This window comes from Gossypium arboreum, chromosome 7 (genome assembly GCF_025698485.1).
Source record: "Gossypium arboreum isolate Shixiya-1 chromosome 7, ASM2569848v2, whole genome shotgun sequence".
NCBI classification, from domain to species: Eukaryota; Viridiplantae; Streptophyta; class Magnoliopsida; order Malvales; family Malvaceae; genus Gossypium; species Gossypium arboreum.
In genome coordinates this window covers 97,488,040-97,560,128 of record NC_069076.1, presented here as the reverse complement: position 1 = coordinate 97,560,128, position 72,089 = coordinate 97,488,040, and the positions used below count along the sequence as shown (strand labels likewise).

The 72,089-nt window shown below is 34.1% G+C and overlaps 2 protein-coding genes, 1 long non-coding RNA gene and 1 pseudogene across 3 annotated transcripts; 2 read left to right on the top strand and 2 right to left on the bottom strand.

The window, feature by feature from the left end:
- The first annotated feature begins 26,157 nt into the window (after positions 1–26,157).
- LOC108485205 (nucleobase-ascorbate transporter 4-like) lies at positions 26,158–27,754 on the top strand (annotated as a pseudogene).
- Positions 27,755–32,783: 5,029 nt separating this feature from the next.
- On the bottom strand, positions 32,784–36,100 carry LOC108485204 (probable inactive receptor kinase At2g26730). Its single transcript, XM_017789045.2, has 2 exons — positions 34,515–36,100; positions 32,784–33,525 (listed from the first exon to the last, which is right to left on the bottom strand). The coding sequence occupies exons 1-2, from the start codon at positions 35,971–35,973 to the stop codon at positions 32,954–32,956; spliced, it is 2,031 nt and encodes a 676-aa protein (XP_017644534.2). The 5' UTR covers positions 35,974–36,100; the 3' UTR covers positions 32,784–32,953.
- An 11,835-nt stretch (positions 36,101–47,935) lies between these two features.
- LOC128295209 (uncharacterized) lies at positions 47,936–49,308 on the top strand. Its single transcript, XR_008285549.1, has 2 exons — positions 47,936–48,052; positions 48,968–49,308. It is a non-coding gene; the product is annotated as an uncharacterized LOC128295209 (long non-coding RNA).
- A 7,663-nt stretch (positions 49,309–56,971) lies between these two features.
- LOC108485846 (ubiquitin-conjugating enzyme E2-23 kDa-like) lies at positions 56,972–61,487 on the bottom strand. The gene is made up of 7 exons (XM_017789693.2): positions 61,373–61,487; positions 60,057–60,147; positions 58,629–58,708; positions 57,908–58,022; positions 57,728–57,780; positions 57,494–57,622; positions 56,972–57,337 (listed from the first exon to the last, which is right to left on the bottom strand). Exons 2-7 carry the CDS (start codon positions 60,098–60,100, stop codon positions 57,201–57,203), a joined length of 558 nt encoding a protein of 185 aa, XP_017645182.1. The 5' UTR covers positions 60,101–60,147; positions 61,373–61,487; the 3' UTR covers positions 56,972–57,200.
- Positions 61,488–72,089: the final 10,602 nt, after the last annotated feature.

Below are 72,089 nucleotides of genomic sequence, written 5' to 3'. Positions count from 1 at the left end.
TGACTCTGGAGTCTGGTCATCACCAACAATCTTAGGCTCATTTTGGACATTGTTAGGGAATCGAAGCTTAATGAGTCTATTTTCATATGAAAGGAACAAAACAGTATATGAGTTATATTTTGTGAGATATTTAAGTTTTGGTGGAACAGGTCGAGTGATCTCTCAGATCCCCGTTATGACTTTAAAAATTCACTATAAATTGTACAAAAACAATTAGGAGTTGTATATTATATGTATGAAATCTTTATTGAGTCTAGTTTTATAAAAAAACAAACGGCATAGTCATTGAAACTTTGTACGGGGAGATATCTGATTCGTAAGACACAGGGGTCAGAGTAGTCAAACCCTGAAACAGGGGAGCATTTAACTAATAAACTGTACTAGTTGGCCAGACCAAAAATTCTAGAAAAAAATTAGTAGATAGATATATGAGTCTAGTTTCAGGAAAAATTTATGGAATTGGATTTTGAGTTTCGGAACTCGAGATATAAATTTTTAAGCGACTATAACGCAGATTGCCAACTTGTCTGGAAGTTTTAAAAATAAATTGTTTGAGCTGTTAAATTGATGAATTAAGTTTAGTAACACCTCAAGCTTGACTCTGGCGACGGTCTCAGGCGTGAGGGTGTTAATTTGGTGGTATCAGAGTAGGTTTAGTCGGTTCTCGGACTAACCTAGCATGTGTAAAAGTTTAGCTATACATGCCACTGCTCTGTGATAGTGCGATGTCTTCCGACGCGTATGAGTACCGTCTTATTTAGACAGGGTACTCTCCAACCGAGCTGCGCCGACCATGTTCAATTTTATGTGAAGGTATTTGAGTAAAATTATGATTATGATAAGTCTCGGTTCAGAAAAGTATGAATAAAATTTTATGATACATATGTGATAAATATCCATATTTGCTTAATGCTCATATGATGTAGTGTATGTGGCTTACTTGATAAGATGAACGAAATAAATAGAAAGTAGTATAGGTATGAATAAAGGTCATAATATTATGATAAGAATGAAAATGTCCTTGTCTTGATTGGACGTCGAATGTTGATGAATGTTAATGATATATAATTTTTATGAGATAAAGGATTATAATGAAATGAACTTATCTATGTTAAATTGTTGGACTGAATTATATGATTGTAATGATATGTACATGATGATGCACGAAATGAAAGTTGTGATTGTGATTCAAATATCTATGTTTGTTTGGCCTTATATGATGTCATGAGCATGACTTAATTTAATTAAATGAATGGATAAGTAAAGCTATCTAGAAAACATAGAATGTATGCATAAGTATATTGTCTGAATGGGACAATAGGAAAATTGGTGTAAGCCAACATGAATGTTGCATTGCTTGAATGAATGACATGATTTTGATGATGTTGTTATGATGATGGAAGTTGTGTCATATGTGTATGTATAAAAAAAAAAGTCGAGTCAGAGGTCCTACAACCCCTCCCCCTTACCGAAATGGTACTTATAAAGGAATTTCATGAGATTTGTATTGAATAAGTTTCCAGTTGAGAACCCAAAAAGTTCAGTGATAGAATAATTATAAGTATGATCAGAGATTGAAAATGAGCTGATAAGTAAAGTCGAGCCAAGAAAGTATCGATTGACGTAAAGATTATTGGAGTTATACATCGTCCCGATTAGAGAAGGAATTCTCTTTGGCAAATTGAATTACTCAGGTGCAAGGTCGAAAAAAGTGTAAATCGAAAATTATTCAGAACTGGCCTTCTTTAGTGAATGGTTTAATATGAAATTTGTGATGGCAGAACTAGTTGGGGAAATGATATTTGAAATGTGAACTATCTAAGTGTGACAGTTATGATTGGACAGATTTAGCAGTCTCTTTTGAGATGTTCTATGTGTTTACCCATTCTCAGAAATATTTCTATGGCTATTGATCTTCTGAAGAAATTTTTGTTATATTGGAATGTCTTCTAATTCTGGTGTTGGATGAAAGCATTGGTAGTCTGACTGGTTTATAATCTATATTGCTTTATTTCATCGGGTATTCTATTTCATTTCGTCTGATAAGAATTGATGAGAAAATACATATGATATTATGATTCTGTTTCTTCTGCTTGATGCTTCATCTGATATATATGTATGTGAAGATATATTGTTCTTGTTATATTTGATTCTAGTGGGATTAAATGATGTTTTCTTTTGGACTTTCTTTCTTGAAGAATTATCGGGGTATTCTGTATTTTCTCTATGAGTTTGGTTTTCGATTCTCGACATAGTATCGTATCTTGGGTTTCTTTATCCCGGATCTTTTATTCGGATTTCTTTATTCGGTTTTTCTATCTTGAATTTCTTTATTCGGTTTTCTTGTTATCTTTATTCCGTAATTTGTCAATTATGACTCATGTTCGGAGTGCATTCTTCAGCTCGTGATAATCATGTCAAGTATGACTATACTTCTGATTTGATTTGGGTGATGTGGTGATTTCAGTATTAGGATTTTTCTAATTTCTGTGTAAGGATTTGACATCAGTAAAGGCATAAGTGATAAAAGCGCGAGTTTCAGTCGGTATGGTGAATTATTTATTTGAAAGATTTCATGTGACAATTATGTCAGGATTATTTTTCCCAAGTCTGATAATAGAATTTCATTTTGTACGGATAAAAGAGTAAATAGTCTGAACGAGAAGTGTATATTTATTAGAAAGAGTTTGATATTAGTTAAAGTCACTATGAATGATAAGGTTTTCGTTTTGTGAAAGTTGAAAATTTTGTTACATGTTGACAAAGTTCGGATAGATGAGAATATTGGTAACCGAAGCATCTGAACTAGACTAGTCTACATTAAGTAAAGACTTCCTGACTTTCAGTAATGTACTGTTGTATGAATTGTAATGTGTTTCATGACAGTGAGGTAATGTGATAGTTTAGAGCATTCGACGTTACATAAAATCTGAGTTGTTAAAGGGGTTAAAGCTGAGCATTGGAATCTATCAAAATTATCCTTGTCAGTGTTGATATTGGGATGGAAATGAGAAGGATTATTCTTGAGGCCATCTCAGAATTATTTCCATGGCGAAAAGAGGAAAATGTGATGTATCCTATTGTTAAATGTTTGGCGAGATCTATAAATCATATCGGTATTGAATTAATTCCTACTCATCAGATTCATGGAATTTCAAGTCTCTTTGATTGTTGGATTTCTTATAATTCTGGTCTCTATTAAAATCAAGTTGAGATCCGGGTTTTATATGATGATATCATGGGAAACTGAAAAGGGTTGAAAATTTAAGAACAATTAAGAGATGAGTCCGTAAGATTTCAGAATATATGAGAAATTAAAGAGATATATTGGAGGCACCGCCTGAGTGAAAGTTCTTCAGCACTGAATATGAAATTGAGGAATCTAAGTGAAGACCACTTTTCTGGTAAGATTTTCGGGGACGAAAATCCCTAAAGGGGGGGAGAGTTGTAATATCCTGATTTTGGGCCTAGTCAGAATGGTGGTTTCGAGACCACAAATACGAGATAGAAATAATTATTTTATAATTATTTTGAGGTCTATGATATGATTTCATGATTGTGTGAAAATTTCGTGAAGAAATTCTATGCATAAAGTGCTTAATTTGAAGTTAGGGACTAAATTGAATAACTTGCAAAACTTGTGTTCTAGAAGCATTTTGCATAAAATTGAATTAGATTATTAATTAGAGGTCTTTAAAGAGTAATTTTACCAATTTCTAAAAAAATATGGACAAAAATGGGCTTGGAAGGGTAAAAATTTAAAGAATAGTAAAAAGGGCATTTTGGTCATTTAGGGATAAAATGAATTAAAAGACAAATTTGAAAACCCAAATGTGTCCATCTTCAACCCCATGGCCGAATATAGCAAGGAGAAACCATGGCTAGGGTTTTTCAAGCTTCCAAGCTCGATTGTAAGTCTGTTCTAGCCTCGTTTTTAATGTTTTTTACGTTTTTAGAGTCCCGGTAACTTGATTTAGCTTATGCTAGCAATAATTCAACCTAGGGTTCATAATTGGAAAAATACCCATAGGCGAAATTTGTGTATTTTGGTGTTTTATGATAGAATATGAGCTTTTAAATTATGTTAGACAACTTGTGCTACTCGGTTTTAAGTGAAAACGAGTAAAAGGGCTTAATCGGTAAAAATACCTAATAGTCATAAGTACATGTTAGAGTGAGAATTTGATGTTGCTATAGAAGGGAAAAACGATCAGCATGTCATAAAACATAAGAAAATAGGCTGAAGTTTAATTTACGAGCTTTGGGGTAAAAGTGTAAATATGCAAAAGTTTAGGGGCAAAACTATAATTTTTCAAAAATATAATTTTGGGTCAATTTGAATAATGTGAGTCCTAATTAGACTATATTTTAAATGATATAGAAAGGAAAACTGAAATTCGGGCTAAAATAGGGAAAATACCAAGTTGTGGACGAAATGGTAAAAGTAGTCATTTTCGCATACGAGGTAAGTTCATATGTAAATGTTGGTAACATAGTTATTATTTTAAATGTTTTAATGTTATTTAAATGATATGATAATTATTATGAAATATTATACTTGTGATAATTGTTTGATAATATGTCAAATTATGTGATTTACTTGGAAAATGTGAAATACTACCGAGTATCGGTATCGGCATTCTGTTGAAGATGGTTGAGACACATGATTGGGGAAAAGGTCCCGTTGAACCTTAGGAATGGATTAGGATATAATGACATGTCACTGGGATATTTGGGCATCCGAACTCGTTGAGTTGAGTCCGAGTTCACTTATGGATGCGAATGTCCGAACTCGTTGAGTTGAGTCCGAGTTCGCTTATGGGCGGGCTACATGGTAGCTTGGCTACATATGTGGCACTTATGTGCAAACATTCCATGTATCCGAATTATATTCCGATGTGTTCAACGGGTAAAGTTCTACTCAAATGGAGGAATACTCGAGATGAAAGGGAAATTTTGGTAAGTGTTGTGAAATGGATACTTTGAACAGGTATGTACTTAACCCTCAGGTTGAAAACTCAATATAACTACAATATGGTAAGATGATAAATGAAAATATGATATGAATGTCTTGGTGATGATTATGCAAATGATGTTTTATGTTTGCTTATATGGTTATGTTACTTGCTATTTGCATGTGAACTTACTAAGCATTTATGCTTACTCCTCCTTTTCATTCCTTGTAGTTTTGACAAGTCACTCGTAAATCGGGAATGGTCTGGAGGCTCACTCACACTATCCAGTATACCATCTTGGCATAATGGCTTGTATATTTTGGGTATGGCATGTATAGCATTATAATCATTTTGTATATATGGTCTTATGATATGGTTATTGAGTGGTATGGAAATGCTTGATAATGATTAGCCATTGGAATGGCTAATCATGATCATATTTGGAGTTATGTATGTAAAATTGGTAGCTAATCCATGGAAACCATGAAATAGATAAAATTTACCATAAAATAGATTCAGACAGTAGTAGTGACGTGAATTTGAAAAATCACTAAAAATAGTAGAAGTGGAATTAAATGATGAATAAGTATGTAATCGAAGCTTGATGAGTCTATTTTCATATGAAAGAAACAAAATAGGTATATGAGTTATATTTTGTGAGATATTTAAGTTTTGGTGGAACAGGGTCAGAGTGATCTCTGTATCCCCTGTTATGACTTTAAAAATTCACTATAAATTGTAAAAAAACAATTAGGAATTTTATTTTAGATGTATGAAATCCTTATTGAGTCTAGTTTTATAATAAACAAACGGAATAGTCATTGAAACTCTATACAGGGAGATATTTGATTCGTAAGACACAGGGGTCAGAGTAGTTGAACCCTGAAACAGGGGAGCCTTTAACTAATAAACTGTACTAATTGGCCAGACCAAAAATTCTAGAAAAATATTAGTAGATAGATATATGAGTCTAGTTTCACGAAAAATTTACGGAATTGTATTTTGAGTTTCGGAACTCGAGATATAAATTTTTAAGCGACTATAATGCAGATTGCCAGTTTGTCTGGAAGTTTTAAAAATAAATTGTTTGAGCTGTTAAATTGATGAATTAAGTTTAGTAACACCTCAAGCTTGACTCTGGCGACGGTCTTGGGCGTGAGGACGTTACATGGGACCAAACTTAGGTCCTTAGCATCAATCCCGTGATGACTATCGGCGCTTTCCATAGCTCTAAATTTTCCTCCAGCCATCTACATCATTCCTCTAATTGCTTCTGCGATTCTATCCTCACCTTTTCTTCTTCTGCAACTTCATCCAAATCGAGAATAGGCAGATAATTCGGGTTATTAACAAGGTTAGAGCCTGAGCCGGCTTGGAAATTCATCGGTATCGAAGCTCCAGCCTGAATTTGCTGAGGTATGATCGTAACAGATGGTCTTTGTGGATTAACCTCGGGTTGTATCGGTACATCTGTCGGAGTAAAGCTAGGAGGGTATTGAGGGTCTTCATTAGTTTCCTCAACATTTTCCATGGGGCCCTTTTCTTTATCCTTTCTTCCCATCAGCAATTGGGACAACTGACTCATCATCTCTCTTTGGGATTCCATCATTTGCTCTTTCATCTCTCGCTGAATCTTGGCTAGCTGCTCTTGCATCTGTGACTGCATCTGTTCCTGCATGTCTTTTTGCATTTGCTCCAATTTTTCAAGTCTTTTATCCATTGACTTTTTCCTTGTACCGTAGGGGTGCATAGTTGGTTGGTTTTCGTTGGTTTCTAGATTACTGAAACGATTTTTTAATTAAATAGAAACCTTTTATGACCTTTAATGCATAATGATGTGATGCAATGCAAATGCATGAATGCAAAGGAGGCATCAATTTTGATTCAATTCCCTTTAGAAAACTTCACTAGAAAATAAAATTCTTTTACATAAAGCTAAATTACAAATAAAACTTCGCTTTATCGCTCAAAGTCTTAATTTTCCTAAGCAACGAGGCTAGCTCCTGCCCACTATCTAACTCCAACTCGTACTCTATGCTCAGTGTGTTCACTTGTACCGCTAAAGCTTGCAAGTAATCAGCTACCTCCCGAATCTGGGTTATGGCTTCCCCCATAAGGTAATCCCTGTTTCTGACTTGGTCTTGCGCATAGTGAAGCTGCTCCTTCCAACGCTCCTCATTTGCCTCAAAAAACTGAATCCGCATCTCACAGTTTTGTAGTGACGCTTCTAATTCTTCTATTTTTCCTTTCATTTCTTCTATCTTGCTCAAGCTTGCTTTCAACTCCACTGCGGTATTGCGGTTTTGGTACTGATGAAGAGACTTCTCGAGTTTTGCCACTCTAGCCCTTAATTCACCTCGTTCATTTTTGCTTTCTAACAGACTATTCTCTAAATCTTCATTTCGTGCCTCAACTTCTCGGAATTTCCTTTCCCATCGGTTGGCTTTGGTCATTTCCTCTCGAATTTTATGGTGCCATTGTTCGGAAGTTTTACCTAACCCCGCAATCCTTATAGAGAGACGTAGCTTCTTATAATCAGTCTTCAAGCTGTCTAGATCTTCTTCAGCCTTAGTTTTCCCTTTTCTCCACTTCTCAGCCTCTGACCTCTGGACATCAGCATCTAATCCCAGGTGCATCTTCTCTTCTTCGAATTGTTCGATCTTTTTCCCAAACTCTGAACTCTTCTTCTCGAAGTCTTGCTTTATAATTTCCAACTCTTTCGGGGCAATTTGTAATTGTTCCACCATAGGTCGAGTATTTTCCAAGCTTGGCCTAGGAACATTATCATTAACCCTCTTTCTAAACCATCTGTAACGCCCAAATTTTCGGGATTTTCGGGATTTCTGTAATTTCCAATGACTTTTAGAAATACTGTGTTTTGACTGTCTGTTGTGGGTCTGAGTATGCTGGTGGGCCTTTAAAAGCTCCAAGAGTAAATTTAATTCGAGGCAATTCCTGAATTTTTAATTTTGGAAGAGAGGGTTCTGGCGATATGGGCTTTTAAAATTGAGGTGGTAAAATAGGACAAAAAAAAGATCTGTGGTAAAGTGGCATGTGGTGCCACCTAGGTGTTTGGGGAGTGACGTGTGGATGTTTAGGGGGAGCCAGAGTTCAAGTCACAAGGTAAGCGTGTTGTTACTTTTATTTTTTTGTGTGCATGTGCCAGGCATGTGATAGAGCTTAAGTGGAAATTCGGTTAGGTCTTTAGGAAGGTTGGACCGTGGGTCTGAATGGCCATTAGGGCAAGCTTTATTTTCTTTTTGTTTTGTCGAATTAGGGTTAGTCACCTAGAGCCTTCCCTTTCATTCTATTCTCTTCTCAGTATCTCAAAAAGCTGAAAAACGCAAAGTTAGATCTCCTGAGTGCCGGATCCTTCCTTCTCTTCTCCTCTCTTCTTCTATTTTCTTTTCTCCTTCTTTTCTTCTCTAGCCGAAAAATTACTACCATTCTACTCAGCTCCTCTTTCATTCCCGTTCTTTTCTAAACCTCTATAGCCGATTACCGTAAAAGCCAAAATCTCGAAAGTTGTTCCCTGTGCCGATTTCTTCTAGCCAAAATCCTCCTATTTTCTTCATCTCTTTTGGCCGACTTTCATATCCTCTAAACCTCAACCCCTGTCGGTAATGCCACCGCAAAACCACCATACCAAATCATCTTCCTCTTCACAGTTCCAAAAGCCAAAAACAACATAGTTTTAGGGACATATAGCCGAATCTTTAGATCTCTAAGATTTGATTTCTGCTAGTGTTTAAGGGCTAGATCTGCATCAGATCTGAGTAGAAACTGAAGTGAAATCATTTTGGTTGAAAGAACCTGAGGTGGGTACTCAAATCTATTATTTTTTTCTAGTTTTAGAAAAGCCGAAATCCCTAAAGGCATAGGGAGGCTGTCGATTGGAGCTTAAGGCTCTAAGGGGTGTAACAATTGATTTGTTTTGGTGTTAGTGTGATCTAGAGGCTGCTGATCGAAGGCTTGGACAAGTGGAACAACTAGATCGAGATCTAGTCACTAGTTTTGGCAAAGGTAGGATCTTAAGGGCCATATGTATTGATGGCCGATTATGGTAAGTAAGTTTATGATGTTTGCCATTATACTTTGGATCTGATATGTCTAGTGATCGATTGTAGGATATCTTGAGAGATTTCGATAGTAGTTGTCGCAAATCAGGTATGTAAATAACACCCACTAGTAGACTAGATCGGCAAAAGCCGAAAAGCTGAAATGCCGAAAATTCGGCATTTCGAGAACTTGCTAGCGTACGAATGCTCGTGGGATTGTTTGTATTGATAATTTTGGTAACTTCAACAGTAAGATTGCAGAGTGCGCAATTTCGCGCACTTTGGTATATTTGGGCTTAATGGGCCGAAATTGGGTTAAATGGGCCAACGGGCCCAATTCGGTAAAAACGTTCGGTAAGTGTTTCTGTTAATACCTTAATAACTGTAATGAACATGAAACCCTAAAAAGACTGATAAAATTACTGAAATACCTCTGTAAGGTAGAATTACTGTAATACCCCTGAAGGGGTAAGTTTACGATTAGGCCCCTCGTGGGTAAATAACTATTCTTACGCTATAATTTGACTGTCTTTCTGAAGCATGCCTTGTTAATTATATATATTCTGCATACATGTCATACTGCATGGGGTTGGGTTTTGTTATGGAGGAAGAACCCATTCTGGTGGCTATGCCACATATTCTGATATAAGCAGCTTTGCTGCGGATTATAGTTAGTTTGGCAACCGGTGCTAACACTGTAAGTGTAGGGATGGCGTGGGTGATTTATTCCCCACAGGAAGTGTAGGGATGGACGGAGGCAAGTGCAGGGTTGGATGGGCTTATCATGAATTAATCATATGAGACTGTTTTGTTATGGGCCAATTGTGTTGATATAGGCAAGGCCCAATATATCTCGACTTGTTATAGGGCTACGGCCCAGATCGATACTGATATGGGCTAGGCCCAGTATACTCTGATATTGTAAAGGGCTATGGCCTAGATTAATATTGATATGGGCTAAGGCCCAATTAACTCTGATTTCTGAATAGGGCTTAGGCCCAGTAAAGCTTGAACTAATTTGGGCTCTGGTTGGGATACTTTACACACTGAGTTTTCCAAACTCACCCCCTTTTTTCCCATCTTTGTAGGTGAGCCTTAGATCAGTGGACTTGGAGCTGGAGGGATTCAGAGTGGTCATGTGGACTGTTTAAAATAAGTGTTTATACCTTCACTTTTATTTTAGATTATTTCCTTTATGTTTTCGGGTTTTTAATTTGTAATAAGGCCGCTTTAATTATTTTTAATTGTTTTTAGTGTGTTTTGTTAGCTTAGATATGATATTGTTTTAATTGTTTGAAATTGAATAGCTCTAGGGCCCGTTTTAAAAAGGTTACTTGATTTCAAAATATCGTGAAAATAAAGCAAAGCTTCCGCAATGAAAACGTTTTCAAAATTAATAACCTTTTCAATGGTTTAAACGAATTGGTTTTCCCTGAACAATCACTCAGCTAAAGTGTGGCAATGGTTGTGTGCATGTCTAGGATTGGATCCGTGGAGAGCTGTGTAACGCCCCCTAACCCTATACCGTCATCGAAACAGGGTTACGAGACATTACCAATCAGTACAGTCCAATTTCGGTCATTAATTAAAATAAATATTCACACACATCCTAGTTTTAAGATGTCGTCCCTTTAATGGGCCCTCGCGGTCCAATATGAACGAAGAATTCAATTCGGGACTAATTTAGAATCACTACGAATTTTTAGTAAATTTCAAAATTCATACTACATACCGTTGCCAACCATAATTTACTCATTTCATCAATACTTCTACAACCTAAATGACTCTCATAAAACATCCTAGGTACATGCCATTACCAATGCTCAACATACTTTACCTCATTGAATTCGGGATCGGCCTGGGATGTCGATTCAACTGTCTAGCCTTAACTTAACTCGCGCACGAAACAAACCGCACTTTGAGTATACACTCAGTGGTATTTCTATAATCGAACACTTAAACAATTATAAAACATATTAATTTATATATATATATATATTGAACTATTCAAACTCAATGAGAATTCAAACATTCACTTTCCAACCAATGTTTTGGTCTACTTTAAATTCAAAATCATTTATTATTTTTCAATAGTAATTAATCAATCAGTAATGTTCATTAACTCTCAGAACAATTATTTATTCAATAATAGTCAGTTATTCGGTAACAATCAAATATTCAATAATAACCAGTTATTCAGTATCGATCAATTGATCCGTTATCCAAGAATATCAATTATTCAAGAAAATCGATATTCAAGAATAATTAAGTTATTTAGTAATCATTCATTCAAGGACAATCGTTATTTTATACCTTTATTTACCCTATTAACATGACTCGGACTCGACGGATACACGGATCCAACCAACACACCAAGACGACACATAGTGCCTCATCGGTGGCCGAACAAGAATAGTAACAATAGCGAAGACGGTACACGAGTACCTCATCGAACAAATCTGGAGCGAATAAGAATAAGAATAAAGATAGTAACAATATCCAGACACACAAAGTGCCGAATCGATAATGAGAATAAGAACAATATTCGACACACAAAGTGCGAATCGGTAATGATAGCGAGAGCGATATAAAGAACCAGCACATAAGTGCCTAAAATACGGCACATAAAGTGCCTGATCGGTAAAGCCAATAAATCTCGTACTCTTCCAATCCTATGGCATACCAATTATATCCGACTAGCCCGGCAAGTTAATAGGGAATTTAATTCTTATTTCAATTTTACTTAATATTCATATTTACAAGACTCGGACTTTGGCGGATATGCGGATTCCAACCAAACACACCAGTATGGCACTCAGTGCCTGAACACTTCCAAATCCTATGGCATGCCAATTATATCCGACTCATCCGACTAGTTAATAGGTATTTAATTCACTTTTCAAGATAATTTCTATCTTAGTTCAAGATCAATTATAATTCACTTTCTCAATTCAATAATTCTTTCCTTAATATACCATTCCAATAATTACATATATTCACACATTTTCACAATCTCATTCAATTAAATATATATATATATATATCTCAATTATTCACATTAATTCATAATTTAATACAATTCATAACCATTAATACATTACTAATTTATATCTTGAGTTACAGAATTCTAAATTAAGATCCGCTAATTTTTCCTAAAACTAGACTTACAAATCTTCTTACCATAAAATTTTCAGAATTTTTCATTTAGCCATTAAATACAGTTTATTCTTTAAATTCACCCCTATTCTGCTGTCTGACAGTTTCGACCCTTTTTCACTAAAAATTAATTATCTCACAGTACAGAACTCAGATAATATTCCCATTGATTTCTCCTGAAAATAGACTCATTAGGGATTCTAAACATATAACTTTAAGCCTCTAATTATTTTTCTTCAATTTTTGGTGATTTTCCAAAGTCAGAACAGGGAAACCCGAATTCATTCTAACCTTATCTCACAAAATTCATTATATCTCATAATTTACAACTCAATTACTTATACCGTTTCTTCTATAAAAAACTAGACTCAATAATATTTAATTCCATATTTTATTCATTCTCTAATTCAATTTCTACAATTTTTGGTGATTTTTCAAACTTAGACTACTGCTGCTGTCCAAAATAGTCTTAGTACAAAATATTGATTTACTTTAATTTCAATTTAATTCTAACTAAATTCACTTACTTTTCTATCTTAATTCATACTTTATTTCTACTCAATTTTTAACCAAACTTAGACATAATTATCTATTTTTCATCATAAAACCATAATTTCAGAATTCTTTCAATTTAGTCCTTAAAGCATAAAACTTATGAATCACTTTACAATTCAATCCTTATATCATTTCTAACTTGAATTTCTATCAATTTAGCCCTTAATTCATCATTTTATTTAACATGGACAATATCTAGAAATCTAATAACTTTCAAAATATCAACTTAATTTCATCAAAACTTTGTTCTAAAACTTCTAAAACATCAAAATTAAGTAAAAAGGGCTTGATTGACTTACCTATTAAAGCTTAAAGCTTCAAACCTTCAATTTTCTCTTTTCTCCCTTTCTTTCTTTTTTTTTTCTCCCCTGCTCTCTGTTTCGTTTCATTTTGTTTCTATTTCCTTTCTTTTGTTTCTTTAGTTTATATAATATAATATAATATAATTAAAACATAAAATATCTTTATTATATAATAATATAATAATATAATAATATACTAAACATAAAAAAATCTTAGATTTTCTTCACGATAAACCGCCTCAATTTATACTTTTTGTATAATTGCCCTTTTAGTCCTTTTTATTTTCTTTTAATCTATAATTCAACTTTCACACTTTATTCAATTTGATCCTTTTACTTAATTACCCTTAATTAAATTAAATTCACTTAATTAAACTCTAATTAACCACTCATTTTACTTCGTAAATATTTTTAATATATATTTACGAATCCATTTTTCAGAAACGGAGACCCAAAAATATACTTTTTCGGTAACGGTAAAATTCGGGTCATTACAAGCTGGGTACTTAAGCAGTCTAATTGACTCACCTCCTCTTTTCTGGCATCCTACCTGGTGCACAGCTTCTATTCACTTTAATCTATAACGAGGATATTCTTTAAACACTAAGAAAGACATTAGATAAAACATGACTTTTCTAGTAACGCTTCAATGTGATACGCCGAATTCGGTCGTAACGTCTGGGCTGGGTTTGGGGTGTTACACCATCCATCATACTCAGGCGTTACCATGGAACCGACAGCCAACCTCTTCATCCAGTGAGTTTTCTTCCAAGCATCCGATAGCTCCTGAACTTTCTTCTTATAGTGGGCATCTTTAAAGGAGAATTCACACTGAGCAAGTCCGTAGGTCGTGGGTACAAACTGCCTCGATTTATATTGCCTTAACGCAAGCAATGGAGTATACCCAGTAGCTCCCCAAACTCCTAGCAACGGTACCCAATCAAAGTTACCACATCGATACATGATCTCATCAGGAACCATCCAATAAGCTCTCCACTCTATATCCCCTTCCCTGAGGTTTTGGAGGATTTCTATCCACTTCTCCTCTGAGATATCTTCTCTCCTTTGTATGGATGCCTCCTCTTTTAACGGGGAATAACCTTCAGAAAAGACCCGATAAGAAACCTTGTCTACCTTCCAAAAGTGCCCATGAAACCACACCATCAACAGTTGTGCACATCCAATAAACCGCCCCTCGCCCGTCTTCCGACACAAGCTCAAGGATCTGAATGTTTCAGCCAATATTGCAGGTACAAGTGTGATTCCCTTCTCAAGGCGATCGAATAAGTCAGTGACTGCCTCGTCCACGTGCCTCAAAGCCTTAGGAAAAATTACCAAACTGTAGATGCTTAAGGCGAATATGTCAACCCTCTTTCTTTCATCCGGATGTGTTAGAACTAAATCTCGCAAATTCTCCTAAGGGATACATTCACTATCTCCTTTTTTTTGAATCCAAGCAGTGACCTAAGGCTCGCTCATCCCTGAAATGTTCATCAATTTCTTTGCGAAAGTCTGACTATTAAAAACCCTGGCATAAGTCTTTCTAACTTGAACTTTCAGACACCTGAACAGGGTAGTATATTCCTCCATGGTAGGTACTAAATCTACTTCCCCAAAAGTGAAACACTTGTAAGCAGAATTCTAAAATTGGACCATAACTCGGAACATGTGCTTGCCAACCTTAATATCTAACAAGTAAGATATATCACCATAGCTTTGATAGAACAACTGTTTGGTCTCTTCATCCCAACGAGCCCATATATCTCTCAACTCTTGCAACTCATTTTGTGCTACATTGACCGAGTGAATTCCTGGAACTTCGATGTATATCCTTCTGCTAAGCTATCTCCTTTTTCCGATTGTAACCTTTCTGACCATGTGCGAACGGCCGCATTATCCTCAACTTTATTAAGAAATTCATTCTCCATGTCAAACTTTCTAACTTAGTAATTGGATACTAATCAACACCTCCTTTAGTATGCAATGTCATGCAAAACACAGTCAAAACAAAACACAAGTTAGTATCAAATAATAGTGATAAAATACAAGCACAGGAAAGATAATAATAACACATATATGGGCAAATACTAAGGCTTGATGCGGCTCCACCCAAGGATAGCTCCTAAGGTTCGCTATATGTGGTTCGGTTCTAGAGATAAGGTACCTGAACCAGCAGATTCCTCAATCCTCACCTATTATAGGCTCATATAGATCGAGTTCGATTCAGGGGGATACATTTCCCTATGACCATGCAGAGATGAAAATCTCACGAAATCATAGGTACGGATGTACCCCGGAAGCAATCCACTTGCCCATGCGAAGGTAAATACCTCACGAAAGCATAGTTTCTTACTCCCAGTTGGAGGGTGTGACCACAACGGTTATGAAATGAAATGCAGTATTATTAAAAAAGCCCGAACCATAACAACCATACAAACAAATGCAATCAAAAGAAACATGATTTTTAAAACAAATTTTCAATTTTTGACAAAAAGACGGTAAATAATCAATTTTATGGCTTGGCTCTCTTGTTCGATCCTCAGTGGAGTCGCCAAGCTGTCGAAACCAACTTTCAAATTTGATTTTTTTAAAAATGGGAATCGATTTTTTTGAAAAAACGAAAATGTGGAGTCGCCACCAATCTTTTTTGTTTAGGTGTGATCGGATCACCTAGAAATTTGGTTATTTTAATAAAGTATTTCTTTTTACTAAAAAAACGATTTTGGTCTTACGAAAATATGAGAAAACGGGTTCAGGAGTCGGTTACTCACGAGGAAGGATTAGCACCCTCACTACGCCCAAAATCGGTACCAAATCGATTAAATACTGTCCTTATGTCTAAGATTTAAAAATGCTTTTTGAAATGTAGTTCCTTTTATAAACATTTGAATAGCCCAAGTTGGTCGTTAAAATTCTTTTGTTTCAAAGGAATACAGCATCACATCCAGCACAATAGGAGACGATCCTTTATACCCTCGAAAACACGATAAATTTTGACTTCTAAAAGTTTATATGTCGAAAACTGCAAAAGGATGCCCAATTATTTAGTCCAACGAAAAAATTGAATCCCAGCACAGTAGGGCACGATTCCTCGTATTTCTAGACATCGGATATTGCCTTATTTTAGAATTTAGAGAACATGAGTGAAATTCTAAAGGAATATTCGATTATTTTGAGCAAACAGGAAATCGCAACCCAGCACGATAGGGCACGATTCCCCGAATTGCCAAACATCGAGTATTACCTTCGTTTTGAAGAGTTTTTAAAGACATGAGTGAAATTCCAAAGGAATATTCGATTGTTTTGAACAAACGGGAAATCGCAACCTAGCACGATAGAGCACGATTCCCGAATGGCCAAACATCGAGTATTGCCTTCGTTTTAGTGAATTTTTTTAAAAGAATAATTATAAAAATAGCTTAAAACACGTTAATGCAACTTGAAGTAAAATGAAATTAATCTTAGAGATTTGGACCTTACAAAACCAAATTTCATAAACCAAGTGGAAAACAATGATATGGAATAATATACTCACATGAGATACAATCAATTAACAAACTAATAATTAAGTATAACTAACCTAAAAAATATAACCCGATTACGATCATGCATGGGAAGTAATTGATATAATAATACAATGACGAAAATAATAATATAACAATACAACACAACTAAAACAATACACACAATAATATGCCACAATAATATACATAGCATGATATGATATAATAATTATAAACTATATATAATGGACTTGAAAACATACTTTTACATATAAGGAAAACTATAAGTGTAAATGCATGGATTTAATAATACATATAGATTAAACATAGACATCAATAAATATATAAATATAGTAATAATTTAAAAGATGTATTATGTAGGATTATGTAATATAATATAAGAATAAATTTAAAGGAAATTATATGTATAAAATAATATAAGATTAATAATATGCATGAAATAAAAATAATTTTATTATAAAGTGTATATATATATGTATAATAGCGTATGTAAAAAAATTACAAATTTTAAAATGAAATAAAATTATTAAAATAATTTATAAATGTAAAAAAAAAAAAACAAGGATAAAAATGTTGAATGTGTCTTAAAAAATGATAATGAACCATGAAATGAAAAAATAAAAAAGGGAGACTCAATTAAAATAGAATTAAAATAAAAGGGACCAATTATAAATGAAATCAACTGCTAAAATAACAAAGGGGACCAGCGTGTAACATGTGTGAATGCGCAGGGGCCAAATCTGGAAATAATCCAGACCCCAAAACGCAGCGCTGAAGGTCGGACCAAAGTGCAAACGCGCGCAAATTACGGGAAAAATTTAAAAGAAAAAGAAATGCAAATATAAGCTGATTTGAATACGGCGCGAAAGGGGAGGGACTTATATCGCAAATAACCCTTCACCGTAGAGACACGTGGGTCCTGAGGGTTATGAATCGGATCGGGTTGGGTTAAGCTATACGACGCTGTTTTTGGAGCCACTGAATTAGGCTCAAAACGACGCCGTATTTGGTCCTTTAAAAGGGCTGAAATCTGATGATTCGGCCACACAAACCCTAGCTTCCCCTTTCTTCAGCCGAACTAAGCCAAACCCCTTGGCCATGGCCCTATCGCAGCCTACAACAGACGCCTTCGTCCCTCACCGACGATTTACAGCCTCGTGATTCCTCCTCCACTTTCGACTTCAACGAGGCAAGGAAGAATCAATGGCGGATTCATAAGGTAAGGTCCCATTTTCCCTTTTTCTTTTGTTTTTTAAAAAAATGAGAAAGAAAAACGAAAGAAGCAGATCGAAAGAAAAAAAAATGCAATAGATCCAGAGACTCAAACAGAAATCACATTTCTTTGCTTTTTTCTATTTAATTGTGTTTCGTATGCGTATTTCAAAATGTGCATCTATTTCGTAACCCTTACAAAGATTAAAAAATCTTGGCTTTATAGCCGAAAAGAAAGAAAGAAAATAAATATACAATATTTGTTCTTTATTTGTATTTGCTGCTGCGTTTTTTGTATTTGCAGGTACGGGGTATGCGTTGGCATACAGAGGCGTGGGCGTGGCGTGGCTGCTATTACTGAGCGTCTGCTGTTGAAATTTGAGGTTTGGCTGCGGTGCAAGAGGCAGAAACCCTAGGGTTTCGGTTTAAAATATTTTGGGCCATGTGGGCCGATGCAATTTTGGACTAGGTTTAGTATTAGTTTTGGGCTGATGGGGTTGGGCCTTTAATTATGTAATTTGGACTTTCATACTTTGGGACTTTTTATTTATTATTTTGTATTTTGGTTCTTCTTCGGGCCCGAACGAAAATGGCCCATTACAATTACTAGAGCTATTTAATCACATTTCACAATTTTTCACTTAATTCAATTTAGTCTTTTTTACCCGATTGACTACCGAAACCTTAAAATTTATTGACGAAACTTTAATTCTAACTTATTAACACTCCATAAATATTTCTAAAAATTATGGCTCGGTTTATGAATTTGAGGTCTCAATACCTCATTTTTATCTCATTTAATCTACAAATTTCTTTTAATTCATAATTTCACTAATTAAAAATTATTTCTAAAACCACACTTAGCATTTACTTACTAATATCTAAACTCACATGTCGGATTTAGTGATCTCGAATCACTGTTCCGATATCACTGAAATTTGGGCCGTTACAACTCTCCCCCCTTAGGAAATTTTGTCCTCGAAATTTCGTACCTGAAAACAATTGCGGATACTGTGATCTCGTAGATTCTTCCGTCTCCTAGGTTGCCTCCTCCAATCCATGTCGATGCGATAACACTTTTACTATGGTACTCGTTTATTCTGTAGCTCTTTAACTTTCCGAGCTAATATTTTCACTGGTTCCTTCGAATAAGTCATATCTGATTGTAGCTCTATCTCAGTATGAGGAATCACATGTGAAGGGTTTGATCTATACCGTCTCAACATAGATACATGAAATACATTATGAATTTTCTCAAGTTCTGGAGGCAAGGCCAATCTATAAGCTACTGGACCAATCTTCTCAATGATCTCATACGGTCCAATAAATCGTGGACTAAGCTTTCCTTTTCTACCAAATTGTAGAATTTTCTTCCACGGAGAAACTTTCAAGAACACACGATCACCCACATTGAACTCTATATCTCTTCTTTTCAAATCCGCATAGGACTTCTGACGGTCAGAAGTAGCTTTCAAACTTTCTCGAATAATCCGAACTTTCTCTTTAGTTTCCCGAATTAAATTCACCCCCACTAATTTTGATTCACTTAATTCGGACCAATACAATGGGGTTTTACATTTCCTTCCATACAGAGCTTCAAACGGTGCCATTTTGATACTAGCTTGATAACTATTATTATAAGCAAATTCAGCTAAAGGTAAATACCTTTCCCAGCTACTACTGAACTCGAGTATACAACACCTCAACATATCTTCCAAAATCTGAATCACTCGTTCTGATTGCCCGTCAGTCTGAGAATGAAAAGCTGTACTAAATTTTAACTTAATACCTAAAGCTTTCTGTAGTTTACCCCAAAACCTCGAAGTAAACCTCGGATCTCGATTTGAAATAATTGATGTCGGCACCCCATGTAATCTCACAATTTCTGACACATATAATTCCGCTAATTTTTCAAGCGAAAAATCTGTTTTGACCAAAATAAAGTGCGCTGACTAAGTTAATCTGTCCACTACCACCTAAATTGAATCTTTCTTCTTCGGAGTCACAGGCAACCCAGATACAAAATCCATAGTCATATGCTCCCACTTTCATTTTGGAATAATTACAGGTTGTAACAAACCCGTGGGTACTTGATGTTCTGCTTTTACCTGTTGACAAATCAAGCATTTCGCTACAAATTCACAAATTTCTTGTTTCATTCCTGGCCACCAATACATTTTCTTCAAATCATAATACATCTTTGTACTGCCCGGCTGAATCGAGTACATGCTACTATGAGCCTCTGATAAGATATCATTCTTCAACTCAGGCTTATTCGGAACACAAATTTTATTGCGATAGTATAACATACCACCATTATCAATAGCGTACTCTAAGTTCATATTGTCTTGAACCATTTGTCGTTTCAGCACCAACATCTTGCAACTCTGGAATTCGTTGAAAGAATACTGGTTTTGCCTTTAATTCGGCTAACACAAAACCATCTTCATTAACAGACAAGTGAGCATTTAACGCCCGAAGAGAAAATAATGACGATTTCCAACTAAGTGCATCTGCTACTACATTTGCCTTACCCGGATGATAATCGATGACAAGACCGTAATTTTTCAATAGCTCTAACCATTGCCTTTGTCTCAAGTTCAGCTCTTTCTGCGACATTAAATATTTCAAACTTTTATGGTCTGTATACACATAACATTTCTCCCCATATAGGTAGTGTCTCCAAATTTTTAGAGCAAATACTATAGCAGCTAGCTCAAGATCATGTGTAGGGTAGTTTCTCTCATGTGGTTTCAATTGCCGAGAAGCATATGCTACAACTTTTCCTGACTGTATTAGTACACAACCTAAATCATTCAAAGAGGCATCACTATATACTACATACGGCACACCTGATTTAGGCTGAGTCAACACTGGGGCCTCTGTCAACCTTTTCTTTAACTGATCAAAACTTCGTTGGCATTCTTCTGACCATACAAATTCAACATTCTTTTGTAGTAACTGGGTCATCGGCGAAGCAATCATTAAAAAATCCTTCACAAATCGACGGTAGTAACTAGCTAACCCAAGAAAACTTCGCACTTCCGTAACATTCTTTGGAGTTTTCCAATTAATCATTGCTAACACCTTGTTCGGGTCTACTCGTATACCATCAACTGACACAATGTGACCCAAGAATCCCACTTCATGAAGCCAAAATTCACATTTGCTGAATTTTGCATATAACTGTTTTTCCCTCAAAATTTGCAGTACAATTCTCAAGTGTTGAGCATGCTCAGATTCTGCCCTTAAATAGATCAGTATATCGTCAATAAACAAAACCACAAGTCTATCTAGGTAGGACTGAAAAATTCGATTCATTAAATCCATAAAAGCAGCAGGAGCATTTGTCAAACCAAATGGCATAACTAAAAACTAATAGTGACCATACCGAGTTCTAAAAGCTATTTTCGGTACATCACATTCCTTTACCTTTAACTGATAATACCCAGATCTGAGATCTATTTTCGAAAACACCGTAGCATCTTTAAGCTGATCGAATAAATCATCAATACGAGGCAAAGGATATTTATTTTTAATCGTTACCTTATTCAACTATCTGTAATCTATACACAGCCTCAATGAACCGTCCTTCTTTTTCACAAATAAGACAGGTGCACCCCATGGCGACATACTCGGTCTGATAAACCCTCTTTCCAACAACTCTTGCAACTATGTCTTCAATTATTTTAATTCAGCTGGAGCCATTCTATACGGTGTCATTGATATAGGAGCTGTTCCCGGAAGCACATCTATCACAAACTCAACTTCTCTATCGGGTGGTAAACCTGGTAATTCTTTAGGAAATACATCCATGAATTCATTCACAACAGATAATTGCTCTAACTTTGATTCAGAACTTCGAGTATCAAATAAATAAGCCTCATTTCCTTTACACAACAATTTTCGAGCAGAAATAGAAGAAATCATTCTAACAGTATCATCTAAATTTCCAGACTCAACCAAAATAATATCTCCTGTCTGACATTTCAAACTAATTTTTTTTTCTCGACAATTCACTACCGCATCATGTTTCATTAACCAATCCATTCTCAAGATAATGTCAAATTCCCAAAAGGGTAGCAACATCAAATCAGTAAGGAAATCACGGCCCTTAACTTTCAGTGGACAGTTATGGCATATTAAATTAACTACCACACTTTGACCTAACGGATTTGTAAATTGTACATCATAATCAGTAGGCTCAACAAATAAATTATTTTCGGATGTTATGATAGTACAAATATATGAATGAGTAGATCCAGGGTCTATTAAAGCATACACAGGAACATCATAAAGATAGAAAGTACCAGCAATTACATCCGGAGCTGTAGCTTCTTCTCTTGCTCGAATGGCATAAGTACGAGCAGGAGCCCTAACTTCTGATTGACTAGCAGTATCTTTCATACCTGAACGAGTAGCCCCTGTAACACTGCTCTGACCAAAGCGTCTTCCTTTTTGAGAAGGAGTTTTTTGTTTCTCCTTCTGTTATACTTCTTCTACTTGTAATTGGGGACAATCACGAATAAAGTGATCTGTGGCCCCACATTTATAACAAGCCCCTAACTTACTTCTACATACACCGGGGTGACTTCTTCCACAATGTTGGCAGTTAGGCCTTTGGGTATTTTGTACACTACCCACACTAACAGTAGGTCTGTCAGATACCTTATAATCAGATTGTCTTGGTCTACTCTTTCCCGATCTTTCCGATGCTGAAGTGGCTCGACTAAATTCCTCTTTATATTTCTTCACTGGTAAAGCTGAAAATGACTTAGATGCACTTCTTTTGAAAGATTCTTTACCTCTTCTATCTCGTTACATCTTTCTATTATATACTTCTTCATGTTTTTGAGTACGATCTGATAAAACAACAAATTCCCGTATCTTAGTGCTCCATATCATCATTCTAATCTCATCATTAAGCCCTTATTCGAATCTGATACACATTTCTTCCTCAGTGGGTACGATATCTCAAGCATATTTACTCAGATAAACAAATTCTCTTTCATATTCAGCCCGTGTGGCCTGCTCATGGGCAGATTTTGACTTTTCCACACGACCTAGGCACACGTCCATGTGATTTGGCCATGTGAAAACATAATTTTTGACCATTTTAAACTATTTTCACATACTAAACACACCCTATTCATGCCCAAAGCATTTACTTGTATATCTTAATCAAATAACATTCTTTTTATTCATTTCTTGTACCTAAATACAATTATACACTAATAGAATCCAACCAATCAATTATTTCAAGCCAAAACATGTATATTTCATTTTCCAATCACAAAACATCACATTCAACATAGTTTGCATACTTAATTATTCATACAATTACATTACTAAATCAAATCCTATATATGCCATATAAATAAAAAATTTGTTCAAAAAAATCTACCGGAGTAAATCTGGATAGTGTGATCCTTGTTGTAGATCCGATCCTCTATATGTATATAAGTCAATCTACAAAACAAATAATATACACAAGTAAGCTTATAGAAGCTTAGTAAGCTCATAGGAATAATTTCACAAATCTTACGAAATATTATACACAATCATATATTTATTAGCTTATCTAATTCATCCTGCAAATCACAATTTCATTAATAAACTCGTTTGAATAATTTCCATGTTGCTATTCACGAACTTAATTCTTTTGGGCCCATTTCTTATTTATTTCCATTGTCAAATTAGGGAACAATATGGAATTGAGTGCTTCATTATCACATTGCCATAGTAAACTATGGACTTTCACATTGTCACACATCACACACCGAAGCCATAGCCCTGCCATGGTCTTGCACGGATCACATATCATACCGATGTCATATTCCAGATATGATCTTATACGGAATCACATTATCACATTACACCGATGCCATAGCCTAGCTATGGTCTTATACAGGAGTATGAATCACATTGTACCGATGCCATAACCCGGCTATAGTCTTATACGGAAGTATATATATCACATCTTTTCCGTCAATTCATTATGGTCATAAAATGAAAGCACTCAAACCATTGTTCCAACTAATTTGTTCTTTTAGTTACACATTATTCATTAGTTAATACAATTTGATAATGTTCATCTACAATAAAATACTTTAACAATCATAAGATTTTCATATCAAACATTGAACTTTGCCATATGAACTTGCCTGGGCTAATTTGCAAAAGTCGTAGAAATTCAGGGACTATTCTTGAATTTTGACTTTTCCATGATTCACTTCGTTTTCTTGATCTGTAATTATAAAATCATTTCTTCATTAGCATATATTTCAATTCCATTCTATTTCACAATTTATGCCCTTAATTTTCAAAATTACACAATTACCCCAAACTTTTCAATTTTTACAATTTAGTCCTTATTCAATTTATTCATCAATCAAACTAATTCCTTTCAAATATCATTTTATCTAAACACTACAAACTACTTCATAGCCTTTGACATTCCAAGCTTCAATACAAAACTCTAATTCCAACAACTTTCACAATTAGGTTCTAAAATAAATTTCTATGCAAATCTCTTCATAAAATCATCATATAATAATCATAAAATTTCAGCACTTACTCATGGTAACTTTCTAAAATATTCATAAAAGCAAAAACTATTGAATTAGATATTAGGACCTAGTTGCAAAAGTCTCAATCACAAAAATCATAAGAAATAATCAAGAATTGAGCTTACATGCAATAGAAATATGAGAGACCAGATTAAAAGAACCCTTCAATGGTTTTTTTGCTGGAGAAGATGAAGAAAATTGAAGAAAACTCTATATTTTTACCTAATATATCATATTTTACAATTTAATATTTACCCAATTCCAATTTTGCCCCTTGTTCACACTTGATTTTTATTTTCCAGCACACGCCTGTCGTCCAGCCCAATAATAGGTGTTTAATTGCCTATTTAGTTCTCCTTTAATAATTACTAGAGCTATTTAATCATATTTTACAATTTTGCACTTAATTCAATTTAGCCCTTTTTACCCGATTGACTACCGAAACTTTAAAATTTCTTGACGAAACTTTAATTCTAACTTATTAACACTCCATAAATATTTCTAAAAATATTTATGGCTCGGTTTATGAATTTGAGGTCTCGATACCTCATTTTTATCTCATTTAATCTACAAATTTCTTTTAATTCATAATTTCACTAATTAAAAATTATTTTTAAAACCACACTTAGCATTTACTTACTAATATCTAAACTCACATGTTGGATTTAGTGATCTCGAATCACTGTTCCGATATCACTGAAATTTGGGCCGTTACAAGTATTTTTTAATTTATATATTAAATAATTTCTTATATAATTGTAAAAGAGATAATATTAATTTTAATATATTAAAATTATTATTATAGTTTAAATTATTCAAGAGATAATAAATAAACTTTATATATATTAAATGGTTTAGGATTTAAGGTTCGATTAAGATTTGTTAAATGATGAAATTTTATACAATCAACTAATGCTTTTATTTTTAAAAATAATTAATCTAAACCATTTGATATATTTAAATATTAGATTTAAAAAATTGATAAATAAATAAAAAAAGTAACCGATTGATATGAATAGCTAACTATCTATTTTGGATAGGACCAAATTATAACAAATAAAAATGAAATACAAAACTAAAATCATTAAAATACTCTAATAAAATGGAGATTAGATCGAAAAAGAATAATATAAAATCATGATTAACGTCTCAATCTTTAATAGAAATTTGATATGTGAGAGATTAATTGCTTACATTGGATAATTCTAACTTAATAATTAATTATTGCCATTTAATTATTTGTTTTCTTATTAAAAATACAATATTTATTTTGAGAGTACTTGATTTTTTTTATAAAAATCTAATTTATAAAAATAGTAATAATAAATATTTTATAAAATAACTTAACTAATAACTTTTAGCAAACAAAATAAAGAATTTTTAGCAGATCAAAACAGTTTCATTTTATTCAAAATAAAATAATTTTTACTGTGTTTTTATGAAAGGTAAGCAATAAAAAATGCCTCCGCCACCACCGTCTTCATCATCATAGTTCCCCTACTTTTGCTACTTTAAGCTCCTCTTCTTCTCAACCACCCTCATCAACAGCAGTAACTCCTCCTCCTACTTCAGCTTATACAAGTTGACGATAAAAAAAACAAAAGATTTTGAATTCTTACTGAGCAAGCTAAAATGGGAGTTCATGGTCTATTGGAACTGCTAGCTCACGTCGGCCGCCGCGTGTCCGTCGAAACCCTAGCCAGAAAGAAACTTGCCATCATTAAGATATCGATATTCTGAAATTTCTATTATCATTACCTATCATATACATGGGCTAATTTACATTATTTAGAGCTCAAAAGCAACATAGGTAAAGAGTACACTGAATGGCTTTGGTATGGAACTTATTAACATGTAACTAATGTTCTGTTGGGAGATTTTAATGATATTTGATTAGATTTTGATAATGTGTTGGTTTGTTTTCTTTATAAGATAAGGGTTCCATATCCATTGCAATGGGGAAGACCAAGTTTCCACGCTGGTGATGCTGTTTCAGTCATAGCTGCCTCTTTTGTTGCTCTCATTGAGGTGTGACTTCTGGGATGTTAGTCTTCATATATTTATCATCTGCAAATATATGTTTTTCAATGAAAATTTTATATATATGAAATTCCCTTTATTGATTTTCATTTCTTTTTCATTCCTTTGGCAGTCTACTGGTACATTTATTGCAGCATCGAGATATGCAAGTGCCACTCCTATCCCGCCTTCCGTACATAGTCGCGGTGTCGGTTGGCTGGTACATATAAAATGATCTTAATCTCTTCACCTTATGCATTTCCTAAGATTGTGTGATCTCCATTTTACTAGTTCCAAATTCTAATAAGTTCTTGAATTTTGTAAACTCCAGGAAGTAGCCATTTTGCTGAATGGTTTATTTGGTACAGGAACTGGCTCCACTGCTTCAGTGTAACTCACATTTACTTTGCTGCAATGATGATGTCTATATGTCCATCTTTAGTACGCAACATTGATCTCTCATCTAATTCAACTTTGCTGCAATTTAGTGAAAATGCCGGTCTTTTGGGATTAACAAGAGTTAGAAGGCGGAGAGTCGTTCAAATATCGGTATTGTTCATGCTTTTCCTTTCTGTATTCGGTACGGTACATTGGTATTGCATATAAATAAATTCTATTGGGAGCTCATATATTCATAGTGTGAATGCTTATGAACAGGAAAATTTGGTGCTATTTTGGCTTCAATACCATTACCAATTGTTGCTGCTCTGTACTGTCCCCTCTTTGCCTATGTTGGTAGCATCTTTTATGTTGGTATAATGTAAACTCTTTAAACAATATAATGTGAGTTGACTTGGGTTTTTTTTCAAACACCATGATTGAGCACAGCTTCAGCTGGTCTCGGTCTCCTTCAGTTTTGCAACCTAAACAGCTTCAGAACCAAGTTTATACTGGGATTTTCTCTCTTCATAGGCCTTCCAATATCTCAATATTTCAATGAGTATCGACTAGTTTCTGGTATGGTCCAGTTCATACTCAATCTACATGGGTGAGTGTCTATTTGATTTGCATTTTTTTCCCCTACAGTCTTATCATTATACGTTGAAAGCAACCTGATTTTTTCTTATTGGTTACACAGTTCAACAATGTCATGCAAACAATATTTTCATCACCGGCAACTGTGGCAATCATGGTGGCTTTCTTCTTGGATTGCACCCATAGTTACTGGCACGACTCGATCAGGCGAGATAATGGCAGCCATTGGTGGGAAAAGTTCAGGAGCTTCAATGCAGATACCAGGACTGAAAACTTCTACTCCTTGCCTGCTAATCTTAATAGGTTCTTCCCTTCTTTCTAGAACTCCATTTCTTTCATGGATGAAGAACATAAACATTAGTGATAAAAACAGTGACCAATTCTGAAATTTTCTTAACATCTTATTTAGTATAGTGTTTGAGCTTTGGACAACAATTGGCTAAGCTTTATGGTTAAAATCTATAATTGAGAAACATCAAGTATCCAATTGTAGTTAAGCTTGGTTGGTGCTTTTTGAGTGGAATTACATGCATTAATTGAAGTTTTGTGGATGGATTGCTGTCAATGTAGTTTAAGTATCATAGAGTATCCTGTACTAGGAGTCAATTGTATTTTGCTTTTTTTATTTAAAAATTTGATAAATTAGTCCTTGTACATCATATCAAAGAGCAAACTTGACAGCAAGAGAGAAGCGGTTGGTGTTCTTCTTCTTTTTTATGTGCCTTAGTTCTCCTTTATGCTATATAAGACATTTCTATATAATGTTAAACAACAGTAGTGCAGCATGTTTCTATCCTGCTTTTTTCAAATTAATACTATTGTTCCTTGTTAAACAATTGAATAGTTTAGACAATCATTAGAAAGAATGCCTATTTGTGACACATGGAAGAGCTATGATTGAGATTGTTTGTTAGTATGGTTCAACATGCTACTAAAGCTGCACATAATTGTTTGTTATATTTTTCTGAGCCTTAATGGCTATATATATTTTTTATTTTTAGCATCTCTGTTGTTTACCAAGTTTGTTGGTTTGTCTAATCATTTGATTTTACATCCTTTAGATATTGAAGGTGTAGCAGAGGATTCAATCTCTTCAAGTTGGAAAAGCCAAGGCTTAGCACTTCTTCAAGTGAAATGTTATTTAATGTTGCATTCCATGGTCGTTTATCTTAGTTGGAACTTGAATTTGGTGTTATTAAAGCAGGGTTTTCTAGCTACTTTGTGTATTTGCTTCTTTAACCATGATTGTTAATTATTACATGTTTTGTAGCTTCTTTTATAATTGGCCGAGTTAATATAGATCAGATGAGCTATGAGGTAGATTGCTCATTTATTTAAACATAATATTTAAATCATAAATTTAAATTCATTAATTTTATATTTAGTTTTAAAGTTAAATTTTAATAGAAAATTTAATTTAATTAATATTTTATCCTTAAAAAGTATATAGTTTAAAGTTTAAATTTAAAAATAAAACATAATATAATATTTATCATAGAAATAAATATTATTTAATTAAAATATTTTTTAAAGGTCATGTTCTTTAGTGGCGTTTGTAGGAAAAACGCCGCTAAAGGCCTGTTTTATACTGGTTTTTTTGGGAAAAGCGTCGCTAAAGGTTTGTTCTATAGCGGCGTTTGTGGGAAAAGCACCGCTGAAGGTCATATTCTATAGCTGTGTTTGTGGGAGAGCACCATTAAAGGTCATGTTCTATGGCGTTTGTGGGAAAAGCGTGCTAAAAGTCTTGTTCTATTGCAGCTTTTGTGGGAAAAGCGCCGCTAAAAGTCTTGTTCTATAGCGGCCTTTGTGGAAAAGCGCCGCTAAAGGTCTTGTTCTATAGTGGCATTTGTGAAAAAAGCGCCGCTAAAAGTCATTTCTATAGCGGCATTTTTCTATATAAACGCCACAAATTTTTGCGATGTTAGCTATAGCAGCATTTTTTGCGGCGCTTATCAAAACTCCACAATTAATTTTAGCTAAGCGCCGCTATAGGCCTAAAAAAACGTCACTAAAAGTCTATTTTGCTGTAGTGTACATTAAGCTTATGAAAGCTTAGTAAGTGCTAAGTTTAATTAACAATTTTAATAAATAAAAAAACATTTTAACATGATCACAGTAAGTAGCCTTAATTAAAGAATAACAACAAGGTCATTCTTCATTTTTCCACTTACCATACTTTTATCATTTACACATTGATCATATATCATTCAATTTTACCCATTGTAGACTTGAGTGAACAAGAAAGATAAATGGAATAAAACCACAAATACAAAAGCAGATAAGTATTAAATCAGGAGCACCAAAGTGCTAAATTCAGGAGCACCGAAGTGCAAGTTTCAAGAGCACTAGAATGCTAAATTCATGAACGCGCTATGATATTCCTAATGGCATGACATCTATATCCCACAAGTTCAAAACTTGTCTACAAAGGGTTTTATCGTTATTATAAAATCATTATTCATCACAAGTACGATCAAATTTCATATTTTCAAAATCACACATAACTTTTCAACATTCTAGAATTTAGTCATTTTCTCTTCACACTTAAATCACATCCACAATACTCACATTCACTTACTACACCCTTGTCAAATATTTATTAAGTTAAGAATACTAAATTGCATGAAAATAACATGTTCATTAATTTTATTATTTCCATAAATCTAATTAGGTAAAGAAAATTCTAAAATAATTACAAAGTTTGCTAAATTAGACTTACTTCAAGCTTTGTCTACTTGCTTCTCCTTGCCTACACTCCTTCTACCTTCTTCCTTTTCTTTCTCTTCATTTCACATAAATATCATAAAATATGAAAAATCAATATTCTTCATCTACAACACTTTCATATTCAAATAATCAAAGCAAACATGAAATTGTCACTAAAACATGAAGATTTTACCTTAAAACTTTAGTTAATCACATTATCTAAACTTTCTCTCTCCTTATGTATGAACACTTCATTTCTATTAAAAAAATTTAAGCTTACTAGGTTGTGAGTAACTTAGTTTAGCTAAGGTTTTCAATGGAAATTTGATAACTTTTAGCTTGGAATGACCTTAATGGTGATGGAGGATGAAATAGAAGAGAAAAGAAAACTCTTTTCTTCCCAACAATATTGGCAACGTGAGAGAGAAAAGAAAGATAGAGAACTTTCTCCATCTTTTACTTAAAATATCACCAATATTTTAATAAAAAAATAATTTAATTTAATATTATATTAGAGTAGTAATTACAATGAATAAATAAAATATTATTATAACTAAAAAAAATCAGTTATCATTATCCACTAGAGCTTGGTGAAATTGCTCTTCATGTCCTCACATATTCCACCAATAATTTAATTTAATCTTTTTAACTTTTAATTTCACTTTGACCCAACACTTTGTAAAACCTACAATTCAGTCTATACCTTGCTGTCATATCTCCCACTACATCAATCTTTTAAATTTTCTCTAGTCTCCCACTTCCTTCTCCATTAACACTTATACATTTTATTTTATTTACTTAGAATAATTTTGACTCATAATAGCTTAAAATTATCACGTTACGACCAAAGAGTTTTCAAGGATGTTATATTTTGGGCCTATACTTTTGTCCAAACCCTCTCACTTTTCGGACGAGTGGCCCAATCCATGATTAGTTCCAATCATGCTTATATTTACACTATATGTATATATATCACAATTCAAGCTTTCAAGGTTGATTTCAACAATTGCAACATCAAATTCATCATTTTCATAGTTTGGGAAAAGATACGATTACTAGATTACGAACAAGTTATTGAAATTGAATTATGAAAGCACAAACCACAAAAGCTATACCACGCCCGTCTTTTTCTTTCCTTTCGTTTCACCTTTGACGTTTCGGTGCTGTCTTTGACTATGTTCGATAATTCAATTATGGAAACATTGTTAATCACACAATTCAATGAAATAAAAAATGAAAGCATTTAATTCAATTTAATTCTTTACAACCCTAATATTCGAAACATCCATATTACACAATCTATCTAATCGAATTTAGATCCGACTTAATAAATAAAGTACAAAAACCTCTAGCTTTCAATTCATGACATACTTTTCTAACAACTTTCAATTTATTCAATTTACTCCCTAATGGTAAAATTAACTAATAAACTTAATTGAATTTCTATACACATCCATCATCTTTTTATCCTTTATAACATAATCTTCCTATTAATTAACTAGTAACGCCATGCATAAAAATAACCAATTTTTCTAAGCTTTTCAACCATGAAAATTCAACTAAAACATAAAAAGTTCATTAGTCTAAACATTGGGTTAATTGAATCCAACTTATTAAAGCTTGAATCCATAAGAAATTATCAAAATAAATCTCATACCTTAGTGAATAGATGATAATTATCATGTTTCTCCAGTAATATATGTTAAATATCTAATTAGGTCCTTTTCTATTTACTACATAAAAATTAATAGCGATTATAATTTTGCATTATAGTCTCGGAGCTATAATTATCAATCAATTCATTTTAATTTTACTAAATAATTTAACCTTTTACTATTGTAGACAACACATAAATTTTATTCCAAATCTAATCATGTCGTTTTAAGTATTTTGATCCAAAAATTAAATATTCCAACATCACTAGAAATTAGATCATTATAGTTTCAACCATATATGGCTCTATTCTTAATTTTATCTATACAATTTTTTATGAAGTTTTTAAGTGTCATTTGCTTCCATCTACCAACTCACACTCCTCATTCTTATCCCCCAAATCAGCGATCGAATCAAATCTTGAGCCAAATTTCTTTCTACCAAGATTTTCGAAATTCTTACCATTCGTAGTATCTTTCCATATTGGTCTTCTTTTCCTGCGCGTTGTCACGATCCATGATGGTCCAAAGGCATCCTTTTCGATAGCACTGCCATCCTTCTTTGTGTTAACTTTCTCAAGAATGTGTTGCCCAAATTTTTCAACATTCGATTTCTCCAGCGAGCACACTTCGTTGAAATGGTCGTAGCGTCTAAAGTTAAAAGTATATTGTGGGTAAACCCCTATATTCCACACGTTGAAGTGCATTCTCAATACAAACTCTCAAGATTAAAGGTTTGCTCAAATCTACAATCGCCTCCATGTGAGTAGGAAGACCCCTCATACCATTCTTCGTATTGTCATCAACTTTAACAACCTCACCAATGGTGCTACCAATGGCATTCAAAAGGCTTTTCTTATAAAACACACCAGATAAATCAGGAAGCTTGATCTAAGCTATAACCTTAAGCGAGAAAGATTGTAGCATTGAGAAGAACTTGACCATGGTTACATAGTCAGGTGCTGTCCAAAAAACAATCCACTGCCCCTCAAACAATACTTCAGTGTAATCCCCATCATCCTTCAACTTAACCATTTTTCAAGTCTATCAGTTGGATTGAAGATGATGGTTTCCATCCCAAAAGTTTAGAAATAATACTATTTTTGAAACGGAATTTTATAGAATCAAAGTTACATAAATTGAATCAAATTATTACTTTTTAATTATAGAATCAAAGTTACATAAATTGAATCAAATTTTTACATTCAACAAATCCCAGATTCAATCACCACATTTGCCAACTAATTTTTTAACACATTTAACTGTCATGTCATGGATGTGAGCTTGATCTATCTTCTTCATCTTTTAACGTGCTGATCATTACAGCAACTTGATTCATGTTAGGCCTTTCATACGGATTGGGATTTATGCATTTGAGTGCTATCTGCAAGAGGTTCAATAACCTCTCTTCACTTGCACCCTGGGAGATCAAGACCTTGTCAAACACTTCTACGGTCCATTCTTCTGTAACCACTGAATGCACCCATCGAGCCAAATCGATCCCATTAGTGTGAACTGGCTTCCCTGTGAGAAGTTCTAGAAGAATCACCCCAAAACTATAGATGTCAGCTTTAAAGCTGCCATAGGTTGGGGCCGCAGGATCCAAAGCATCCTTGCTGGATTGAAAATCGAATGATAGGTCTTGAGTCTGGAACACCATTAGCCCATACTCACTGATACAGGGATCCTTGTTTTGATTGAAGAGTATGTTTGTAGATTTCAGGTTACCATGAGCTATTCCATCTTCACCAAGCTCCTCGTGCATAAATGCCAATGCCTCACCAACAATGGCCGCAACATTTAATCTGCTTTCCCAGCCGAACGCCTGACCACTTTGGGCTCCTGAATCAACAATGAAACATTCATACGACATATATCTATCTATATACCTATATATAAAAGAAAGGACATAGGCTCTTCCTACATTGACATGTGTCCCATTTCATCCTTATTTCGTTCTTTTATTATAGAAAATTGGTTAAATCTCATTTTTTATCCCTTTATTATGCAAAAATTTAAGATTTAATTTGTATTCTTTCATTTTAACATAATTTGATGCTATATTTATAATATTATTAATTAGTTTAAATAGCTAATATTTTATTTAATTTAATTTAATTTTATGTACATCTTTATTAAAAATATTGTTTAAAAAATTAACATGATAAGTTAAAATAAGTGTTTTTTATTAAAAATAATATCAACTATTGAAAATTATTAAGAGTGCTAATTATTTGGAGTTATTAATGACAAATTTCTTTTTAATTTTAGTCATTATAAAATAATAGTAAAATTGCAGTTTTAATCTTTCTATTAAAATTACATTTGAGATTTAGTATCTATATTTTAATTAGACATAATTTAGTTCTCTACTTTCACAATGGCATCAATTAATCTAAATAATTAACATCTCAACTATTGTGATTAAAATGATGATATGAATTTCTCTTAATAGCACTTTTATGATACAACAAAAAAAATTTATGTGTGAAGTCGGAAAGAGTATTTTAAAGAAACAATTGACCTCAACATTTTAACAAAAATAGTTAAGGGTATCAACTATTTTGACTAACTAGTGATATAATGTATAAGAACCAAACTATATCAAATTAAAATATAAATACTAAATCCTAAATTTCAACATAGGAGAGATAATAACCATAATTTAATCTGGTGTAAAATAAATTCTGCCTAACATAATCGAATTTACTACGAACTTCTTCATTTAATGTGTTCAAGTGTATGCTGGCTTGCATGGTTTAAGATTTTTTCATCCAAAATTCAAGTTATAAAATCAAAATCTGATGTAGAATTGGTGACAATGAAGTTACCATGGAGGAGCCTGAAAAGACTGCCATTGGGTTGATATTCATAAACCAAGAGCTTCTCTTGCTGTGAACAATAAAATGCAACTGATGGCAATACACTAGGATGTCTGGTCTGGTCCAACCTCTTCATTCTCCTCTTGAACTCTTTACTATCAACACTCCAATCTTTTATCCTCTTCACTGCCAGCGTTGTTACCCCATTATCAAGCATTACCTTGTAAAGGCTTCCATGTTTCCCTTTTCCAAGCAATTCAGCTGGTGCTCGAAGCAGGTCCTCGAATCTTAAACCTTGACCTGTTGGACTTGTAAGCACTACAAGTGATGATAAGGCCACTCCACTCTCCACAGAACTTATTGAATACTCTGATTTATTCTCAGCAATCTTCGACTCATTCGAAGTAGTAGTACTGGTCTTGTAGCTACGCCTGCTAGTGTTTGTTTCCACTGCTTCTTTGTCGTCCTTCGGCTTCATTTTACTCACTAGTTTGAAGGCAACGAATAACACGACAATAAGGCAGAGAACTGCGTAACCGGAGTAGATAAAAAAACGTTTGATCGATGAATGGTTGGATTTCCGTTTCGATGGCGGTGTTGAAGGGCATGGCTTTGAGACTAATTCTCCACAAAGTCCAGGATTACCTGAAAAACTATCAGCAGAGAATCTCCCTTTGACATCAGGAATTGGACCACTGAAGTTATTGTTAGATATGTTTAACTGCAACAGATGGGAGAAATCAAGATTTGGTACCTCACCAGTAAGTTGATTGTTCTGAGCAAAGAAAGTAATTAGGCCCGAAATTTGAGAGAAATCAGGAACTTCACCGGAGAAGTTATTGTTCGATATATCGAACCTCTTTAGATTACTCAACTGCTTTAGAGACACTGGAAGGTGACCAGATATTTGGTTACCACTTACATAAAGGTGTGTCAAATGTTTACAATTCCGTATTTCTTCTGATATTGATCCAACAACATTGTTGCTGTGTAGGCTAAGCACTGAAAGGGAACTTGCCTTGCAGGCAAAACCAATATCAAGAACACCAGTGAGATTTAACTCATCGAGTACGACTTTCTTGACGGATTTTGACAACGTATCGCAGGATACACCGATCCATTTGTCATTGCAAGGGTCTGAACTCATGTTCCAACCCCAACTTTGATCTCTTCCTACATTTCCAGCTGCAAGTTTGTCCATGAATCCCACAAGTGATCGTTTCACTTCTTCATCTTCCGATTTCGAGACATGAAAGAGGAGAAAGATCAAAACGGGTAGTATCCGGACCGAAACTCGGTTCATTCTTGATGAAAAACCGATGGTTAACAAAAATGAACAGGATAATGTAGATTCGTTTCCTTTATAAGAAAGGGTATGCTTCATCATGTGTTGCTGGTACGAACAAATAGAAAATAACAAGGCATTGACCACATTTGATTGCCAAATGGCTGAAATTACAATGATCATTTGTTAGGTAATAGAAGTAAGTGTCAATAATGGCTGGGGAATGAGCCAAACGACCGAAGTGGCATTTTAAAAATTGACCGCCGGCAAAGTGAAATAGTCAAGAATTTCTGAAGATGCCATGTCTTTCTCAGTTGGCATTTTCAAGCCAATTCTTCTGGTTATAGAAAAGTATCTTTAAAGAATAGAATTTTTCAGTGGATAAAATATTGTTTTTTATAGAAGGCGAAACTTCTATCAATATAGCTTCTTTCAAATTAAAAATTTGAAAGAAAAATAGGTTTAAATATGTTTAAATTCATGATTTTTATTGTTACAACAACAATAACACTAATTATATTAAAACTCAATTGAGGCCAATACAAAAAGATTATAATATTTGAGAACTAATTTTGATTTTAAGCTATAACAACAACATGTGACATAATTAATTAAATAAAAATAAGGTAAATTAAGTTTTTTTGGGTACGTTAATAGAATATCATATCATATTTATCTTCTTAGTATATAAAAAACCTAAGGATCGACTTGTGCTGAAGATCAGACAAACAGATAAGGTTCCATTAAAGTAAACAAATAATGTGGTGATGTGCCCATTAAGAGCTGGTGAGGGAATTCAAAATTGGAAGGTTGATTTGATGGCATCCAAAGAAAGATGAGTGGGTTGGATTTGATTCCAAATAAGCATGATTTGGGTGGGTTGATTTGATTAGAGTTTTCTGCAAAAGTTTCAGCCTTTAACATAATAAAGAATCCTTTCAAACATAGGTGAAATTTTAACAATGCTTGTGAAGTTGTGATATTGAATAAAGAAAAAAATTGAACCCACATTGAGAAGCAGGATGGAATCACATTGAAGGATATGTAGTTACCTAATTGTTCATATTTCACAAATTACATTTTCTATATGAAATTTTCAAAACATCAACAATTATTTGCAAGTAAGTAAAAAAATTGCATGTAAATTCTAATTTAACAAAGATTCTTGAAATTTTAAACAAAGAAGAAAAAACCTCCTGCGTTTTTTATTTTGGGGAAGAAGAATAGAGGAAGAAAGAAAACAAAAGGAAAAAAAAAAAAGATATCACATGTCATAATTGACATAATATAATTGGCTACAAGTGCTTTTTCTTTTTTTGAGCAAACGATTGGGACAATTTATGTAACAAAATTATAGTTTAAGTACCACGTGTCATCCTATTTGTACCTATTCTTCATTGGCTTCTCGACAACTCAAAAATGAGAGACAAAGAAGTCAGTGAGGAAGAAAGATGAAGAAAAGAGCATGGTGCCCAAGGTAGAAAAAAGAAGCAAAGAAAATGAGGAAAAATGAAAAAGAAAAAGAGGTACAAACAGGATATGGGGAGCGGCGTGAATGGCAAGCATTCCACGTCAATAAAAAAGTGACTTGGGTACCAATATAATTGATGTAAAAAAAGTTCAGATATTAATTTAGGATAAAAAAAAAAACTATAATTTAAATGGGAATTTTTATTTAAAAAAATGTTTCATTAGTTAGCTATTATTAATATATAATTAGTTTTATGTTATGAAAGAGAAGTTATCTTCAACCAAATCTTTTATATACTCATAAAAGAATAACTTAATTTACTTAGAAAACAAAAAGAAAGACTTAGATTGCTACAAATTGTTCTTAAAGCAGCAGAAAAGAAAATCCAATTGCTTAAAGTTAAATTTGATGATAAAAATAAGTTTTCCAATATATTAATAAGCTACATACAAATAAATTATTTAATAGGAGCTGAAGAAGATGTTAATAACATTGATTCCCAAAAGAAAGCTACCTCAAACATCTATAAATTTTATAAATGTAGTGTATAAAATATGCACTAAGGTACAAGTCATCATCTCAAACCACTATCTGATCACACCATATCAAAGTGTCTTCATCCAATATAATGGACAATATTTTTACTCAAGTAGACCAACAAAGGTATCTTGAGTGCTTTTAAAATAGATATGTGGGGTTTCATGCTCGCAATTTTACAAAAGATAGGGTTCAATGACCGACAGAGGCAACTTATTATGACCTATCAGATTTTAATAAATGGTAGCTCGACTTAGACTTGGGGATCCCTATCTTTTCTTGTTATGCCAAAATGTGCTTTCCTTGATGCTCCTCCATAGACGATTGCTATTTATTCTTTAATGTTGTTGTGGTGCAATTAAGTCCATACTAGCTCCTTCTTGTTTGCCTTCTGGCCTGTCAATTAATCACAAAAAGCCGAACTATTCTTCAGCAGTGCAGGCCAAGCAAACAAGAGGCAATGGTTGGTGGACATTGTAGGAGTTAAACAGGTCCACATTCCAGGGAAGTATCTGGGAATTCAAATGGGATGCTCGAATAGTAAGTTATGTTTCCAGCCGCTATTAGAAAAGTTGCAGAACAAACTTGCCTCTTAGAAATCACTTTGCCTTCCCAAGGTACGAGGCATACGCTATCTTCTTTACCAATTTATACATTTTCTTGTTTCAAGGCCCCGAAATATGTTGTTGAGAAAGTAGACCAATTACTGAGAAGCTTCTGGTGGGGACATGAGCTAAATCAGAAAAAGTTGCATATGGTATACTATTTGTAAACTGAAATGTGAGCATTCCAAAGCTTGAATTGTTGAACGATGCCTTGTTGTTTAAGCAAGCATGGAGAATGCTTATAGAAACCCTTCTAACCTGGCACAAAAAGTATTGTTAAATAAGTGTTCTCCAACGATAAACTTTTATAATGTTGTTCAGAAAGCGTCAGATTCCTAGGTTTGGAAAAGCTTATTAAGAAGGCGACATATTTGCGAAAAAGGTCTTCATGTCCAAGTAGGGAAAGGAGAGAGATAATTGTAATGTCCCAAAATTTTTAATACAATTATTAATGACACTGTTTTGGAAATATGCACAAAAAGAATTTTTGAGAAATTGGAATGAGCTTAATAAAGGATTTCTTTTAAAAGAATTAACTAAATACCGAGAAAGATAAATGTGAGTTTAAAATTTTGGACAAAATATTTAATTAGGATTTAGAGATGGTATAAGAACTAGAGTGTACGAATTAAAAGTTAGTTTAATAATTATTATTTTTGTATAAAGGAGACATGAAGAATTGAAAATCAAGTCTGGATTAAATTGAATGTGTGGATTATTAAAGGGGTATTTTGTAATTTTCTACATGCAATTCGTTTTCACTATCATGGATTATTTTTCGGTTCCTTATCTATTTGAACTATGACTTTAAGTACATCAATATATACAAGTCATGCATATATAGTTTATTATCCACTTAGGATTAAGGTATACCACATTATGAATATCACAAGTGAATAAATCCATAAATGGATATAAGATAAATTCAACTTGGGTCTTGTTTGATGTATTACCAATCCAAAGAATTATATCTATGTTTTTATCTTTTGGGAGTCATCCACTCCGATACCCAAAATAATGTATCTCCCCATCAGACTTAATAGATGACATAATAGTCTTTCAATCAATTTGCTCAATTTCGATTATTCTATAGACTATTTAGATTATCTACTAATATCAGTTGCATTTTCGCATTATGATCCGACCACATAATGCCACTTAATATTAGTTAAAGATTAGATAATCAATGAGTCAATATTTATTTATATTTTGCTTTGCGTACAAATACTGTTTTGAAAAATTACAAATACACTACACTTAAGGAATTAAATCTTAACAGTATCTATGCGTAATGTAGATATGATATAATACATTATGAAATAGCACATATGTTCACTTGGTTTTGTTTGAAGGGAATGCACTTTTAGTTCAATATATATATATATATATATATATATATATATATATCTTTAAGGGCGAAGCCAGAACAATTTTTTAGGGGGGTCAGATAAAATTTTAATTTTTTATAGTTTATATCTTTATAATTTGTAAAGGATTAAATCAAAATTTTATAATTTTAGGGGGACTAAAATGTAATTTTACATTTATTAATTTAAAATTTTTAAAAAATTTAAGGGCTAAAAGAGCAAATTTACATTTTAGGGGGCGGGACCCATGCCCATTACAAGCTTCCCTACCATATATCTTGGTTGTGTTTGGCTAGGGCACCTATGGTACAATATGTACATGGTAGTTTTGTATGAAAGTATCAAGTGTTGGAATCTTATTTTATTAAGTTCTAAAAGTATGAGCATTGGTAAAAGAAATATATACAAGTAGATATGTATAATAACAAGTTAAGAAAATAAGAATTGGATAATAAGATGCCATTAGTATGTTAAGAAAGAGGAATATAAATATTGAAATAGTAAGCCTTGTGAAATGAGAAGAAAATGTGAAATTATTGATGGGAAGTGCTTATAGATTGAAAATAAACTTAAGAATTGAATTGTATAAGAAAATTCTCGTTAAAGGGACAAAAAGATGTTAATAGATGATAATCACTCTAATTAAGTAAAACAAATCGTACTTGAGTGTTTGAGTTTTAATGAAAAACTAATAAGTGATTTAAATGAAACAAGATTTTATGTCTATAAAAGATTCAACACTAACATGCTTGTAATCAGGGTGAAGACTTATAGGGATATGAAAATGAGTTCATATGCAATTGTGTAAAGGAATAATTGTTACATACTTATAATATGTAATGACATTAGGTATGTGTGAGCTATATGGAAGTTTCTTGGTGATAATTGTCTTTTAATTGGTTATATGAATAAGTAAGGCATAATATGAAGATATTGATTTTGTTTATTGATGATTTGTTGTTTGTAGTTTATTGTTTAATAACATGTTTTTAATTTAGAAAACATATGTGGTACTGTTGGACATTGATGTAAAGCTCAATGTGCGAATGTTGTTCCGTCTCAAGTTATAGGGGGTTTGAGTTTGGTTCTTCATGTAGAACAACATCACACTCAGATATCTCAACTAATTGAGTGGTTTGTAATTCCTTTTTAGCCTTTTTAATAGTCATGACACGTACTTAGGCCTTAATTTTGTCTTTTAGGGGTGCTTGACTTGGATTTAAATGTTATTTTTGGTTATTTGGCATATTTAGTACATGTTTGACACTTTTGGTAATTTTGATGCACTAATTTTGATAATTTATTAAGAGACTTAGATGTTATATATGCATGTTGATTCAAGTTACTTTTTAATTACCATAGAGGCTAAAATTTGATTTAAAGTATGTTTGACCATGAATTTGCATGTTATACACATGTTTTGATATGTCAAATTTGTTAGTATTAGTTTGGTCTATGTTATGTATGTTTAAGTATGGTTTAGAAGCTCGGAACACTTGAAATGATCAATTTTCTATATTTCTGGTATGAAGTACTCAAGTAGCAGAATCACATAATTGGCTATAGGTACCCAAACCTCAAATTCCAATACTTGCAAAGTTAGTAGCTAAACTTGTGAAATAGGGGTGACAAGTAGTGTAACGCCCCAATTTTCGGGAATCCTATGAATGTTGGCATAGGTTTAATTATGTTAGTGGGCCTCTAAAAAGCCCAAGCTTAAAATAGAACCCGGTAATTTTAGTTAATTTTTGTTCCATAAGAAAAAGGGAGTGAAATTATGAAATAGGACTTATGTGAAAATGTTTGAAAATGCTATAGGCTAAATTGAAGTGGCCAAATAAATAGGAGTGCAAAATAGGAGGATTTGCATGACAAACCTCCCATTTTACATGAAGTGGCTAGCCATCATGTTGTTGTAGATAATATGAGTACTTGATATCCATAATTTATGGTACAAATTGATACAAATTAATAATGGGTTAGGTAAATGTTCCATGATAATGGATTAGGTAAATATTCCATGATAATGGGTTAGGTAAATGTTTCATGATAATGGTTTAGGTAAATGTTTCATGATAAGAATTTCATGTCTTTTGTATTAAAGAATTAAATGGATGAAATATGAAGTTTTATTAAAAGAAAAGGGGTGAAAAGAACAAAGTTTTGTCCATCTTTGTTCATCATAGCTGAAAGTTAGAGAAGAGAAAAAAGAGGAGAAAGCTCTTGAGTATTTGGTCATTAGGAGGAGGAAAATTGAAGGTAAGTTCTTGGTACCTTGCTCCTATTTTGAGGTTCATGAGTTCTTCTTGATTCTACCTTAACTCTTGAAGTATATTTTGATTTTTAGTTGTGTTGTGAGCATTTGGTCATGAATTAAAATGAAGGAAATGGTTGTTGTTTCATGTTCTTTTGATGAAAAATGGAAGATATGTGAAGTTGAGCCAAACAAATGAGCATGCATGTGCCTTAGATGTTAAAGGGAAAAATCAGCTAACATGTTGTGCTTTAAAATGATGAAATGGAGATTATACTTAAGTAAAATCATAGATATGTGATGATTGATTGGTGATATACATGTTTAAATAACATGCATGCAAGTTAGGTGTGAAAGAGTGATTTGGTAATAAATCTGCTTGGGACAGCAGCAGTAACGTGACTTTGGAAAATCACCATAAATTTTGGGAGATGAATTAGAAGCTGAATAAATTATGTAATTAAAGCTTATTGAGTCTAGTTTCTAATGAAATAAACAAGAACATATTTTGAATTCTGTACAATGAGAAATTTGATTCGTAATGAAGAGTGGTCAGATTAGTCAAACAGTGAAACATGCGAAGCTTTGAGAAAAATCTGGTATTGATTGGCCAAACCAAAAATTCTGAAAATTTTATGGATATAAGATATATGAGTCTATTTTCAGGGAAAATTAATGGAACTTGATTTGGAGTTTCGTAGCTCCAGTTATAAATGATTTAGTGACTGTTGCTCAGGAAGACAGCTTGCAGTGAAATTATGATTATGTGGTAAACATTGACAAAACTTTGTTAATGAGTTGCTTATTGATTTCTTATAAGCTTACTATGATCTGTAAGTGTGGTTGGCCGAATATTGTAAGGGGTTAATATGTAGTTTGTAATTGAATAGTTAGATTAACGTGTTAGTAATCCAATTGTAGGCGGTTCGTGTGTGGATCTCGTCAGCATATCGTCACAAACAGTGTGTAACTAACACCCTCTTTCTTAGTCTGGATCGGCAAAAGTCGAAAAGCGAAATGAAAAGCGGTATTTTGTAGATTTACTGAGTGTGCGAATGCTCGTGAGGTAAATCGATTAATGTTTTTGGTAAGCTGCAAAATTTGGACTGCAAAGTGTATGATTTACGTGCCTCGATATTTTTGGGCTTAATGGGCCAAAATTGGAATGATGGGCCAACGGACCCAATTCGGTAAGAACCCTCGATGACGTGATTACGTAGTACGTGAAAGGTAGGAATATGCATGAAAACCCTAAAATAGATAAATTACTGAAATACCTTTAAAAATGGAAAATTTCTGAGTTTACCCCGGGAGATAAATTACCGAAATACCCCTAGGGTTAAATTGACCTAAATGCATGTTTGATTGTTGTTATTCTTGCATGCCATGTTGTTATTATCGATGCATGGGATTGGGATATTGACAGAGGAAGTCTTGAAAGTGGCTTGTCCACGTCTTGGAGGCTTTGCCTCAATTCTTTGATAAGCGAGCAATCTTTGCAAGCTGTGGAGTGTTAAATTTGGGTGGGTTGAGCTATCCCACATGGAGTGTATGGGTGGTACGGTGGAGTGTAGTGGTTGGTGGGTTGAGTAGTCTCCCAAATGGGCTTGCATATGTTTCTTGATGTTGCATGTATTTTGAAATGGGCCTATGGGCCATCTTATTATCTGAATAAGGGCTAAGGCCCGGTTTATTATAATCTGAAAAGGGCTCGCCCAGTACCACTATTACCCAAATGGGCTTGCATATGTTTCTTGATGTTGCATGTATTTTGAAATGGGCCTATAGGCCATCTTGTTATCTGAATAAGGGCTAAGGCCCGTTTATTGTAATCTGAAAAGGGCTCGGCCCAAGATCACTTTATTACCCAAATGGGCTTGCATATGTTATTGATGTTGCATGTATTTTGAAATGGGCCTATGGGCCATCTGTTATCTGAATAAGAGGCTAAGGCCCGGTTTATTGTAATCTGAAAAGGGCTCGCCCAATACCCATTATTACTGAATGGGCTTAGGCCCAATGGGCTTGAGTGACTTGGACTTTGAATGGGTTTTCCTTACACATCGAGTTTCCCCAAACTCACCCTTTTATTTTCATCCACGCAGAAATCCCCAACCATAGTGGGCTTGGAGTCGTGAGGGAATTGAGTGGCCACCCGCTCGAAAGTTTGATTTTCTTCCGTGAACTGGACATCCTTTTAATTACGTTTGAGGTTTTGGGCTTTTAAATGTAATAAGGCCGCTTATTTATTTTTGATGGTTTTAATATGTATTACTAAGATAGGTATTACTTATTTTAACTGTTGAAACTGGATAGCTTTAGGGCGCGTTTTCAAAAACAACAGTTGATTTCAAAATAACATGACAACAAGCAAAGCTTCCGCAATGAAAGTATTTTCCAAAATTAATCACTTTTCCTAAAAATGACTTAATCAAATCGGTTTCTAGAAATATCCATGACGTTAAGGTGTGGCAATGGCGATATGCATGTCAGGATTGGATCCGAAGGAGCTTGGTACTTAGCGGATCCGATGGACTCACCACCTTTTTCCGGTTTCCTACGGTGCATGACTTCCATTCACTTTAACCCTTAATGAATTAATCTTTTGAACATTAAATACGATTTTACGGACTTAGAATGGATTTTTTAACGTTTTGATGTGGCATACGGATCCGCCATAACTTCGGGCGGGTTTGGGGTGCTACATTTAGTGGTATTAGAGCCTAGGTTGCAACTACTCGGTACTGTGGAATGGGTTTACAAAACAAAGATTTTCGAAACGAAAATTTTATAAAGAATCGAAAAACTCGATTTTCAAAATTTAGTCTTTAGAAGGTGGCATTCGAATCTCGGCTCAAGTCGTAAGTATTACTCGAACTCTTCGAATATTTTTCCGACTTATCTATCATCTTTGAAATCTGCTAGGATACTCTAGATAGGATGATCTGAAACCATAGGAAAATCGATAAGAGATCTGAAAGCGTAGCTAGACTTGATTCTGAAAACAAACTCTCAACTCTTTATCGATTCATAAAACATCGTAATAAACATTGGAATATTAATTGATGCATAAAAATTCGTAATCAAGATAATACGATATGAGTACAAGAGGTAGTAGGCGAAATTTGAGAAAGTGTTCGAGCGAGATCTTCATCTTGAGACATATGCCTGGTGGTGGATGCACGGTACCACCGGCAATAAAGGTAGAGTCTCATGACCGCATGATCTCGAGGATGATGCCTGTCACGAAATGCTTCGTGTTCGGAAAGGGTTATTGGGGCAAGTACGGGCAATGGAGTTCGGGATCCATTTCGAACGACTTGAACAAACGGAGAGGAGATCTTTAAGGCGTGTCGGTATAGCCCCAAATGTGGCGGAATATTGGTTGGAGGCCACAGAGCGGATTATGGACAACTTGGACTGCTCGAGGAGATTGTGAGTGGGGTATCTGTACTAAGTCCCTTGGGTCACTTTCGGTTAGGGTAGATAAAGCGTATAGGAATGTACCCTTAGAAACTCAAGGTAAGATTTTCCTTGGAGATCGATGGAGTTACCATTCGGAGAGTTTGATCTCATTTTGGGAATGGGTGGCTTGTTAAGCATAAAGCGAATCTGGATTGTCTTGCTAAACGAATGGAGTTAAGGACCACAAAGGATGAGGAGATTATGGTGATAGGTGAGCGAAGGGATTATTTGTCCAATGTGGTGTCGGCATTAAAAGCCGAAAAGTGGATTCGAAAAGGTTGTGAGGTCTATTTGGTATTTGTAAGTCAGTCGGAAGAGGAGGGACTGACAGTGGATAAGGTTAGGACCGTAAAGGAGTTCCAAGATGTTTTTCAGGAGGAGCTTCCAAGATTGCCTCCGAATTGAGAAGTTGAGTTTGGAATAGACTTGTTGCCTGGAATGGTGCCTGTGTCTATCGCACCGTATAGGATGGCACCGAAGGAGTTAGTAGAGTTAAATGCTCAAATTCAAGAGTTGTTGGATAGGGGCTTTATTAGGCCAAGCGTGTCTCCATGGGGAGCACCAGTGCTATTCGTGAAAAAAAAAGATGGTACGATGCGGATGTGCATTGATTATCGCCAGTTGAACAAACTGACGATTAAGAATAAGTATCCACTGCCAAGGATTGACGATCTATTCGACCAGCTTAGAGGAGCTTCTATATTTTCCAAGATCGACCTTCGATCTGGATATCATCAGTTAAGGGTCAAGGAGACAGATATCCAAAAGACGACATTTAGGACTCGGTATGGTCATTACGAGTTTCTGGTTATGCCATTTAGACTAACGAATGCTCCTGCAGCATTTATGGATCTGATGAATCATGTGTTCCAACCATTTTTGGATCAGTTCATAGTCATCTTTATTGACGATATCTGGTATATTCGAAACTAAACGAAACATGATGAACATCTCCGTATAGTCTTTGTAAGTATTAAGGAGAAGGAACTCTTTGTGAAGTTCACAAGTGTGAATTTTGGTTGAGGGAGGTAACTGTCTTAGGACATGTGGTCTCTGCTGAGGGGATTAAAGTGGACCCTCGGAAAATTGAAGCGATTTTGGAGTGGAAGCCGCCTAGGTCAGTGTCAGAAATACGGAGTTTTCTAGGATTTGGCAGGATATTCTGAAAGGTTTGTGGAAGGTTTTTACGTGATGACAGACTTTGACAAAACTCATAAGGAAATGAGTACCGTTTGTATGGACTAAGAAGCAGCAGGAAGCTTTTGAGAAGTTGAAGAAAGTTCTGACTGAAGCACCTGAGTTGATTTAGCCGGAGTCTGGGAAGGATTTTACTGTGTACAGTGAAGCATCACACGTGGGTTTAGGCTGCGTGTTAATGTAAGAGGGTAAGGTGGTTGCATATGCATCACGATAGCTTAAGCCTCACGAGGGAAACTATTTGACTCATGATTTGGAGTTGGCAGCAGTGATATTTGCACTTAAGATTTGGAGACATTACTTGTACGGAGAAAGGTGTATTATATACACTGACCATAAGAGTCTTAAGTATTTGATGACTCAGAAGGAGCTGAACCTTAGGCAAAGGAGATGGATTGAGTTGCTTAAGGATTATGACTGCTCGATCGAGTATCACCTGAGCAAGGCTAATGTGGTTGCCGATGCTCTAAGTCGTAGAGCTATATCGATCCGAGAGCAATGTTTGCTCGTCTCGAGTCAGTATGATGATGGAAGTCATTGGTGAGTTACAAGTGAGGCCAACTTTGGTGGATCGAGATTAAGGAAAAGCGGTTGGAATATGAGTCTTTGGTCGCTCGTTTTCAACAAGTTAAGGAAGGAAACTTCTGAGTTTGGGAGCCAGAAGAGACGATGCAACAGCAATACCCTCATCTGTTTGGATTAGGTAAATTTCGAGGACGAAATTTCTTTAAGGAGGGTAGAGTTGTAACGCCCCAATTTTCGGGAATCCTATGAATGTTGGCATAGGTTTAATTATGTTAGTGGGCCTCTAAAAAGCCCAAGCTTAAGATAGAACCCGGTAATTTTAGTTAATTTTTGTTCCATAAGAAAAAGGGAGTGAAATTATGAAATAGGACTTATATGAAAATGTTTGAAAATGCTATAGGCTAAATTGAAGCGGCCAAATAAATAGGAGTGCAAAATAGGAGGATTTGCATGACAAACCTCCCATTTTACATGAAGTGGCTAGCCATCATGTTGTTGTAGATAATATGAGTACTTGATATCCATAATTTATGGTACAAATTGATACAAATTGATAATGGGTTAGGTAAATGTTCCATGATAATGGATTAGGTAAATATTCCATGATAATGGGTTAGGTAAATGTTTCATGATAATGGTTTAGGTAAATGTTTCATGATAAGAATTTCATGTCTTTTGTATTAAAGAATTAAATGGATGAAATATGAAGTTTTATTAAAAGAAAAAGGGTGAAAAGAACAAAGTTTTGTCCATCTTTGTTCATCATAGCTGAAAGTTAGAGAAGAGAAAAAAGAGGAGAAAGCTCTTGAGTATTTGGTCATTAGGAGGAGGAAAATTGAAGGTAAGTTCTTGGTACCTTGCTCCTATTTTGAGGTTCATGAGTTCTTCTTGATTCTACCTTAACTCTTGAAGTATATTTTGATTTTTAGTTGTGTTGTGAGCATTTGGTCATGAATTAAAATGAAGGAAATGGTTGTTGTTTCATGTTCTTTTGATGAAAAATGGAAGATATGTGAAGTTGAGCCAAACAAATGAGCATGCATGTGCCTTAGATGTTAAAGGAAAAATCAGCTAACATGTTGTGCTTTAAAATGATGAAATGGAGATTATACTTAAGTAAAATCATAGATATGTGATGATTGATTGGTGATATACATGTTTAAATAACATGCATGCAAGTTAGGTGTGAAAGAGTGATTTGGTAATAAATCTGCTTGGGACAGCAGCAGTAACGTGACTTTGGAAAATCACCATAAATTTTGGGAGATGAATTAGAAGCTGAATAAATTATGTAATTAAAGCTTATTGAGTCTAGTTTCTAATGAAATAAACAAGAACATATTTTGAATTCTGTACAATGAGAAATTTGATTCGTAATGAAGAGTGGTCAGATTAGTCAAACAGTGAAACATGCGAAGCTTTGAGAAAAATCTGGTATTGATTGGCCAAACCAAAAATTCTGAAAATTTTATGGATATAAGATATATGAGTCTATTTTCAGGGAAAATTAACGGAACTTGATTTGGAGTTTCGTAGCTCCAGTTATAAATGATTTAGTGACTGTTGCTCAGGAAGACAGCTTGCAGTGAAATTATGATTATGTGGTAAACATTGACAAAAATTTGTTAATGAGTTGCTTATTGATTTCTTATAAGCTTACTATGATCTGTAGGTGTGGTTGGCCGAATACTGTAAGGGGTTAATATGTAGTTTGTAATTGAATAGTTAGATTAACGTGTTAGTAATCTAATTGTAGGCGGTTCGTGTGTGGATCTCGTCAGCATATCGTCGCAAACAGGTGTGTAACTAACACCCTCTTTCTTAGTCTGGATCGGCAAAAGTCGAAAAGCCGAAATGCCGAAAATCGGTATTTTGTAGATTTACGAGTGTGCGAATGCTCGTGAGGTAAATCGATTAATGTTTTTGGTAAGCTGCAAAATTTGGACTGCAAAGTGTATGATTTCTGTGCCCTCGATATTTTTGGGCTTAATGGGCCAAAATTGGAATGATGGGCCAACAGACCCAATTCGGTAAGAACCCTCGGTACGTGATTCTGTAGTACGTGAAAGATAGGAATATGCATGAAAAACCCTAAAATAGATAAATTCTGAAATACCTTTAAAAGTGGAAAATTTACGTTTACCCAGGAGATAAATTACCGAAATACCCCTAGGGTTAAATTGACCTAAATGCATGTTTGATCGTTGTTATTTATCTGCATGCCATGTTGTTATTATCGATGCATGGGATTGGGATATTGACAGAGGAAGTAATTGAAAGTGGCTTGTCCACGTCTTGGAGGCTTTGCCTCAATTTATTGATAATCGAGCAAAGAATCTTTGAATCTGTGGAGTGTTAAATTTGGGTGGGTTGAGCTATCCCACATGGAGTGTATGGCTGAATACGGGTGGAGTGTAGTGGTTGGTGGGTTGAGTAGTCTCCCAAATGGGCTTGCATATGTTTCTTGATGTTGCATGTATTTTGAAATGGGCCTATGGGCCATATTGTTATCTGAATAAGGGCTAAGGCCCGTTTATTATGTCTCAAAAGGGCTCTAGCCAGTACCACTATTACCCAAATGGGCTTGCATATGTTTCTTGATGTTGCATGTATTTTGAAATGGGCCTATGGGCCATCATTATCTGAATAAGGGCTAAGGCCCGGTTTATTATAATCTGAAAAGGGCTCGCCCAAGATCACCTATTACCCAAATGGGCTTGCATATGTTATTGATGTTGCATGTATTTTGAAATGGGCCTATGGGCCATATCATTATCTGAATAAGGGCTAAGGCCCGGTTTATTATAATCTGAAAAGGGCTCGCCCGTACCACATATTACTGAATGGGCTTAGGCCCAATGGGCTTGAGTGACTTGGACTTTGAATGGGTTTTCCTTACACACCGAGTTTCCCCAAACTTACCCTTTTATTTTCATCCACGCAGAAATCCCCAACCATAGTGGGCTTGGAGTCGTGAGGGAATTGAGTGGCCACCCGCTCGAAAGTTTGATTTTCTTCCGGTGAATGGACATCCTTTTAATTACGTTTGAGGTTTTGGGCTTTTAAATGTAATAAGGCCGCTTATTTATTTTTGATGGTTTTAATATGTATTACTAAGATAGGTATTACTTATTTTAACTGTTGAAACTGGATAGCTTTAGGGCGCGTTTTCAAAAACAATAGTTGATTTCAAAATAACATGACAACAAGCAAAGCTTCCGCAATGAAAGTATTTTCCAAAATTAATCACTTTTCCTAAAATGACTTAATCAAATCGGTTTCTAGAAATATCCATGACGTTAAGGTGTGGCAATGGCGGTATGCATGTCTAGGATTGGATCCGAAGGGAGCTTGGTATAGCGATCCGATGGACTCACCACCTCTTTTCCGGTTTCCTACCGGTGCATGACTTCCATTCACTTTAACCCTTAATGAATTAATCTTTTGAACATTAAGTACGATTTTCTAGACTTAGAATGGATTTTTTTTAACGTTTTTGATGTGGCATGCCGGATCCGGCCATAACTTCTGGGCCGGGTTTGGGGTGCTACAAGTAGCATCAAGTATTGGTATGTGTACCGAGTTCTTGTTTAGTTTAGGCTTATCTGTAACGACCCAAAATTCGTGGGCACCGGAAAAGTTTACTATCGGGCCTCCGTCTTAGTGAAATAAGTTCGAAAATAATTATTAAAAATATTTATGAGCTTAGTGGTGTGTCTAATTAGGTTTTAATTAAGTAAATTTAGCTTAATTTAGAGTAAATTATCAAAAGGATTAAATTGAATAAAGAGTAAAAGTCTAATTATAGATTAAAAGAAAGTAAAAAGGGCTAAAATGGCAATTAAGCCATTTAGCATAAGTTGAGACAACAAACATATTAAAATCTAAGATATTTTAGATTTTAATTATGTAAATATATATAATTTAATTATTAATTACTTTTTATTTAAGTATATAGATATTTATTATTTATTATTATTCTATTAAATTATAATTTATATTATTAAATTATTATTATTATTATTATTAAAATAAATTAAAATAAAGACAAATGTATGGTGATTAAATTATACAAGTGTAATTCATATATTTATACATTTGTAATATATTTATTTAATTACTTTTATTTAAATAAAAGATTTTTATCATGTTAAAATATTAAATTATATAAACTAAAATAAAATAAGGACAATTGGATGGTGATGATAATAGGCAAGTGTAAAATATATGTGTGTCCAATTGTAATATATATATTTGTTATTAAATAAGATATTTATAATTATTATTATTATTATTATTATTATTATTATTATTATTATAAAGTTAATAAAATAAAAGAATAAAAGAAATGAAATAAAATAAAGTAAAGAAGAAACAGAGAACATTTCGAAACAGAACAGGAAAGAAAAAGGAAAGAAAGAAGAAATGGAAAATTGAGGTTTTAAAGCTTGAAGTTTAATTGGTAAGTTTAATCAAGTCCTTTTCTTATAAATTTGATGTTTTTGGAATCTTAGAGTGAAATACTCTTGAATTTAAGTTGAAATTTTGAAAGTTAATAGATTTTTGAGTAGGGTTTATGTTGAACAAATGATGGAATTGGGGGTTTATTTGGTAGAAATTTTGATTAGAATTGAATAAAGGATTGAATTGTAAACTAAGCTATAAGTTTTGAGTTTTAGGGATTAAATTGAAATAAATTCGAAATTATGAAAATATGATAAAAATTAAGTAGTTAGATGTGAGTTTGGTAAGAAATTGAGTAGTAAAAAGGTATGAATTGAGAAAGAAAAATATATAGGTTTAGTTGGGATTAAAGTTGAATTAAAGGAAAAGTTAGATAAAAATTTCAGCATTTAAATTGTGTTATGCTAATAATTGTGAAATTATTTTAATTGTTCATAGCTAATATCGAGCCTGAAGCATCGGCCTAAAAAGGAAAAGGAAAGATCGTCGAGGATTAAATCCGAAGAGAATTCTAGTTTGTATCACTATAACTCAAGCTTTATAATTAATATGTGTTTAATTTAATATGAATATGTGGTAAGTATTTTAAGGTAAGTATTTAATGAAATAATAAAATTTGTGATTGGGTATTAAAATCGAGATTGATACTGAACTGAATTATTGGATTCTGAATATTGTTTTGAATACCGAATTGAACTGTAAAATTACTGAATAATATTACGTATATTGCATTGAACTGTAAAATTTCTAATGAAGTAAATTACTGTATTATTGTGAAAATTGATCAAAATAATAAATTATAATTAATATTGAATCGAAATGGAAATTACACTGAAAAATTATTTAAATACCCTATTAACTAGTCGGGCTAGTCGGATATAGTTGGAATGTCATAAGATATGGAAGAGTACGGGTTTTTCCCGGCTTACTAATCAGGCACTTATGTGCCGACTCATCGTTATCGTTATCGTTATCATCGATTCGACACTTTGTGTGTCGAATCGTTATCATATATTATGATTCAAAGACTTTGTGTGTTGAATATTGTTCTTATTATTACTCTGCTACTGTTATCGATTATTGATTAGATATCAGTATGCAGTTAAGGCACATTGTGCCGCATCTTGGTGTGTTGGTTGGAACGTGTATCCGCGAGTCCGAGTCAAGTTAATAAGGATAAATGAAATAAATCTATTGATAAAACTAAATTTGAATGATATGTCCTATGTGAAAGTTGAGAATTGAAATAAAGAAATAAGAATGGTATATATATATATAATTGAATGACAACATGAAAGATTGAATTGTTCATTAAGTGATGATAATTGTAATGTAAAAGTATGTGTGTGATTTAATGTATTTAATTATAAACTGAATTATAGTGATACCACTGAGTATATGCATACTCAGCGTATGGTTGTTTCCGTGCATGCAGTTGTAGAAGTCAAATCTTGAACCAAAGATCCAAAGCCGCACCGACTTCAAACAAACTTTTGGTGATGTATATTTTCTTTTGGTAATGTGGCATGTACTTAGGATGTGTATAAATGTTATTATGTTTTGAATATAAATGGTTTAAAATATTAGTATTGCAAGTTTAAGAATTATAATGAAAAAGTTTATTCATTTCAATTTAATTAGCACAATGATAAATTTAAATTAATATTATATTAATTAAGTTGATTAGAAAGTAAATAGAATAGAAAATGAATGTGTGAAATAAATTGGTTGAATTGGTTATGTTTGAAATGGATATGGTTTTAATTGCAGGGAGTTTTATGTAAAAATAAGCAGAAATGCTGTCAAAATTTATAAAAAATAAATAAATAAATAAAAATAAAAATAAAAATTTGGAGTATTTAAACGAATCCCATTTCACTTAAATGTATGTTTTAGACTTTGAGAGTTCGATATAGGGATTTAGTAATTAAATTATGCTATGAATGTTATTTTATTTGTGAATTATTCATAAGTTGTCTGATACGTCAGTAATGCCTCGTAACTCTGTTCTAGCGACAGTTCAGGGTTAGGGGGTGTTACACTATCAGTCTCTATAATGTGCTATACAATGTGGTTACTAAGACAGTGGTCAATAGATTGAGACCAGTTATGGTGAAACTCATACAGCCTAACCAAGTGAGTTTCATTGCTAAAAGACATATTGTTAATAACATCCTTATTGCTCAGGAGATCATCTATGCCATGCGGACTTGTAAAGGTAAAAAAAACAAATGGATGGCATTAAAGTCAACCTAGAGAAAGGTTACAACCGTATCTGGTGGGATTTTTTTAGGATACTTTTCTTGAAACAGGACTACCTAATTCTCTTACTTACGTAATCATGCATTGTATTTCCACGACTTCTATGTAGATTATTTGGAACGGAAAGATTACGGATACTTTCAAACCTTCTACGGGTGTGCGTCAAGGAGATACCATTTCTCTATATATCTTCTTTTTTGTTGGGTTTTTGACAGCAGCAAAAGAAGAGAACATTACAGAGAACAAATGAGGAATAAACAAACAACAATTTACTTGCTTACAAACGTACAGCAAGGAAGCAATCTGCTTTACACAACTGATATGCTTGCTCATTCAATATGAAAACAATACATTTATAGTCAAAATACATTACCAAATATTCAATTAACCCCACTAATCAGCATTGGGACTATTAAAACATTGTTTGTACACATGGATAAGCTGACTTATCAGCTAAATCATCCCATCAAAACATCAACATCAAAGTTCATTCTCAACCAAACTAAATTTCATTGCAACTAAAACAGAAAATATGTTGCTGCAACATGCACAATTGCTACAGCATCCGTACAAGCTATATGCACTCAACAAAATCATCATAGTGGCATGCACTTTAACAAAAACATAACAGCAGCATGGTTGGCCATTTTCAACACTCCTCATTGGCCTCCATGCTGCAAATACTGTTGGTGTAGCAAAGAACTAATTGAAGTATAGAACAAAATATGAATGAAGGGATCATATAAGATTAACAAAGCAGCCCTTATATACAAGTCCCAAGTAACAACCTCAACAAGAAATAAATTCAAATTGCTACTAACTAGCTAACAACTCCTCCTCCTACTAACAAGCTAATAAATCCCCCGAAGACTTAGTCTTATTATTTTAAAAATAGCTGCAGCCTTGAGATACTAACAAATACCAATCATTCATCAAGTTTTTTTGAGCTTGGCAATCCCAAAATGTTTTTCAAGTTGACCTTGCTCAAGCAATTCATCTTTAACCTTGGCCTCATTCTCAACCAAATCTAATTCGCGCACTTGATTATCCCAATCTTTTGTGCCAAAGATTTGTTCAGCAAATGGAATCCTCTCCTCCTTCACAGCCTTCGCAACTTGTCTTAAAATACATCTTTCATTGTTCCTTTGTTCATTACAATCCTATTTCTTCTTGCACATACTCCCTCCTACTGTGGAGTGTCTTCGTGCACATACTCCATCAAATCCTCCTTTAGCTTATCATAAGCTTGATTGGGAGTCTCACAATGGGTGAGTTGCTGCTATCTTTTTTACAAGCAACCCTCAAAGATGGCAGGCATTAATAGCTTCTTGTCTTTCCTAACAAGCAGCAGAAGCAAAAAAAAAAGCCCTCAAAGACTTGGGCTAATGATACCATTTGTTGGGTTTTTTATAGCAGCAAAAGAAGAGAACAATACAGAGAGCAAATGAGGAAGAAACAAAGAACAATTTACTTGCTCACAAATGACAATCTGCTTTACACAACTGATATGCTTCCTCATTCAATATTAAAATAGTACATTTATAGTCAAAATACATCACCAAATATTCAATTAACCTCACTAATCAGCATTGGGACTATTAAAACATTGTTTGTTCACATGGATAAGCTGACTTATCAGCTCAATCATCCCATCAAAACATCAACATCAAAGTTCATTTTCAACCAAACTAAATTATATTGCAACTAAAACAGAAAATATGTTGCTGCAACATGCACAATTGCTACAGCATCCGTACAAGTTATATGCACTCAACAAAATCATCATAGTGGCATGCAGTTTAACAAAAACATAACAGCAGCATGGTTGGCCATTTTCAACATTTTTCTTGGGATGGAGCAGTTAGGACATCTAATAGAGAAGGCGGTGACTAGTTCTTTAAGGACTCCCATTAAAATTTTTCGTCGAAACCCACCTATATCTCATTTTTGTTTTTGCAGATAACTCGGTTCTCTTCTGCAAGGCAAACTTGTGGCACGCAGAAGTCATTAGTGACATATTGGGTGTCTTTTCCAAACATTCGGGCCATAAAGCGAGTTCGTATCAAAACTCACATTTTTTCTCCAATAATGATGTTGGTTGTGATAATGTTTATCAATAATTTTGGTTGTGGGCCTGGCAGCCTCTTTTTAGTTCACTATTGAGAAAGTGTACCGAGAGTTGAATGAATGAGATGCTAGGACGTTGTCTATCATCAGACGAGTTACCTTAATGAAGGTGATTCTGTTGGCTATTCCCAATTATTTTATGAGCTTTGCATTAATCCCAATTTCAATTTGTTATGAGATTGGCAAAATAGATAGAGCTTTCATTTGGGGTTCTAGCTCGAACGGCAGGAAGTCGGCACTTAAGAGTTGGAGTAAATGGAAATGGCGGCCTAGGGATAAGAAGATTACGGGATCAAAATAAAACCATTTTGTTAAGACTTGGTTTTGACCTTTTAATCGAGGTGCACACCCTTTGGTTTTGGGTCCTGAGATGCAAATATAATGTACAAGGACTTCGCCCAATTAGTATCTCTCGGAGTTCACATTTGGCTATCCTCTCGAATGTTCGGGGAAAGGTGATTCAAGGGGTTCATTGATGAGTTGGAAATGGTAATTTGATTACCTTATGGAATTATCCTTTGCTGACTGAAGTGGAATCTCTGATAGGTTGTGAACCTATGAGGGAGGACATGTTACTCAAGGATAGTCAGTTCTAATGGAGACTGGGATTGGCATTTTTGAACTTGGTGCTGCCGCATAACATTGTTACTAAGGTTGCTGGTATTTTACCTCCTAGTGATGCAGGGGAAGATCGTCTAGCTTGGTCTTGGTCTACGAATGGAGGTTTTTGGGCCTCAGCCACCTATAAAACCATGACAAGGAGTCAACTGGGAGAGGAAGATTCAGTTTCGGACTTATTTGGAGGTGTACAGTACCAGAACGGGCAAGACATTTTCTATGGATGGTTTTCAAAGACCGTCTCCTAATTTTTATGCCGTTGGTAGAATTTATCTAAAAGCTTTGCTGATGATGGGTGAGAAAATTTCTCATAAAATATATTAAAATAATCTTCCAGTACATTATCTACCAGGAATAATAATAATGTATCTGATTTTATGTACCAATTGTTGTTATGTCCATTGTCCTTTTGTAGGACCTAATGTTTTAAAAAATCACTTATCACTTCTAACTTTCTATGCTGCGGATAGCAATGATGTGGATTCATCTTTGTTTTCATTAGGACTTCCAAGGCATTTTTATGGACCTGCACGTCCATCAATTTCATCTTCACTAGAACAGGTTTCCTCTTCGGTTACATCTTCATCGTCATCGGTCTCCTCGCCAGCTGTCGGTTTCATGATATTTTCCTTCTTCGCATATAGCTCACAGAATTCTGTTTTCCAAGAAGACAGAAGAAAACATTGCTCAGCCCTGGGGAATATTCAATGTACAACCACCCTCCCTTTCTTACAAACATCTTGGGAACAAACGTCTTATGCCAAGGATGCATAACCAAAAACACCATATCACAAAGTTCTAAAATCTTTACCTTTTACTTTCTGATCATATTGTTTTCGATCTTTCATCATCAATGATGCTGCATCCCTGTTTAGGGGGTGTGATGGGTTTGGATAAAGCAAGAGCTGTGGAAGAAAAACTTCAAAAATGTTTAAAAGATCTGCAAAAAAAAGGAAATCAATTCACAGGGGCATTCATCAATTAAGGAAATTAATAATGTGGAATGTCGCTTGTTAGTAACCGATAGAAGTAAACTGATTCATACCGAACATTGGACTCCACGACTGGTTAATAACATCCAAGCATACAGAACCAGACCTGAAATTCATTCAATATAGAAAAATTCAAGTTGCGTAAAGAACTTTGAACAACAATTATCATGGTGAAATATTCAGTGAAATATTGCAATCCATGAGAATCAAGTTTGAAATTATAAATTGCTCACGTTTCATCGACATTTGGGTGAAGTATCTTATTCACGAATCTAATAGAAGGAGACTTGTAAGGATAGGCATCTGGAAGCTCAACCCGGATTTTCCAAACTCCACCTTCATACAGACCTATTGCAGTTGATGAAGTTAAGGATATTTAAGAAAGAAAAAAATGGATTCAGAACAAGGACATCCAAACTGTGTTGTTCAAATTTCTCACTTTCTGAAAGTGCCAGTGTTTGACACCCATGACATATACATATCGAGACATGAATATGGGAATATGACTTTTCAAGAACCCTCCATATGGAAATAACTTTAAAAAAATTGTACATGTCTTGACAAATATATAACCATATCTTACACATAGAACCTAGTGCAAGCAACATAGTTTCCAAAGGAAACAACTATTGACCAGACGATAAAAGAATAAGAGACAGAAAACTCACCAAGCACAAAAAAGTTTTGGAAATCAAATTCCTTCTACGTAAAAGGGAAAGAGTAAGAGAGAGAGAGAAGAGGTATATGTGTGTATGAAAGAGAAACAGCCCCTTATTGTATAGTAGTTTAATCAAATTAACAATCTATTCTCAAATTGATAAGCATGTATAATGCCATGGAACAGTCCCTACAGTGCTGTCAGGCAGTAATTACATGAACATAAAAATATTATCAAGACGGATCATATCAAATGCATAACTGGAGAACCTGTATTGAACAGATTAGAAAACATACTTTCTTTGGGACCATGAAATCCCACAATGAATTCGTTGAGTACATCATTTATTGTTTCCACAACATAATCATTCATCATCCTGGATAAAATGAATAGGAGAGAAGTGACAAAGAGATGGAAAACTCATTAGCAACTCAAGATTAAAAATCCCAAAATTTCAGAAACAGTTGACAAATTCAGTAAAGCTTTCAGAGAAATGAAATGGGAAAAGTAGTAACATATTTAAATAAAGTGGAAACAGGAACAGATCTCTCTCTTGAATCTGTTCATTAATGACCATGACACAATAGAGTAGCACATGAGAATTTAATGAATAGTGGACATTAATGACCATGACCCTCTAATGCTCTAACATCCCTTCCTCTCTTCCCTTCTTTTGGATAAGTAAAATTTTATTTATCCGAAATAAGCAAAGTTTTGCTTCAAAGTTTGACAATGGTTACATAACCACTCACAAAAGAGTACATTAGCTAATACATTACATTCAAATACCCATTCCCCAATCAACAATCAACAAGGCATTAAGTGATCAGTAAATTTGCTATGAGAAGGCAGCCTGTCTCTAACACTATAAGTGATCAATCAAAATAGATCCATTGGTGATCAGGCCATTCCTCCCTTTCTCTCTCTCTCTCTCTAAGGGAGCATTTGATTTTATAATAATTTTTTTCATAATTGCTTTGCTTAAGCTTCCCTACTTGAAATGAGAGAATCTCACATCTCAAAGAATCTTGTGTCCTAAAATTGTCAGATAAACCACATCAAAGCAATCAACAGATTACTGCAAAGTAAAAGTTGTGCTCTCCCTTGAAACTAAGGAGGTAAAATTTGTTAACTAAAATAAACCGTTAATGTACTCATTTCCCTTGAAAAACAAGTGCAGAAGTAATTTTATGCAGTTATGATGTAGTCTACAGACTTCTTCATGATAATCTTCAAACATGAATCGATACTGGCACCGCCTTTTAATAGTTGCCACAACTTAAAAACATAACAAGCTGAAAAGAGTTCATGTTAACCTATTACAGCATTGTGTAGTCTGCCAGTCTCTTTATTAACCTATTCCACACACAGTCAATTCATCAGACAATAAGTGTGTCAATTAAACAAATTCAATTAGTATTACCATCTTTGCTACAAACATCTAATCATGATGCAACCCTGTAAGGCTTATGGTTCAAAACATCCCATCTTATCCATATCACTTGTTATTTGATCAAGTCAGCTGGTATGGTTCCTCAACGGCACTAACCTCTAGCCCCTCCTAACGAAATTGAAAAGAATAGTGCTAAAACCACCTTAATAAAGCCCCATTACCTAGGCAAAACATTTGCAGACTATCCTCCACAACATGAAAAGAGAAAGAGATCAAATCATTTGAACAAAGGCAGCAACAAACAAGATGTAAACATGAAAGAGAAACTTACAACTTCATTACATCCATTTCTCTCCTCTTGCTTTGGGAAGACATTTTATCTGATATAATTAATCTAAAGTGCCTGCCAAACTTTCAACAGTCTGCAAAATAAAATTTAAGTTTAACACTTCTATTTTCTAGAATCTCTTATCTATAAATCTGTGCAGGACAAACTCAATAGATATGGGTGAAAAAAGCTAAAGTTTAAGAAACCTCAGATTTTATGTTGTTCACCAAAAATATATGTTAATGCACATTATAAAAAAAGTATAAATATTGAGAGAAGTAAAACCAACCAAATAAACCACATCACTGTTAGTGCCGACTATACATGGAAATTAACTTTTCTTAGTGTTCAAATGTAGGATAGTGAGTTCGGATATTTGACCAACATAGCAATGCCTAAAAAGACCCACTAAAGACTTAAACAGATATTAGAAAAAGAAATTATCCAAATTTCTTTATTTGATGCGTATGTTCATTCAACCATTTCTCAGTTATGCAGGACCTCAACCTCTAGAATATGACTAATTTAATTCACTTACTCTTAATCCTACTACTATTTCAGAAATAGCAAGCCCAAAGCATACTGAAATCAACATAAAAGCTGGAAGCTTGTCTTGTACATCAAAATTTTCACCTTTTCTACAAAGCACACCGCATCTATGAGAAGAAAAAATATATTTTCTATCATTCTATTTTTCTAGTCTTCGAATTTTTCAATCTTTCCAATTTTCTTTCCACTTTACCGAGCAAAGCCTAAATGACTTCCTACTGACATACAACATATTAAACCCACCTAATGCATACAACTTATTAAACCCACCGAATGCATCAACAACTTTACTATTCTTCTAACGTTGATTCATGAATTAATATAGAATCCTACAATAAATCATTGCTTACATAACAAATACGAACTATTAACATAAAAGTAACTAAAATGGCTTAACTTGTACAATATTTGATTTGAAAAATTTTATGCATCAACCCTTACATCACACATTATCATTGGAACACTACAAATAGGAATCTCTCTGATCCTTAATAAATACCACTCAATACACAGTCAAACAGAGACAAAAAGAAAATCTCAATGAAACTCTGTTATCAATGGTACTTTCTTAAAAAATATACGACCAAATCCATCATCCTTCAACCGTTTCATACTTAAAATCCTAAAAAAAACGTAATAATCTAAGACCCATCTCCAAACGGGTCTCCGAAAATGAAACCACCAACAAAATGGTTTTCCATGTTTGATCACTTGAAGGAATAAAAGTAGAAGAAAACCGAGAAATGAAAAATGGAGCCAGGGTATGTTACGTTTTAGCAAAGGGTATGTTTATCCAGAAATATCTGAGGAAGAAGGTTGGGTTAAATGGTAATCGTCCTATAAACAGAGAAACCAACAGGAGGTAATAAGAAACAGAAAAAAGAGAGAATGGAAAAAGAAGAAATACAAAGGGTGAAGGTGAATGTCATGTTTACGTGTTGGATTGAAGTTCTAATTACGTGGCATGCGTGTTTTGCGCTTCGCTAATTTATCAATGGCTTAAGCCTTACGGATTAAACCCCTCCTACTTTTTCAAAATTAGTCAATTGATATTTGAATTACTCAAATGCATAAAAAAAAATTCACCTTCAAAGAAAAATATTTAAATTTATTTAAAAATCGTAAAAGATTATTAAATCATAAAAATTACCAAATATATAGAAATAAAGAAAAATTATAATTTTTTATAAAATCATAAAAAAATCATAAAAATTATAAAACCAAGTAGAGGAAAAGATCGGTGAATGAATTAATAGAAGCTAACAAAGTTTTTTGCACTAGAGCAGTTGTAAGAGTGACTTATGTGGGGAGTGTTACATGCATGCATACATATATACACTATACATTATTACAAACACTGACAAGGAAAAAAAACAAGATGAATCAAATGATGCATGTTGTTGTTGAACACCCTACACTCAACTAGATCGTCAAATCCGAGCAATAGGATGTCATATTTGTCGCCGGAGCAATTACAATAAATTTATTTCAACTTTAAGCCATTGTAAGATTTAATTCAATCAAACAAACATTAATTACTATAATCAACCATTTATGGGATTTATATGTGTTCACAAAAGCTCCAAGAACTAATCCGAGGTTGAACATGAACCAAACATCTATCATATGATACCAAATTCAACAGGAGCGTTCACTTAAGAACAAACCAAACTAGACTCAACTAGGTACATGCCAACTTAGAATAAAAACGGAATATACAAACGTTGACAAGTTCGGGATTGTTTACTGGATGTTGAAGTCGTAGTTCAAGTATCTTGAATTATACCTTACCTGTGAACGAAAAACAAACCATATGTTGAGCAATGGAACTCGGTAATATTTTCATGATTCAAATAACAAAATTACAAGTTAAGAAAATTGTAACATCCAACTAGTATATCATTCATATCAAGTGTCAAACCAATTCATTTAGTATTGCAATAGAAGTTGTTGAGGCCCAATTTTGACCCAACATTAAAACCCAAATTTAACCCAATTCAAATCCCAAGCCCATTTTAACCTAAACCAGCCCAATACCTAAAACAAAAAAAATCAAACAGAAACCCTAGCCCCCTTAAAGCTGCCAGCGACCGAACCCCCCACTTGCCTCTGCCACCACCTGCCCACTGCAGCATCGGCCACTAACTCGGGTCACCGCCACCGCCTCTGCACCTGCAACCATTAAAATAAAAGGACAGAAAGTAGAAAAATAAAAAAAAAACACTTGTAAAAGGCTATAAAAGCCATCAAAAAATATTGTAAAGGGCTTCTTTTTCTTTTTTTTGGACTTTCTTTGAAAAACAATACAACAATAGATTTTTTTAGCACAGCAAGAGCTTGAAGAAAAAAGAAAATCAAACTTACAAACAGAAATAGCAAAGCATAGAAGAAAAACAAATCTACTAAGGTATTTTTTCTTCTCTTTTTCTATTTGAAACTATTTATATGCATATACAAGTATATATAAAGTTTTTACTTTTTTTTAAACTATATATATATATATGTATTAAAATAATATTTAAAACAAAAATCTTTTTTTTTGGATTTTCGGCCACCGTGTACTGTGGTCGGCGGCGGTCCGGCGACCGGACCTGTGACCGAAAATCCCCTCATCTCTCCCTCTTCTCTCCTTTTTTTTTCTTTCTTTCAAATGATACAAATGATTTTTTTTCAAAAAATTTGGCCTTATATAGCCTTCCAAAACAACGTCGTTTTGGGGGCTGCCTTTTAACCTCAAAACGACGTCGTTTTGGCCTATACCCGAGCCATCTGACCCGACCCGTTAGAGGGTCCGCGTGTTTTTGTTTAATGGGTTATTTATGTGTGTGGTCCTTCCGCTTTTTTATTACTTTGCAATTAAGTCATTTTTTATTTTTAATTTGGCCCCAAAATTTGTTGCGATTTTCAATTTAGTCCCCGCTGATGTGCTACGTTTTGATGGGAAGGAATAATTACTGTTTCGGTCCCCCTATGTTTTGCGAGCGTTCAAATTCGCCCCAAACTTCCATTTTAGTTTCAATTTAGTCCTTTTCGCATCAATTTGTCTAATAATATTATTTTTATTTTTATTTTTTTATATTATTATTATTATTATTATTATTATTATTATTATTACTATTATTATTATTGCTAGTATTGTTATTATTATTAATATTAGTGTATGTTTTATTATACATGAATGTATATATATTTTATATATAGTATTATTTTAATTACTTTATTTTAATATTATTATTATATTATATTTGCTTTTTGCATTTCAACATTATTATCATTATTATCATTATTATTATTATTATTATTATTATTATTATTATTATTATTATTATTATTATTATTATTATTATTATTATTAGTACATGTTTTATTATATATGTATATATCTTTAATATATATATATATATATATATATATATGTATATGTTTATGTAGTATTATTAACAATTGTTTTGTAACATTATTATTATTTCTAATATTTATATGTTATGTATATATTATATATATATTATGTATATATATTTTAACATTATTTTTATATATAATATGTATATATTTTAATATCACATTATTCATACATTTTTATATTATCCCATGTAAATACTTTCAATACTATATTATACATATATTTTTGTCTATTATATATATTTTAATACTCAATCTGTTAAAATGAATATATTTTTGGTATATGTATGTATATATATATATTTTTCTTTTATTAATATATTATTATCATTATTTTTTTACTTTATATTATATTATTTTATTTTTGTACATACTTATACTTATTTCATTACTACTTGATCATTACCATTACCACTATTATTAGTATAATTATTATTTTCTTTTCATCATTATTAACATATATATAAGTATATATATTTATGTACATATTGTTATTTTCTATTATTGTTATAAATACATTATTTTTCTTATTATATTAATAGCACATTATTTTTATTATTATTTTCTTTTATTGTAAATATTGTTATTGTTATTTTAATATTCTTAGATTTTAATGTTTTTATTAATTGTATCATTGTTTGCATTATTTACGAATTCTTATTATAGTAAGGTTTTACTCATATTTTTTAATTAATTTAAATAAATAAGGCAACGTGCCGATTTAACATTAGGTCGTTGATTTCATCGCTATGTTGGGTGAATATCATCGACTCGTGTTAAAAACGGAACGCCCTTCTCAAAAGAAACTGAAATTTTAAAAATTCTCATGTTTTGATCGAATCACAATTAAAATTTAAATTGAACTCGTATTTTAGAAAATTAAGACAACACATGTTTAACAAGATACCAATTTTGGGCATCGCGAGGGTGCTAATACCTTCCTTGCACTTAACCAACTCCCGAACCCTATTTTTCTCTGGATTTTCGTGTAGACCCAAATTCGGCCTTCATTTTTGTTCAAGAATAAGTTTTCTTTTCTAAAAAGAAGATTTATTAGGTGTCCGATCACACTTAGAAAAAAGATCAGTGAAGACTCTTTTTTTTAATAAAATCGAAAGTCGGTTTTTAAATTTCTAATAAATCGCCTCAACTAGCGACCAAAGCGAAATTTTTACGTCGCTACAGCTGTCGACTCCACTGGGGATATTTTTGAGAGTCGAGTCAAATTAAACGCGTGTTGTCAAAATTTTCAAAACTCCTTGTTCAAATTAATATTTAGCCGTGATCCTTAAATTTTGTTTTTGAAAAGTAATGCATTTGCGTCATGTTGTAAATATTCTTCTAACTTGTTTTATCTTGTTGTTCTTCAGCTCTAAGTTTTTATGGTTCTAGTTTTTTAGTTTAGTTTTTAAATAAAAACGAAAAGATTTGTGAGTTTCTCCCCACACACCGTGCACCTGTATTTTGCATAACATGAGCTCTCTACCCGGGCTCTGTCCGTTTAAGTGGAAGTAAACGCTATGCCTTCGTGAGTTAACTCGTCCCTCCACACAAGCTAGTGAATACTTTCGGGTTACATACGACTTATGCTTTCGTGAGTTAACTTGTCCCTCCGCATAGGCATAAATAAATGTAATCCCTCGAATTGAACTCGTGAGCCTATGATGGGCTACGACCGAAGCTTCGTACTAGTCTTAGTAGACGATAGTACGAACAATTCGAGTACCTGTTTAGAATTGAAACCGCATATAGTAAACCATACGAGCCACATAACTAGAGTCATGCCGAACCTCCGTCCGTTTAATAGTCACCAAAATAAGTACACAGGAGAAACGCCTCTTGCTTTTCATTTCCTTTACATTTACACTGTTTATGCAAAAGAATTGAACCGAGTAGCTTAATTTGTTGAAGTTTCCATAGTTTTTCTCAGTTTATATTTATTGTGATTACTAACCAAGGTTGTTTGTCTTTATTTTTATTTTTTCATCATGCATCATAGGCATCTTGATTAGGAAGGTGTTGATTAGAGATTGGTTGCCAAAAACGAGTTTCTGATGGAGGAGTCAATTACACAAGTAACCGAGAAAAATGGAGTGGTTCGAGACTGGTCTTTGAAGACTCAGAAAGCGAAAGGGGATAGTTTAACGGAAGGATGTATCTCCAATCTTCCCGAGCAAGTAGCTACAAATGTTCGTCAGAATAACCTCGAAGACTTAACTCAGATTTGGAAACAGTGGGACTCAGATACTAGGGGGATTTTCACTGAAAAGTATAGGGATATAGCTCACTTGATCACTATCAACGTAGACGAACAATTGATTCAAGCCATGGTTCGATTCTGGGACCCAGCTTACCAGTGCTTTACCTTCAATCAGGAAGATATGACTCCGACCATAGAAGAATATGCTGCTTTGCTTCGTGTTGACAATGTACAATTCAACAAGATGTATGTGAAAGAGCCTAAGCCAATAACCTTCAAGAAAAAGCTAGTGAGGTTGACCGGAATGACCGATATATGGGCTGAAAAATAGATAAAGAAAAAGAATAAAGTCAGTTGTGTTCCGTGGTTTTCTTTGCGAGACTTAGTTCAAAATCATCAAGATATTACGAAGAGAACAGATTTGTTTGCTTTGGCCATTTACGGATTGATCGTCTTCCCAAAGGTTTTGGGGCATGTAGAAGTTGCGATAGTGGATTTCTTTGAAAGGTTGGGCAAGGGATCAACCCCATCCCAACTATCTTGGCCGAGACTTTTAGATCTCTGAGTAGTTGTAGGAGAAAAGGGGAATGACGTTTTATTGGATGCGCGCAATTGCTTAATGTCTAGATTCTGAGCCATTTCTGGAAAGTAGAGCGCACACATTTCCACATGTTCTCAAACACATTCGCCCCATTAAAGGCTTACTTTGAGAAAGATTGGCCGAAAGATGTCACCGAAAGAGACTGGTTTTGGTTTTCAAAACCTTCACAACAAGAGATAACCTGGAGAGCACAATGGATTCGTCCTTCAGTTCTGATATATAAATGCAGAAGCCAAGATTGAGTGCCTTTACTAGGATTATGGGGAGGAATTGGATACGCTCAGTTAATGGTTCAAAGACAGTTTGCTTCACGACAGTTCATACCCGCTATTGGAGGATTAGCACAATTAAAGTTCGCCTTTACGGGTGAAGGCTACATGAAAAGAGTCTGAGATACTACAAAGTCTTGGAAGGAAATTCACCTAATGGAGTTAGCCCTTTATGCTGATACTATCACTCAGGATTATGACTTATGGAGAAAACGACGAGTGAATAGTCAACAAATCTCACCGACGAGTTACACTTTCCAGAATCCTTTCTCAGAAGAAATGTCATCCGAGCTGGAAGTAGCGAGACGCTAATTTGAACGTGAAAAGGCTAAGTTATTACGGGATATTAGCACTCTTCAAGAGGAAAACTACCAGCTAAAGATCGATGTTCAGATTGAAAAGTCCCAAACCGTGAAAATCCAAAGAGAAGCTGAGATAGTGAGAAATGACTTAAGGAACCTTCATTTGGAAAATAAGAAACTAAGAAGCACTGTAAAAAATAGTGGGTTGGGCAAATCATCGGTAGAATGGAAAAAAGAGCTAAGCAACATCAATGGTGGGATGGAATTCTAGAAAGGGAAGGTGAAAAAGAGGAAAAAGCTGCACGTGCTACGATAGAGTTAAGAAAGAAGAATATTGAATACGAAACTATGTCTGCAGAACTAATGACTAGTCAGTCTAAACATCAAGAGCTAAGAGGGAAAATACGAGATTTCTAAAATACACTGCAAGCTCATCAGCAACAGTTGGATAATCTCCTAAAGGCCCTAGAAGAAAAGAATAGTCAGTACGACCGAGATACTCGCACTTATGAAAGAGCTCTCCAAGAAAAAGAAATGCAACTCGACTTCTTGATAAATGAAATTCACAAGGCGGCTATGTAAGTTGTGCAATTATCAGATGAAGCCGAAGCTCTCAGTTGCCAATTCCTTCCGAGCCAAAGATCAAGCATGTCAGAGTTCTTAGAGCGAGTGAAGAAACAAGGCAATGTGGCTAGGAAAATTGTGTAACTGTTGATTTAAAAAAATGGTGAAACATTTTGTAATAGACTCTTTTGATAAATGAAATGCCTAAGTATGGGGCTATCTTGAAATCAACACCAAATTATTGTATATTTATTCATGACTAACATTCATTCGTCATTTATTCAACATTCATTTGTCATTCATTCGTTCATTCATTGCATGTACATATCACCATAATCATTCACTGAGGCTAAAATCGTATAATCCGCAGTTACAACACTACAAGTCTGGAATCACGCCATTCTTATAGGACGCATCGAAAAGCTAGATGTAACACCCCAAACCCGAGACCATCGCCGGTGTCGGACCCGAGGGGTTAACAAGCCAAGTTCACATGTTTTTGCCCACCAATTTGACATTTCCAGTCAGGCTGGAAAACTGCGTCACTGTCGCCTTAAAAATCATATCTCGAGTTTCAAAACTCGGAAACTGGTTTCGTAAATTTTCCCTGAATTTAGACTCATATATCCATCCATGGATTTATTTCTAGGATTTTTGGTCGGGCCAATTGGTACAGTTTATTAGTTAAAGTTACCCCTGTTACAGGGATCGACTGCTCTGACCTTCGCGCGGTATAACTTGAATATCTCTCTGTACAGGGCTTTAATGCTGGTGTCGTTTGTTTCTAATGAAACTAGACTCAAAATGGAATCTGTACATATAAGTTATATCTCCTAATTCTTTTTGGATAATTTATAGTGAATTTTTAAAGTTGCGACAGGGAACCCAGAAACCATTCTGGCCCTGTCTTACAATAGCTTTAATATCTCTTAACCTGTAACTCCTATGACCATTTCGTTTCTTCCATATGAAAATAGACTCATCAAGGTTCATTTACATAGCTTATTCACTATTTAATTCCATTCCTATGAATTTTGGTGATTTTCACATTCATGCTACTGCAGCTGGCAGCATCTGTTTTAAGATAGGACTTACCTATTTGGTGGTCTCCATGATTCAACTAGTCTTACCATACATAGGTTCATATATGATCATTTTAACCATGCCAATGGCTGATCATATGACCAACATTCCCATTTCCAAGCCATAGCCACATCATGACACAAAATATATACATACAACCCACAATTAGTCTAAGTTCATGCTTCCTTTTCGAGCCATTTTCGCATGGCCGTACATACTTACATTACAACATATTTAACAAACAAGGGTAGTCCTATACATGCCATCTCAAGTTCAACCAAAAATTTATACCAAAATGGAGGCTTGATAGTGTGGATGACTTGACTTCAACGATCCCAAATCCGATTGCTTGAGCGAAATCTAGAAAACTAAGAGCCAAAGCAACGGGTAAGCATTTTATGCTTAGTAAGTCTCAAGGAATATAATTAACTCTAATTACAGCAATACATTCACATAGCCAAATGCATCATTTCATTAATACACATTCTTACTTCATACTTCATCATTATATAAGTTCGCAAAGCATCAATCAATTCAATAACTGAAATTCATTAGTCGATTGAGCGAATGTTGCTCAAACACGTCGACTTTCCAATGCACATATAACGTACCTTATCCTTTGGGCTTTCCGAGTGTACTAATTGAATTCATTTCAGCAACCAACACTCACCTCCAGCCCAAGATTCTTCGAATATAACCGGATATAATCACGTGCACAAATGCCTTTGGTCTTAGCCCGGATAGAATAACTCATACGAATGCCTTGGGCCTTAGCCCGGATATAGCCACTAGCACAATTGCCTTCGGTCTTAACCGGATATAATTTCCAGCATAATTGTCTTCGGGCTTAGCCCGGATATCATTCAATTTCTCATGCACACATACATCAATAATCATTGGACATACATATTTCATTTTCGTTACTAAGGCTCAAACACAATTATAATCATTAGCATATTCGCCTTCGGGACTTAGCCCGGTGGAATTCAAATACTCATACACACATAATCAATAATCATACACAACCATATTTCATCTCACATAATTCAAGTAAGGTCACTTCTTGAGGACTTACCTCGGATGTTGTCGAACGGCTTTTTCGGCTATTCGATCACCTTTTCCTTCCCCTTGTCCAATTGTGGCCCTCTTAGCTCTTGAGCTAATTCAAACAAATTCAATTTATTAAAACCTCATTGTGCTTGCTTATGGCCGAATATGACAAGGATTTTAAATGGTCATATGGCCACTCTTTAGCTTGAATACACAATGGTCATGCACATTTTATACTACATCAAGCAATTCAATACAATTTATTTGAGCATCAAGGAAATGCTAAGGCCTTCAATAGGCTACCCAAGGCCGAATATTCATGTACATGTTGAGGTCAATTTTGCACTTAATACCTCACAAAAACAGCATGCAATTTACTAATTAATGCTTTGCACATTGTGGCCCAAAACTTATAATATAGCATCAAGCACCTACATGTGTGCTAGGCGAATTGTGCTTGAAATTTCACAAGCATTCTTCCACATCTTCTTCTTTAAACCAATATATTCATCACTTAGTTCATAACCAAAACATAATGCTAATCATATATATGCATATATGAGCATGGCGAATTTTCAAGGTGTCCATAGCCATCCAAAACACAAATTTTAACTAACATGTAAGAAGCATGAATCATGCTCAAGAATGCATCATGGCGAATATGACAATCATGCTCCTTTTCAACTTCAATCATGATAAAACAAAGAGAAAACTCAAAATCTTACTCATGAGTAGAAAATCCATCATTGCATGCATCATCATCAAGCTTCACACTTAGCATGCAATGGCTTTATCACCATAACAACTTTGCCCAAATACCATTTCCATGGCATAACAAAGATTTGAGCCATGGCTAACATGCACATCAAGTTAGCAACCAAGTCATGCATGGAACTCCTAACACAACCTCATACATACCTTAATCTTGATGTAAACTTAGCCAAATCTCCTTCTAGGTCTCTTCCAACCCAAGCATGAAGCAAAAATCCTCCCCTTTTCCCTTAGTAATTTCGCCAAGAAGATGAGAAAGGATGAACAAATTTTCTTTTCTTTCCTTAGTACATTCGCCAAGCCTATGGAGAAGGATGAACATTTTTTTTCTTTTTTTTTCATACTCTTATTTTATTATTTCAAACATGCACCACTAGCAAAACATGTTTAAGACATGTTTTCTTTTGCCCATATTCATCACCATGGCCGGCCACTATAGTCAAATTTGGGGAATTTGACATGCAAGGACAACATTTCCTAGTGTGCATCAATAGGCCACTTCCACATTTGCCTATCTCAAATTCTAAATTTTCTCACACAAGTCCTTTCTAGTGAAATTCACCTTTATAACACTAAATCAATCATCAAAAAATGTCATACATGAATACTCACATATTATAGGCATCAAAATAAATTTTAAATTATTGTTATGCCTCGGTTTTGTGGTCCCGAAACCACATTCCGGCTAGGGTCTATTTTGGGCTGTCACACTAGAATTATGGAAGCCGAGTTCAATAAAAGAATTGCAAGGATGGAAAGGGCCCAAAAAGAATTGCAAGAGCAGTTGACCAAGTCACAACAGGAAGCAAGAGATTTGATGTTAAGATCTCGAGAGGAATCTCTCGAGAAAAGAGATCAGATAGCCAAAATGATGGAGATGATGACAGCTTTGGTCAAAGGAAAAGGACCTATGCAAAGCCCTGACACTATGGAGCCTCAGCCAAGAACTACTCATAATCAGGATCCACTCATCCCCCAGGATTCACTCCACCTCATGCATATGTAATGCAAAGAGAATGTCCTCGAAGAGAATCTACAAGCTTAGAGCAACGACCCGTACCCCCTGCTCATCTAAGGCAAGGTATATTCGTATCAAACCCCAGAGCTAATCCTGTTGATCCTAATGTTCCAGATTTGGATGATCCGGTAGAAATAGCCAGGTTGAAAATAGATGATCATGATGTTCAGGATAGGTATAGGAGTTTGGAAGAAAGACTCAAAGCGATAGAAGGTACTTAAGCCTTC

Bases quoted from the DNA above. Each gene is read 5' to 3' on its own strand.
- LOC108485846 (XM_017789693.2), bottom strand. From the start codon at position 60,100: ATGTCTTCCCAAAGCAAGAGGAGAGAAATGGATGTAATGAAGTT. The intron at 57,781-57,907 runs GTGAGCAATTTA...AATGAATTTCAG, and splicing joins CACCCAAATGTCGATGAAAC to GTCTGGTTCTGTATGCTTGG. The intron at 57,623-57,727 runs GTATGAATCAGT...TTTTTTTTGCAG, and splicing joins GTCGTGGAGTCCAATGTTCG to ATCTTTTAAACATTTTTGAA.
- LOC108485204 (XM_017789045.2), bottom strand. From the start codon at position 35,973: ATGATCATTGTAATTTCAGCCATTTGGCAATCAAATGTGGTCAATGCC. The intron at 33,526-34,514 runs GTAACTTCATTG...TTGTTGATTCAG, and splicing joins TCTTTTCAGGCTCCTCCATG to GAGCCCAAAGTGGTCAGGCG.